Raw genomic sequence first — 70,209 nt, 5'->3', positions numbered from 1 at the left:
GTTCACGGAATTAAGGGCTTGGGAAAGGAAAGTTATTCCTTTCCTATGTTTGGTGTGCACAAGGAAATGAACAACTTTCTTTTAAGAAGGGAAAATATGGGGGAAAGTGAATCCTCTCATCCTCTAAATGATTCATTTTCCCTTCCACTTTCCCTGCATTAATTACATGGTATAAGTACATTTATATCCTTGTTGAAAATTATTATTGACAATTTTATTTAAAAAGTTTATGACATTTTGTAATTATATATGAGGATAAAAATGGAATATTAGTATGATTTTGTTTCCTTTCCTTGCACAAACCAAACACTAGAATGGAAACAAACATGCATTTTCTCCTTACTTTTCCAACAGTTTCCAAACAACGGAAAAGAAAGTTAGTGGGAAGTTCGTTTTCCTTTCCCATCAGATTTCCTAAGAAAATGATTCCTTTTTCGTGAACCAAACGAGGCCTAAAGGGTAAAATCGCTTCTATTGAAAAGAAGAAAAAAAAAACTAGGCTAGTGACAACAAATTAAACATATAATGGAAGGGTGCATCGCAGCTGCTACAAGTTGAGCTGCAGGTACATAACAACATAAGTTTAATTTGGGGTTTAGATTAATCAAAACGTGTAGGTTAATCTAATAAGATGCCAATTATTAATAGACACAAGAAAATTCCGTCAATGATGAATATATACATTCTAGCTGTAGAGCTGTTTTTGCTACAAAGTTGATAAAATGTCAGGATATACAAGAAGGCATGCAGGGATTGATCAGTAAATATATTACTGCTTGACAACCTGTGGTACGTTCTCACATTTTGGTGCTTTGAATTTTCATCTAAAACCCAAAACTCCAACCCACAAGTTCTGATGTACTTTCTTTAGCATGCACACTCGGACATAAGTATATGCTACATATAGGTCAAGCCAGTTAGCTAGCTGTAGTACATTACAACAAGGTCTATGACTCCTAGGTAAATTAATAACCATCTCGATCTCCTTATTACCTATTTAACGTAACACTAATTATATTGAACTTAATTTTCTGATAAGAGAAAACGGATCCGGCTCCTCTAAAGTGAGACGTCTGTGAATTTAAAATTTCATAAAATCTTGACACTTCACGTGATCTAAGGGTCTAAATAGTTAACACCTCACTCTACCACCAATTTTTAGAATTTTAGTTTAAACACCAATAACTTACTATTAACTCAAAAAAAAAGAAAAAAGGATTTGACGTGATTTTATCCTTCAGTTCTTTCTCTGTGTTGCAACATTGCATTTGCTCTTTCTGTGTGCTTCCATGGATACTGGTCCATGGTTGAAGAAAAATCTATACAAAATTATTGATGTGCGAGTCTTAATGATATACACAATTATGAACATAATTATAGAAACGATTGAGGTAGTCCATGCAAAGTGCAGCTCACTGCAAACCAAGGATTTCACTTTAGCGAAAGGCCGGTATTGGATCAATATGGGGTTTCATAAATCTTGTTATTGATAGATGTGGCTTTGTCACAACTTTGAAAAATTAATTTGAGGGTTTAAAGTTTTCTTATTGGGATTTGAAACAGATGCAATTGCATGATTAAAGCTTTTCTTTCACTACCCATGGACAAGTATCCATGGAAGCACAGAGAAGCAGCAAACGCAGGTCTAAAGAAAAGAATTTTTTTTCCCAAAAAATCTCGTAGAATCCCTAATTTTTTTCTTTTGTTTATTAATAATTTTTAGATTAAAATTCTAAAAATTGATGGTTTAGTGAGGTGGAAATTGTTAGGACCCTTAGATCATGTGGAGTGTCAAGATTTTATGAAATTGAAGTAAATTCATAAAGTCCTCACTTTAGAGGAGCCGGATCCAGAGAAAACTACTAAATGATTGACTTATATGTTTGCATGCTCAATAATGATTAATCAAAATAAATTAAGCTTACGGTCTATATAAGAAGATTCATTACGATTTATATGCTAAAATTCGCATTGACAACTAATCAAAGGCGAACGTGTAATTTTAGACTATGATCAAATGTACGAAAGCAAAACTAGGGTTTTGTCACAAGGTATGTTGTGTAGTCCTTGTTGGTATTCGCGTGCTAGGTTGGCGGGACAAACTACGTACCCTACGTACTAAGTGTGCAACCCATAAAGTCTCGATTGAAGGCATGCTGCTATTTGAACCCAAAATAACATTTTTTCCCGATAAGGGAGACTCGAAGAAAACCGGGCCAATTTCCGTGGCCCGACCTATTTATTTCCGATAGGTTCGGAATATATTATTTAGAGGCTAAATAAAGCCTACTTGGAGACCAAGTAATATTAAGACAAATTGTGATCTTATCGGTTTACTATTAATAATCAAGATATTTGATAATTAATAGTGGTTTACTTGGTTGCGAAGACGGGTCATATGGGAAGATCTTTACATTAAAGATGGCCTCATGGTTGTATTTGACTGGGATTCATGGTTGTCCTGTTTACATGCATATCATGGCCTTAATCAATTAAGGAAGGTGGATCATGATTCTCATTAATTGCATGAAAGAGGCAGAAGATATTAAGGCATAGCATGGTGGGCCATCAACTATTTGCTGCCAATATATATATATATATATATATATATATATATATATATGCAAGGAATTATGGTACTGAACAATCATGCCTGCTCGCGAATATCAAGGAAGGTATATATATATATTTTTTTTGACTTTGTCAAGAGGAACCCAAAGGCTTCCTAGGCCCAAGATAAACCCAGAAATGTATATATATATATATATATATATATATATATATATATATATCTTATTATATATATATAATTGTCTTATGGTGGAACAAGAAAGGAAAGGCATAACCATGCTTGATGACAATCAACAGAAGATATATATACAAGTTAATTACTATGCAAGCAAGCAATCAATGCTTTGCAATGCAATTAATGGGTAGTGGACACGAAGCATATGGAAGGATGATTACAAGTAACAAGGAATATATATATATATATATATATATATATATAATTGCATGGAGCGACGAGTGCTCGCAGAGACATATATTTTACGAGCATATCCAAAAGCTCGCGACCAAGAGGAAGATTACGTTCAGGACTCTAAGAGGCAATTAATCTTTGCCTATATTCTAGCGGCGACGGAGGATAATTATTAATTATCGCTTACGATAGATATTGAAACTATTAAGAGTTTTGATTTGATTCAAGGCCAATAACTGTGGCCTAAAATATAGTATTTCATTTATATTTGGAAAGTGAATCTACGAGCAGCCTATATATAGAGGCTAAAGACAATACAGAAAGGGACCTCTCTCAACTCAACTAATCCCAGCAATTACAAAGCCTCCCCGAAGCAAACCTTCAACCTCGTTGAAACCCGGTGACCGCCCGCCAGTCCTAGTCTCCGCGCGAGCCGACTGTCAGCATCACCAGATCAACCCGGCGACCGTGCTTCCAGTCCTAGTCTCCCCGCGAGCCGACTGCTAGTACTACTGCCACCGACACACCCAGCGAAGCAAGGGTAACGCCCTCGCAACCCAGCGAAGCTAAAGTCACGCTTTAGCAAGACCCGTGCTTTCTCCAACTTCCCAGTGATTGCTCTGCTCAGCCTACAACGTTGAGTATCGATTTTGGTGCCCGAAGAGATCACACCCAAAGTCCTTATCCGTAAGGCAAAACAAGAGAAGAACCCTGTGACGAGGTTGGTGCTCTCCTCGTCCACAGCGCTTGAAGAAGAAGTCAGGTCAAGGGACTACCCCAACGACTGCACCCCGCGGTGCTGGCACGCCTGCGCAATCACTCGCCCAAAAGAGACAGTTTGCAAGCCAACTGGTTTTGGAGCCAAACAGTTGCGTCCACATGTTTGCGCGGCCAGGGAAAATAAACTGTTATGAGTAGTAATCGAGGTATACGTCAAGTCGTCAATGTCGACCAGGGAAATTTTTTTTTTTGAAGAGAACAAGGTAATATTGTTTTGTTTATTTAACAACTTACTAAATCATGCACGAATTCATTTAATATTTACCTGAACAAGGTAATATTGTTTTTTTTTTTTTTTCCTGAATGGTCGTCCAAATTGACCACTTTGGTCCATAACTATACTATATTTTTTGTAAAGCGTATTGTGCCACCAAATTAATATCCAAATTTCCAATGCAAATTTCTCCTAATTTAATTCAACATGCGCGTTTTGAAGTTGTTGGATGCAGTTGAGGAATGGACATTGACATATGTATATTATTTTTTCTAAACCAGTTTACTGGTGTAGTCGTAAGATTTAAGAAACATTGGTTTTATAAATCGACTACATATATATATATATATATATTTATCAATAAGAAACTTCATTAATAATGAACTGGTTACAATGAATTTGGGCAACATCTCTTACACAGAAATGACCACTAGATTTCACATTGAAACTCTATAATGACTGACTGAAGGAGCCATAAGTGCTCCGACTAAAAAAAACTTGCACAATAACTATATGGCAAAGACAACATACGCAGGAGCAGTGGATCCTTAATACTCAACTTTGTCAACACTAACTCGCCACCCAAAGTCCACCTGACCTGCCTTTGATCGACCAAGCCAACACTCGTTGTGACTTCGAACCCGACCAAAGTGAATTGCTGGACCGTCGGACATGGGACTAAAGTAAACCTAACACCGTCACCACCCTAATGTCAACACCGCCAATCCACTGATGCTCCAAATCGCCATCGCCTCCGACCCGAAACCAGAAAAGAACGACCCACTAGAAGGTCAAGGATGATTGTCTATGCCATGGATAGACTTTTTCGCTATCGCTGCTGACCCAACTCCAGAACAGGAACGACCCTCTAGAAGGCCAAATAGAAGATTGTCTCTAGCACAACTTACAGTGCACCCGACCCAACAACTAATACCTAACACAACTAGAACACCTGCTAATACCACAAACCAAAACCCTAAACCATAAGCCCTAACCCAAATTGGTAGGGACTTATTGCTCGCATAATGCGCAATAAAGTTAAACAACATAAATAAGTAAAAAGACAAAAGAAATTAAAACCTAAGGCCAGGCCCAAACTTGAGACCCAACCCCATCTTCAGCCCACAACAGGCCCACTACAGCAGAGTCTGGGCCTAATGTCACACAGGCCTGAGGTCCATCCAAGCGAGCAGGAAACCATCGCTCTCGCACCACCTCTCCCACCGGACCACCGCCACCTCGATCGGAGCCACGAACAAACACATCACCGCTCTTCGCACACTTCACCACCACCTCAGCACCACCACTCCCCCAAAGCTAGATCGGGAACGAACCAACCATCACCCCCGATTTGGGGTTTCCCGTCCCAGACCAGCCACCAGACCAGACTAAATTGGAGGTCAGATCCCATCCAATCAGATTCTGCCCAGCGAAGCCTCCAAAGATCAAGGCAACCCCGTTCCGCCAACCACCAGCAGACCCTCCAAGCCAGATCGGTCCAGCCTCCCCCTCCACGACGTCCCCGTACGGCTCCTCCGTCCAACTTCGACTAGGTGCGCACCTTCCGATCCTCTTACCAAATCTCCACCGGCCAAAAGCCCTGCATCTCATTGTTCGAACCCGAAACCCTGTTGACCAAGGACTAGATGCCACTATTTGCTGATAAACGGCGACAAGGCTACCCGTCAGGCAACAACGTCCGTAGAACGCGTCGCCGGACGAGTGAGAAAAGTTTTGAGAGGGACTCACTTGCGGCTAGGGTTTTTAATAACTACGATACTTAGAAATATATTGGACATCTCATTTCACTTATTTAATTAATTAGACAAAGAAAATCAATTATTTTCATCGTTTATTAAAAATATTAGAAATGGTAATTAAATTGTGTTCATGCATGTATCGTGTTGATATTACGCTTTTTTTTTTAATTTTTTTTATGCAGAAATATAAGTAAGTATAAGATTTAAAATTCTCAACTCACTACAGGAAAACTGATTACTCACGACGCGAGATTTACAGCGTGCATTCAATGTACGTTGTGAATGAGTTTCATTTATGACCCGTGTATAGATGCACGCCATAAATGATAATTTTTTTAACACATTTTTTACGGTGTACACTATATGCACGCCATTAAACTTGAAATTTTGTGTTCTTAACAGCGTTCCCTGTTTTATGCCGTGGTTGTTCGAAGAGCGCTCGGCCAAAAATTAAACTTCCTCTCCTCTCTTTTTAAAACAGAATTCTAGGTCAAACTCGCACCATTCTCTCTCTCTCTCTCTCTCTCTCTCTCTTTCTCTCCCCCCCCCCCCCTCTCCCCCTATTCTCAGAGGCTCATTATCTCAAAATCTCCTTTTCAAATTCTATTTCGGAAGTTCGATACCGGAGGTGCAGGAAGATCTGCCGGAGGCCTAGTGATATCCAGAAATCCAACGCCATTACTGCGATGGTCCTCAGAGCCGAAGAACAAAGCCAGCTACAGCTCTTTGAACTTGAAGGCATCGATGATGAAGACGACCTCTTTGAAGCAATCGATCAGTGTAAGCTTCACGAACCTTCGGTTCCGTTCAATTTCTGTTACATACTTTGATTTTATATTTCGATCATTTCGCACTAGTAATTAATTTCAATCAATTTTCAAATTCCCATGGATTTTCTTAGTTTCTGTAGACCTCATCGGAATTGAGTGTGTTTGCTCACAATTTTATGATTAGAAGTAAATTTCAAGCGAAAATTGCTTCAGAAGTAACTAGATTTTAGTTATAATGGAGCGACGAGATTTGTCTGTAGTGATGGCTTAGGGAATCAATTTGGAGATGTTTAGAAGCTTCAGGACGCAGGATGTTTGAATTTTTGAATTTTTGATGCACACCAAGAATGTAAAGCCAACTTCACCTCTGAATTTTTGAAACTGTAAATGTCCAAGTTGGATGTCCTTGCTATGATTGTTTTTTTAGTAGAACTTGACTGGAATTAAAGGTTTATCTGAGGTCAAAGTTGATGAGATTTGTGAAGCTACTGAGAAGATTGTGGTTAGTGCTCAAATTATGTTGTGGTCTTTTACTAAGTCTAGTATTTGAGTAGTGAAATGTTAAGTTTACATTGACTTTGATTTTCAGTCATCTTGCATATCATTCAGTTTGATTGACAAACAAATTGTGCACAGTCCTTTAAGAAACATGGTTACTGAAAAAGTGATGATTATGGGTTTTGGACTGCTGCAATGCCATGCCAAGTAAAGTTGAAAGCCAATACTGCTTTTACAACTGTGCATCCCATATTTAGTCTTTCTCACATAATAAACTAGTAGCTAGGTAAAGATTTCCATAATTAAACATGCAATTTGATTTAAATACCATGTTCTATATATACATCAAGCCTTGCTGAATGAGCTTGTTTGCTACTTTTCAGCTTCCTACTAACATGCATGGAGGGAGTGGAAATGTTGCTTACATTGATACTGAGAGAACTTTGTATCCTTTTTCTTTGTCCATCCAAACTAATGTTTCATGTAGCTTTTTATCAACAAAAGGATGACCAAGAATTATTGTCATCAAATATCACCAATATAAGAATGTTGTCTTCTTGGTCTAGCTGCAAAAGTGGCTGAAGAGCCATTCAGACTTCTGATAAAGATTTCAGTACTTTTCTTCCTCAGTTGGGTTAGATCCCTTTTTTTTATTTTTCTTTGTTTCCTCCCTTAATTATACAAGAGTCTTATTTAAGATCTGCACAGCTTCTAATACATATGGATCAGAATTGACAATTCTGTTGGATAATATTATTGTTTTTGGTCTTCACATAATTATTACTTTGCTTCCCGTTCAACTTACATTCATGATTCAAGGTGAGCCTTTCTTATAACAGTTTGGATCTCCATAATCGACACCATTTGTATTTCACATCCTTTTTTTTTTCCTTTATCTTTGTTTCCTCCCTTAACTAGTCTATATTTCCTGGAGCAGTTCTTTCCATATTTTGTAGTATGAGATGATATCTCCCTGTATTGACAGTTGGGGAAAACAAAATTCTTGATGATTAAACTGGTTCAGCAAGCAAGAGGCTATGTAGGACTAAGACTTAAAAGTGCAGAAATCATCATTTAACAGGTGTGCTCATCTATATATCAGTACCTATTTCTTTGATTTTTTTTTTCTTTTCATCTGATCCCAATATTACAATGTCAGGGGGTTTTACCTTTTCTTGGTAGAGTCTCTGCTGCTGTGAATAATATTCTTCAGAACATGTATAGTTGAGATGAGGTAAGTTAAATTTCCACTGTAAAGTTGCAACAATTTTATATTACCTTTACCTCTGTGTTATAGTTCATTGAACTAACATGAATCAACAACCATATCTTTGTTTCTTTTCAGTTAAGGATACTTCAATATGCACTGGTTGAGTTTATGTTGGTTTGGCTAGGGGTCGAGTTTGTTTGGCCCCATCACTTCTGGCAACAGATTGAGTTCATGTATTAATTTGTTTTAGTGAATAGGTTGAAAACTGGAATGTAGTTTTGTGCAGATTAGGATCAATGTGTATTGTTATCATATTAATTATTTTCTAATTGAAGTGGATTATTAACTTTTAAGTGAAGTGATCTCTACTTAGTTTTGTTATACATGTTTTCCTGGCCAGAAAGTAATTGATATATATATATATATATATATATTTTTTTTTTTAAAATCATAATTCACGACGTGCATATTGTGTTTTACAGCATGCAACGCATGCCGTAAGTAATAATTTATGGCGTGCTTTTAAGTTATTTATGGTGTGCAAAATGCACGCAGTAAAATTGAAAAAAATTGAATTCAATTTTACATCGCGGTCTATAAGGGCGTATGTCTGCGCGCCGTAAAAAGTCATTTACGACGTTTTTTGCTCGCCGTAAATGACCTATTTTCCTGTAGTGACTATAATATTTAAATTTCAAAGATTTCAGATTAATTAGACACAAATACAAACATCAAATAGAAACCAAATAAAAACATAATCCGAAGAGATCAGTTTAGAGTCTTTGAGAGTGAGTTTAAAGTCACACGAAACGCTGAACGTTGCGGTACAGGAACGCGGTACGCTAAGATATATTAACTAATTTTAATTAAAATAAATTACTTATAATAAATAAAACTGTGGAAAAATCCTTGGAAATTAGGATTCCTAATCCTGATCCTAAAAGGTTTTTATTTTACCTAAATACCCCTTATTAATATACTATGACAAGCACATTACTTATGGAGGATAAACAAGTAAATTAACAAATAACAGAAAATAAATAATAAAGAATGCTGCTTTTATTTTTTATTTTTTCTTTAGATAATCTTGATCACCTTATAATTATATTGAGATGATTATGCCAATATGCCGTGAACAAGTTTTATTAGAGATTTCTCCAAAAAAAAAAAAAAAAAAGCAAGAGACGTTAGAAGCCCAGAATCCCAGAGATTCAATGGAGAAGGAAGAACCGCCACCGCCGCCAATCTAGAGGAAGGAACCGCCGCCGCGAGCACCAAGAAGAAGTGGTCCCCGGATCGCAGAGAACGCGGGCGGCCTTTGGAATCTAGGTGAGCTTCTTCTTCTTCCAGCCTTGGATCGATCCTGATTCCTAAGACCGGAAGACGACACGTGGAAGCTGTGGGGCTGCCTCGAGGGTAGCTGGAGCGCGGCGGCTCCGACACCGTAAGGCACAAGTTCGAGCTGCTTAGCACGAGTCTGGCGAACTCCACCGTCAGCGTGTCGAAGACTCGAACGGCGGGAAGGTCACGATTGACTTGAGAATTGAGATCAAGTGAAAAAGCTGACCAGATTCCTGAATCCTCACCTCACGGGATCGCTAAATGTGGCGATCCCAATCGCGAACGCCCCGCGATTGGGTTCGTGCGATCCGTAACGCAGGTCGCTGGCAGGTGCAGCGTTTCCGGTGACACATAGACACAAGCATAAAATAGAAATTACAATGTAGTTTAAAACATGCGACACATCAAATCTTAAGAGGAGAGTAATTAGTAAAATTATGGACAAAAACAAAGTAGGTCATTCTCGTTGTATAGGTGTCAACCAGCTGTGCTTTGTGCCGTGAAATCCCAAGCACCCAAAAATTCTGCCCACCACAAACCACAATAAAGATTCTCTGTAGTCCTCCACTGTTGCTCTCCTCTAACTCTATATATCAACCTCACCCTCATCTCGCATCCCTTATTCTCTTCCTCACAAAATTCCACTGCTACTCCAATTTCAACCCTTGCTTTCCTCTGTTGCACTTCACTCGCATTCCTCGGAGCCATGGCTCTCACACCTGTCATGCTTGCCCTCACACTCTCACTCTCCCTCCTAGCGACATTGTCCACAGCTCAACCACCCTCCTACTCCCCAACATATGCTCCAATGACCACTCCCTCCACACCTGCGCCAATGACCACTCCCTCCACACCTGCTCCAATGACCACTCCCTCCACACCTGCGCCAATGACCACTCCCTCCACACCTGCTCCAATGACCACTCCCTCCACACCTGCTCCAATGACCACCGCTCCGCCACCGACCGTTTCAGCTCCTTCTCCCACCGCCACTGCCACTCCGCCTACAACAGGTATGCCGCCCAGCACCTCCGCCAGCCCTGCTGAAACGCCTCCGATGCCTAGCACGCCAAGCCCAGTCCCGTCTTCTATGAGCTCGCCGCCTGCACCAGCCGGACCAGGAGAATCTCCCACAACCCCTCCAGGCTCAGGTGCATTTGTTCATGGAGTTAACACGGCCTTGCTACCATTCCTGGCCGGATCAGCTATTACACTACTACTCCTTGCTTAATTAAACTTAACTTGTTACCAGTATATTTGTGTATCCTCTTTACATTTTTGTTTTTTGGTTTTTTGTCAGTTTACTCTTCCCCTTTTCTTTGGTTAGTTCTGATTGATGATTTTTGGGAGCTCCATTGTGATTTCTAAGAGGAGAGTTATTGGAATTTCATGTTCGTACGCATGTACTTATGTTAATAAGGTACTCTTCAATATTTGGTAGCATTTTCAATAGATGAATAAGAGAGCTCGGCCGTCATTCTTGTTTTGTGTTTAGAAGTGTATGTTATTTAATTACAGTTCTCTACGTGCTTGGTTAAACGAACTCATATACACAAACACCTAAATACTAATCGATCCTACATGATCAGATTCAATTCACTGTTCGATCGCTTACTACTTATACGTACCCTACATAGTATAACATTCCTAAACTTCATTTCAGTAAGTGATAATAATAAATTGGCTTTGAAAATTCTAAATTTACTTCCCACCAATAATTCCAATGTATTTTTATATCTCAAAACCTTAAGATTTAACCAATAAAAAGGTCGTTGGGTTGCTGAAATGGGTGGATGGAGCAATGATATGGATGGCTCAGAATAAGTGCGAATATCAATGGAACATCTTTGTTAGTGGAACTTGTACATGGTGGGAAGGACTCGGATGTTAGAGGAAATGAAAAAAGTTAGGTGCAGCAGTAGCTGGGTAACTAGTAGAGGAATAAATGAATAATATGTGGAAGAAATCGGATATGGTGAAGTGCGCGCGTTTGGGGATAGCATACATTCTTGCATTGGTGTTCCAGCTTTGCTTAGAACTTGTTTGTTATCTGTTTATGGAGGCCGGGTTAAAGGATTGGAGGGAGATAGAAATGGAATGGCCGGCCACAAAGCTCTAATGGGGATGATCGAAATGAAAGCACAAGGCCTCCAAAGTCCAAACGAATGGTACCTGTTGATGGGGTACGTGGGGCTGATACGCATATATGTGACAAAACAATATGAATACGAAAGTGATGTGCACATGCCTCCTACTACTAGTTGCCCCCACGAGCATAATAGGTGACAGAGAGGTTGATCATGAATCCATTTCTTCCAGAGTGTAAATTCTAGCTTCCTAGTTTTTACACTTAGATCAACAAGTTGTAAAAAAAGGATATACCCGTTGTTGTATACAAGTAGCGGATCGAGGAAAAATTAGTTACCAATGTTAAATAGTGGTTTCTTTTTGTTGAATACAAGAAATTACAAGACGCGTACATATGTTTCGACTACCATGAGTTCTAAAACGGATGACAATTGATCGCCCAGCTGAGAGACTGAGTGAGCCCTCCCCAGCTATGAAGGGGGTGCTAATTTCCTAAAAAGGTTCCTCAAATTGCCCTAGATTCGCTTAAGCATAAGCGGAGTTGAAGCTGGGAACTTGATATTAATTCTTTATGTTACGCATGAGCTATCCATTCTTTCTGGCCAACTTCTAGAATTAGATAGGATCATAGGAGATCTTTCTTCAACAGATGTAATTATATGTGCTCGCAGTTATGAGAGAAAGAAGGGATGGTTTGGTGACGACGTACAGCAGGGAATGAGTGACGCATGGAATGAGCAAGTGTCAAATTGATGGAATAATCCCAATGGACGATGTGACAAATAACATGTAGTGCTAAAACGCCACATGCACCATGTTGGTGACTAGAAGTTGGAATATAACCATTTGTACCGGTTGATATTAATTCCAGGAGTTCAACTTGGACAGTGTATGTCTGAGTTCAAAATAATAATTAAACATGCACATCAGCAGGTTAATTAGAAATGTCAGTGTGGATTCAAAGTTACTTACCATTTTTATTTTGTGGTGATATCATTATTTAATTAAAAACTTATCACGTCATGTATAATTAATTTAATACTTAAAATTTATTTATTTAATAAAATATTATGATTAACTATAATTATGTTTTATAACACATGACAGTTTTATATTGAATAGTGACATACCACCAAAGTATTTGTGGTGAGCAAATTTGAATCCGTGTTATTTGTAATGACATTATTTACTAGTTAGTTAATAACTATTGTAGACCCATCATTATCCCAACCATTCATTATTTAGGCCTCATTCTTCAAAACTTGTTCATCCTTGCACACAACCAAGTGAACTTGAAACCGTTTTATCTTCTAACGTTGAACTTACTTTCGATCAGTTGAACTGAATCCTGAATCTGAATTGATCAGCATGTTGAGTTGAGGATTGGTTACTTGCATGTCCTTCCAACTCAATTTCAGATCGCCTAACAAACAGCTGAACAAGTCAACCTCCTACAATCTTACTACTAACTCTCACTACCTTACTACTACAGAATCTAAGATGGGTTAAACTATCCCAGTTATATAAATCACAAGGAATAGGAATATATGTGTGCCCTACTTTGCTGATTAGATTCGTATACGTAAAAGCAAATAATATGAATGGCGTCGTTTCACCATCACAAACAAAAAGCTAAAGTTTGTACAGATAAAAGCATTGGATGCCATTCAATTCAAAGATCCAATATTTCAGAATCATCATAAGCTTTTTATGTGTTTGCCTCTTTCCATATATAAAGACATACACCAAAATATGATGTTCTCGATCGAAGAAAGGAAATATTTAGCCACAAGTCTAGCTGAATTATTAATGAGAAGGGGTTGTCTATGATACTTGAATGTTTATCATACACTCATTTATATCTAATTGAACCAAAATTACAATTTAGTTGAACTAAATTTACAACATTGACAACAAAGTTATCACATTTGTTTTACACATTTACATATAATTAAACCAAGTCACCACATTGATAACAATCTGTTCATAAACTTATAAAAATATCATAGGTGGAGTAATTATCTCTAATAAAACTAAAATTATCCAAAAAATAACTCTATTTACGACAATTACAACAAAATTGTTGTCAAATATGTAAATGAGTGTATCATATACATGCATGTACTATATAATTTCCCTAATGGAGAAACCCTAAGCATGTAGAAAACCCAGTGAACTATTTTCCTATCAAATTGGATTCAAGCCTAATTGCACTTGGTTTGGGTTGTATACTTGTATATATCCTGGTTTGACATAGATCAAACTCTTTACTCTATGATTGCTTTGGAACTCTGAATTAATGAAATGAATCTATATTGCATCAAGAGGAAAATGACAGAGCCTGATAGAACTTTCATGGGTTCTCAGTAGGGCAAGAACTCACATCAAATGAAAGATACCCAACGCAATTTAATTTACCTATAAGAAAAGAGACAGTATAGTTACGGGTCTTTTTTGGTTGGAAAGTTTTGGCAACTTCTGCTTTAAACAGCCAAATTAAGATTGAAAGCTATTCAACTTCCAACTCTAAAACCTCAGTCATATTATTGCATATACACTTAGGGAAAACCGTAAACATAACAACGATGAGGTTTTCGTCTCTTAGTGATTAATTCACAGCCAAGTGCAAACATATTTGAGAGAGAACTCTTCAGGAACATTGACAAAGAGAGAGAGTGAAATCCAAGAAGGTAGTGACATTTGGGGCCATAGATGAGTGAGACTTCTTTGTCTCAGAAGTGTCTATTTCATGACAACATAATTTGATCGGTTGCAACCGGCCGTTGTGTGACCGAAATGGTTATGATGGAGTCGATGATGGCAGTGGAATCATCATCGGAATGAGTAACGGCGAGTGAGTCATTGATGGAAACGCTGCTGAAGAGGATGTGAGGTGTAGTGTTTGCTAAGAACTAGGAGGAGTTTCGGACTAAGATGTCTCGGTCACATGTTTTTGTAGCAAGTGCAAAGAGAGATGGCTGAGAGCGAGTCATTACTGTCTTCTCTGCCGATCTGAGATGCCTACGAATTATTGCTAATTGCTCGAGTGTGCAGGCACAATATGTTCTTATGAATTCTCTTTGCACAATATAATATAATGTTCAATAAATCCCTGGTTCCTTAGCTTGCTTATTTGTGATCTATGTTCACTTGTTGATATGTAGTTTTCTTAATTTGGGACAAAATTTCATAAGAAATTGAATAAAAAATGAGCGTTTACAAGCATATTACTGATCAGTTAAATCAAAAATATGATTTTTGGTGGTTAGAAATTTGGCTAACTTTTGTTTTTGGTAAAATTTATATTTCACTCATTTCAGTGAAAAAGAAAAATAAATGGAACATTGAACCAAAATTTCACATCGCACAAAATATTAAAAATCAATTAATGAAAAAGTAACTAAGATAGTTTGAAAATCACCACAAAAAACTTTAACTGCCAAAGTTGAGAAAGAACTTGGTGTCCATTAAACCATATAAATCTAGACAAATTCCAACCCTGAAAGCTTCCATCGCTATCTCTGTTTTGCTTTCCTCCAACATCTCATCAAGTGATCAAACAACAACATAACAAAATTTGGTTACGGAGAGATGTATCTTTGCCCTATGAAAATCAAATAAGCTCTCTTTATACCCACTTTTCTTGTAAATGTCCTCAATGTTCTCATTCTCTTCTGCATGAAAATCTGTTGCAACCTCTTCTGCGGGAAGCCACACACCTTCTTTTGTGTGAGGTGATAGCCGTGTTAACAAAAATCTCATTCACAACTCTCAACTTCATAGCCGAGTTATATTACATACCGACATGTAATTCTCTTAGTACTATAATTCGAACGTTAAAACAGTCTTTGATTATAAAAGTATTAAAAACCAACCTTTTGTGTGAGGTGATAGCCGTGTTAACAAAAATCTCATTCACAACTCTCAACTTCATAGCCGAGTTATATTACATACCGATATGTAATTCTCTTGGTACTATAATTCGAACGTTACCTCTTTCTTCCCGGACAGTCTTTGATTATAAAAGTAATAAAAACCAACACAAAAACTTGATAAACGTACTTTAATCGTATACAAGTTAGAGAATAGCCCATAACAAGTTTTTAGCTTTTGTTGCACCTGGTATTCTTGTGTATTTCAGTTGATAAAAAAGAGGGAGAGCTTGTTATCCATAATCAAAAATAGCATTTGAAAAATTGACACCTCCGGTTGAACAAATAATGAAGGTTTTTCAACTCCTAGTTCACAGTATAAGTAGCTAATTTTGATTCAGAAAAGAAACCCAATATAGCACTTGTCAATTACATTACAGTGTTACATATGATTGAGGACTGCACTAAAGGAGCATACTGCTAAATCAACAATTTGGTACAATTACATGATCCGCTAAATTTGGAACTAGAAATATAACAAAGTGTTACCGATAAGGGAAAATGAAAACTCAAGTCAAATTTGCCCAAGAAATGATTGCTTCACAAACGTGTAGAATGTAAAGTAAGATGTTCAGCACAGAGCTTGATAATGAGAAGACGGCTAGTTCCACCTTGGAATCTAACCACTGCACATCAACTGGTTTGTAGGTGATGGAGATTCTACTTGTATAATCTCTTTAATTGGTTTGTAACCCTTGAACCTAGATGATGCTCCTTGAACGCTGACCAAGGTCTGAACTCCAGTGAAGGGGTATCAAAGTTAATATCTTTTGAACAAGGCACAGAACCCTGATAATTCACCTATCTTCTCCTTTGTTTTCTTCGACATTCAAAGCAATCTGAACATGGATATTTGATTTTACTTGTATAATGTGCTTGCAGCTTGCTAGGTGGTACTTTCAGGTCTTCCACTAGTATATGGCGAAGCTTCTCATTCTCCTCCGTGAGCTCGTCAATGACTTGCTGGTGTTTCAATACCTGATACAACATAATTTCAATTAAACAATGAATTGTTGAAACAGGTGCTCTATGAGCTAAAGAAAATAGGATTCTACAACCCATGATAATTTGTTCAAATATTGCCAAATACTCTAAAAAAAAAATTGGAACAACAATAAATACTATAACTATCAATCTGCTACTAGTACATTGAAACCACAGCAAAGGGATCTGATTTTTGTCAGAAAAATGACTTCTTAACATGTCATGATAGCTATGAAGAAACTCACAAAAATGGACCTTTTCCATTGGATATATCAAATAGGTATGTACCAGGCAATAACATCACCTTCAAAGTTGTCTCTAAGTTCAATCACTTGGGAACAATTAATGAAAATACAAAATAATTAAATTAGAACGGAATCAATTGGAAACCACAAGTCAATAATAGTTACTACCATTTGAAGGATTTTATTCTCCGAGCTCAAGCGTCCAGCCTACATAGGTAAAGCCAAGAATAATGATTAGTATAAAAGAAATAAGAATGGCAGACCCACCCACTACAGACTTAAAGAATGACAAAAAAACTCACAAAAATTTCAGACTTAAAGTTGGAACTTTTACATACCACTTCACTTTCCTCTCCCTTCAAAACTGGACTCTGTAAAAAACTGCTGAGAACCTTCTCCGTTCGACTGCCAAAAGGTGTATCAACTGGAGAGCTTGTTGATGGAAAATTATCATAAGTTGAACCTGTACCCTTATTTCCATATCCAGGCAAGCCTTGAGTTGCATAGTCTGGTGGTTTTGTTGCCATCTGCATGATATTTCCGACTGAATTTTGGCTTGATGAATCATTCATAATGCCAATGCCACTTTGCAATGAACTTGGAACGGCACCTTGAAGGATTGGTGAATTGGGAGCAATTCCAAATTTTGTCATCATTTTTGTCATTGTTTGCTGGAGAATGTAGAGTCAGAAGCACAGTAGTAGCTCTAGCAGAAATAACAAATGACAAAACAAAGTAATACTTACTACAGCTAAAAATTGAATTTGTTGCAAAATCCCTGGCTTCAGAGCAAGGCCTGCAATTGGAATTCCATAGTTCAGCTAAAATGGATATTGTTACAATGTGGGAATTACAAAGTAAAATGTATTAACTTAGTATACAACGTCAAAAGATATAATTGCAATTGATTTAGTATAATTTGGAACAATGTACAATAACTTGGAATAAGTGAAAAACGAAAGAACAGAAATATGGTTCTTATTGAGATATTAAACTCAACTGCACATCCTAGTGAGATTCCTAAACGCAAACATTCGCGGGTCTGTGTCATTAGTGATGTACTGATAACTTTTATTTAAATAACTGAAGCTATATCTACATAAGCGATTGACTGATGCAACTCATTGAATAGAAGGTAAATGGTAGGACCATCCTATATGTGATAAACTTTAATAGTCTGACGACTACTCTATTTTTTTGGAGTCATAGTCATTGTAGTGCTAAAAATGTGCTTTCACTTTAACTTTGGTAATCCAAATTCACTAAACACCAATTTGAAAATCAAAACTTGAGGAAATAATAATAAATATTAAATGAAAGAACACTGAAAATACTATGGAGATCAAGGGTACATAATAACAGAGGTAAAGTCTGAATGGCTTTGTAAATGCCAGACACCATACAATTTATTCTGCTAAAGCTTTTTACATGCACCATAGTCGGTGCTTATGACCAAAAGAAAGCATCCAGTCCCTCTTTCACACCCAAAACAATGTCAACAACTTAAATAAAGAAAGGACATCTCTCCAAAAGCCACGAATATTAAGTGGTACTTTAGTTAAAATCCTAGGGTATTTTGATTGTAAGTTATGTTATGCACGTCAACATTTCCACATGAAAACAAAAAACAAAGCATTTCAAAATATTTAAACTATCGTAGTACAATGTAATAATGTATGAATCAAATGGCTTGGATAACAGTAGGTTTCAATGAGGTCATGTAAAAGTATGTTAATGAAATTATGTCAAAAAATGAAAGAGAATATATTTTAATACTGATTCTCCTTGAAGCAAATAAGATGACATACCAACTCCAAAACCATGTCCAAAACCAACACCACATCCAATGCCAGCTTCTATGTTCTTTGCTCCCACCTTCCTCAACTGGACAATGAGAAAGCAGGATAAGACATTTGGGGATCCTTTAAGTCTTGTATAATGATTTTCTCTTCCTCTCTCATATAAAGGCTGTACTCCCAAGAATCCAAGATTGAAAAGGAAAAAGTTATTTGACTTACGGCGTCAGTTACATGTCTGCTAACGCCAGAAAAAGCATCAGTGGCGCCTCTTGTAGCACCCATGACTTGATTGACTACTGGTACTGCACCTGGTATATAGTCAAAGCAATGTATGAGTTAACTAATACCCCCTAGTCTGCTACAACTATTAAGAAAAAACTTGTCAATGATATCTTTACATAAGGGAAACTAGAGTCACTTTAATTAAATAGAACATTTCATAAATTAATGATAATTTATAGATATAATTATTTATTTCTCCTGCTATTACTTTCTCTGTAATTGTAATTTGGTGAAAGAAGAATTGGAAAAGATCTCTGTCTAATACTCATAATATAAAATATAAAATTTGAAAAGATTATTTGGACTGGATGAGAGAGCAAGGATAAATAAAAGCCTCTATAAACAATAGAAAAGTCAGGTTTTCAATCATAAGTGACAAAGACCAAATGTACTTTTAGTTCTAAACATAACGTGAAAATGGATATGCCTCCTTGAATTTATGGGATTATTGAGATGCCAAAAGGACAAATGCAATTTAAGTGTACATAGTATATACCCTGCATCGCTGCAACTCTTTCAGTTTTTAACTTATAGGTCAATTAGTGCATGCATAGTTACTGTGATGCCTAGCAAGCCTATAATATGCAAGCCAAATTCTATGTGCTAAAAGAGACCTGTTTTATAGAACTAATATTGCACTACTGAACATGAAAAACATTCATTTTTCCAGCAGATATTAATCCTGAGTTCATGCATCCACACCAGAAGTCAATGGCCTCCCTCTCCCTCCCTATAAGTTTCTCTCCTCAACTCGAGGTTAATCAATGCACCTTTCGCATTTCATTCATACTTAGACAGGAGTTAATATCTTGGATCATGCATGCTATCAATGTGTCTATGTCAGGGTGAATGATCCTACATTAGTAGCTTTTGGTGACTAGTGGATAACCCACCAAATAACCACTGAAACACATGTGGAATATTTTAGTCTTGGAACTTGTCAAAACTATCGCCTATCAGATAGTGTAAAACTAATAACTCTGCTTACACAAAGAGAGATTATTAATTTCCAGCTTACAAAACCATAAAACCATGATTTAAATTGGTCCCATGACTACAAATTGAATTGATTGTCATGGATGACTGCACAACCCCAGTTCAATGTTCCAAGACATGAGACGTCAGCAATTAGCAAGAGTGGTATAATATATTTCTTGGAAATTAAAAAGACACAGGTCCACCACCAATATCGTGGTACAACAAATACTTCATTATCAGAACAAAATGTCAAAAGCACAAGAAACTCAAATTAGAACATAGTTTCAAACTGCACACACTCCACGATCACACATTGACTAGAACCACAATGCACAAACTTGAGAACCACCGAATTCTCTACATCAAAACCAATGCATAGTGCACCTAAACCAGCAAAGAACCAAAATTCGATATCCGTAAACAATCAATCATCTTCCTTCATTACTCAAGCCAACATACCGAAAATTCAAAACAGCTTAATCCCATTTTCCTACACATTCTCAGGAACCAAAAAACAAACAAAGAAAGCCAATGCCAGATAGAAAACGGAAAGCAATACATGGTCTCTTAGAAGCTTGTGTGCGATGGGTTTCACCATTTTTGGGCTTGAAGAGCCTCCCAAAGTCCATCTTCAATACAAAACTATAAAACTCACAGAGAAAAAAGCTACACAACAGAGAGAAAGAGAGAGAGAGAGAGTAGTTGAAGAAAGGAGAGTTGTTAGGTACCTAAATTAATGGGGCGGCCAACGCCGATACCAACACCGCAGCCGATGCCAAAGCCAGTAAATACTTGACCCACTTTCAAAGTAAACGGATTCCCAATCCGGATTCCGCCACTTGGCTTTCTCTCATTGGCCGCCACCACCACCACCGTGCCACTCTTACTGCTTCCCTCCATTCCTCCTCTACAAAAGCTTCTCTCTTTTCAAAAGCAAAAGCTCAATACCACTCTCTCTCTCTCTCTTTGGGTCTTTACAAAGCTAAAGCTTCAACCTTTTCTTTCTTTCTCCTTCAAATTTCCCACCTTTGCTCTCTCTCTCTCTTGAAGCCTGAACTGAAAGTCTGAAACTTATTTAGGTAGGAGGCAAAGGTAATCAGGCTCTACTCCTCTGCCAGTAAATGCATCATATCTTGCAATTACTACCCAACCAAAAATTGCCACTTGTACAAGAAGGTGTTCAATGACTAAATTATCCTCACACCTAAGAAGTAAGGTACTAACCAAGTGTCAAACAAAGAGGTTTATAGCTGAGTGGTGTGGGCCTATTGGGCAAGTTATATCTGACCCGGCCCATTATTTCGGACTTGGGACATTGATAACCCCGCCTTCTACTGAGAAAAAGTGCTGGATTTTTGCTGTTTGCTGTTTGATTTTGGGCATGGTTTCTCGGTGAGTTTCTTCACTTTGTCTTGTTCCTTTTTGTTTTTCTCTGTTTTCATTTTGCAGCATTTTTAATATGGAACAGAAAATGGGTTTTTTGTATGAGCGTTTTGAGGGTTCTTGGTGTTGAGTAGAGGGTTTTGAAAGTAATTTGTTGCTGCAAATGATGCAATGTGTGGCTCTTTAAGAGAAATGAAGTACCTAGCGTTATAACAAAGTTGGATTAGAGGGTAGTATGTATACATATATTTGTAGTTTACCCTTGTTGGGTTTGTTTCTGGCTTTCTGCATTTTGGGTACCTCTTCTTCTTCCCTTTCCTTTTTCTTTCTTGCATTTTTTTTTTTAGCACGTACAAAAAGTGGGTTTCTTGAGGTTGAGGTTTTTGGCTTGGGGTTCTGGCCTTCTGTGTATGGACCATGTGTTGAAATGACCTCCAAAATAGTTGCTGCTGCAATTATAGCCCTGTATAATTGTTTTAAGAGCAATGGGTACTAGTGCTATGAATCCCATTTGCTTATTTTGGATGTGTTCTGTTTTGAACTTATGTTTAATAGATTATTCAGGGTTTCTGTATTTCGTTGTTATACGAAAGGTGTATGTATGTTCTTCTAAGTAGTTGTGTGAACTTTCAATTGGCGGTTCAATATTTTTAGCCAAGTGTCCCACACAGTGCTCAATTTGAACACAAAGGGATTAGATATGAGACCCAATCTTCACTTGTGGAAGTTGAGGAACTTTGTAAAGTGGAGCCTAATCCACATAAATTCAATCTATTGCTGCACTATTTCATCAACATGCATCTTCATCACAGCTGTTGATTTTAACTAGCCCCCTGCTCTTGACTTTTGTGCAATCATTGGTACCCCAGCATTGTTTTATGTTGAACTTTTTCCCCGTTTCTGTTTGTTTCTTCAGTTTTGTTATTTTCCAGCTTGTGATCTTCAGGTTCCTGAAGAGAGAGGGAAATCTGCTATGCTTGTTGAGTTTTTGGTTACTAGATTGTTCATGGGTTTTGTTTCTTTCTTGCTTTAGTTTCTTATCATATAAAATGCTAGATGTGCTCAAGTATTTATGTGAACTTTCAATTAGTATTTGAAAGTTTTTAGCAAAAAGGGAGTTGAGATGAAAACAATAAATTTTGACTTGTGGAAGTCGGGGAACTTTGTGTTCTAGTCCACCTTTTATTCTTATAGTTACCATATTTGATTTTAGGCTCTTAACTCAACTGGGATGAAGAAGTAAGCTGCAGTTGATATGAAAGGAATACGGTAATTGTTGAATCTAACAATGGTCTCTTTGTGGAGCACGTATCAACATCCCTCACCATTTTTGACAACCTTCCATCAAGAAGAATCATTGCTTCTGTCAAACTCCCTGATTACAAATCTGGCAAGGTATCAACTTCTGTTAGCCTGTGAAGTGTACATGAATTTGCATTTCAGCTGCAACTTATATCCATATGTGTGATCGATTGCTGCAGTACCTTTATGAGCAAGTAAAAACAGCTGTTGGTCTGAACTATCCTCTGCTATTTACTTTTATGTAGCCATTGATGGTCCCAGCATTATTTTAGGACGAGAAGCTAGATACTTGACAACTTCTGTAACATTTGTAAATGATATTGCTGGTGTCAGCGGTCAGCCTGACAGAGCCAAGTTGCTTTGATTAGTAATTCTGTAAGTTCCAAATTTGTGGTCGTTAACAGAAAAATAACTGTACTTTTTGGAGGCTTAAACATACTGTTGCTATTTTAGGTTTGACGTAGTTTCTTTTGGTTGTTAGGCCATTGAGAATACATGTGTTTAATGATTACTGTGTTTTTAGACTCTCGAGCATTACATTGGGTTATGAGTCAGGCAATGCAGCATTTGGAATCATCAAAATCAATTGCACAGTAAGTGTTATCCATTCTCAAGAAGGATTTGGATGTTTCTCATGGAAAATAGTGAGTGTTTTTCCCATACCAAGTTGCCAGAGTATAAGAGATGTAGAGTCTCTGCTGTTCGTGATTATCCTTTAGGGTGTGGACCATTTGCTCACTTGAGTAATTTGAATGCCAATGCTACGGACAAGAAATATCTTCCTCAATCAGTAGAAGCTGTTCGAGAGTTTCCTCCTTTCTGTGGGATAAATGCTTCTCCTGAGGCCAGGAAATTCGGCCAAGAGAAGTCAGTTAGGGATTACAAGTCATCATCATCAAAGACAGTGAAGACTAATGTGAAACAAACAGGACTTGGGAACAAATTTCAACCTAACACTGAGAAGAAAATTGGAGGAAAGTCTCTAAAGAAGAATCATCATGTACCAGTAAGGGCTGCTTGTCAAGGTACAATTCAACTTGATATAAGGAAGGAGTATTATCAGCGTGATGAAGAAGAACACAATCATGTGATTCCAAAATCATGGAGTACAGATGGGTGCCCTCCTCCTTTTGGTTGTAATAGTTCAAGCCGCAGAAGTCATGATAATGACACAACTGAGAGAAACAAGGTAAAGGAGATATTGCATATGTTCCAAGATGAATGTGTAAAGCTCTTGCTGGAGGAAGAACATAAAAGATCAAAGGGAGGAGGAACTTCTCTCCGAAGGGTTGATTTGGAAGCCTTTAAGATCCTCAAGGATAGAGGAATCTTTGTAAAATCAGGCAAACATGTCATAGGAGATATCCCAGGAGTTGAAGTTGGTGATAAGTTTCAATACCGAGTGGAACTTATCCTTATTGGCCTACATCACCAGATTCAAGGTGGTATAGCTTATGGGAACTTCGGTGGTAAGGTCCTTGCAACCAGTATCGTTGCATCTGGTGGCTATGCAGATGATTTGCATAGTAAGGATTCGTTGATCTATACTGGCCAGGGAGGAAATGCAAAGAATACAAAGGGCCCTCAAGATCAGAAGCTTGAACGGGGAAATCTTGCTTTAAAGAATAGTGTGCAAAAGAACCCTGTCAGAGTGATCCGTGGCTCCGAACTATTGGATGGAAGCAGGACATATGTCTATGATGGACTATATTTGGTAGAGAAATATTGGCAGGAAAGGGGGCCTCTTGGTAAGCTTGTTTTCAAGTTTCAGATGAACAGATTTGGAGGCACTGGAAAGTGACGTGCGAGGTTAGTACTGCAACTTCATCTATAAAATATTTGGATATTATAAGTTACAAATATGTTAGTTCCATATATTGTGCATTGTACTGCATTTGGTTGAGTGGATGCTTGCCAATATGAAACAGTATTATAAATGATGAACTGAAAATACATTGGAATATGATTAGACTATGAATCCATTCATTATGATTTGTGATTTATGAACTATTAATTCCTTTGGAGTTAATGTAGTTGTTTTCGTCCCCACAGATGCATGCTCGAACTTGGATATACAAAGAAGAATGGCCAGTCAGTATTTGAACCATGTAAAAGAGCTACACAGATGTTTGTGAATCAGATTTGCCTGCAATGTAAGGTGTTTCTGTGTGACAGGTAGGGTAGATAAACTGACTTTTGAGAAGAACTTGACAGTGAGGCATAGGTGTATTGTCTAGATAGAGCAAAGCTTGTTAACGATGTAATTAGGTCTAAATTTGATATGTGCCATGGTACGAGACGGGGTTAGTATAAACTGGGTTATGTGAATGCTGTGTTGGGTTTGATATTAATCATGCTTTGCTTGCTAGTTGTTGAAGTTGGAAATTGCTGTAGAATGTATAATGCAATTTCAAATTTCTGGAACAGTGATATTCCTGCCCATTATAATTGCACCTAATCTGGGACGGACAGATTTAACAGTGGCTAAGGGAGACTCCCAAATGAAGTTGGTACAATTAGAGTCGGATATGATATTAGTGGCTAAAGTCCGATAGCCACCGACTTCCATCCCCATTAGTACCAATAGCCATGAAACAATGGTAGTGGCTATAGGCCAAATATCTAGTACTGAATAATCCAAGTTCATTCCATGACTTCAGTAACCGATGAAAAAGAAACTTGAGACCTTGAGAGGTAAGTTAGTCACCCTTCCAGTCATGCCCTCGTATTTAGTTTCCAATTTAAGACATACATACAACGATGTAACATAGTATCATAATCCAATTTAAGACATACATACAACGATGTAACATAGTTTAATATAATTACACCTTATTCACTAATTAAAAATGATGCCAGATATCCTTCCCTGTTTTAGCCACAGCGAGAAAGCCTGAAAGTTAGAGACAATGCAAATTGTTAAGCAAATTTGATTTAGTTTAATATTATATTCTGAGGTCAATTATGCTTATTATTAAAATTATATCGTTTAGACATTTAAGTTTTAGGTAAAAGTTCAACTTCAATCCTATTGAACAATATAAATATATTTGCTTTTGAGGACCGTAAGTGTAATATAGTTACAAAAGACATATACAAAGAGATCTCATACATAATACATTCATACCAATCTAAATTCCAAGTTTTGTGCAAACCACATAGATTAAATCATTAAATAGCTTTCAGTTCAGACAATTTATAAGCTTCAACGATCTTAAGTAACCCCTAGAAATTAAAGGTTTTAAACATAAGAAAGAAATAAACATGCATGAACGAAAAATTTCTGTAAAATGAAAGCACTCAAGCAATAGAGCTCACCCAAGTTTGAGAGATAAGGGGTAACCAGTACTGTAGCAGCCGGTGGAACCTGTGGCAGATTCCGATGCCATACTTTCTTCTTCATCAGTTGAGATCTCCGACTCCAAAGCAACACCACCAGTTCTATTTTCATTTCCATTGGATAGCATCCGTAACTGTGTAATCAATGAAAAAATGTTCCTCCAGTTATATATAAGGATCCATAACCCTAACTGATATATGATATTGTACAGAATGATCAAGTTGAACCTTATTTACCCTCTGCCTTAATTGGTTGTTTGCTTCTGTCAACTCTGCTACCTGAATTATGTAGAAAAGTTTGGCAATATAATTGGAAGAAATAAATGTGCAAATAACTATGGGACATGCACTTTTACAAAAAAAGACCCAATGATGTAGGGAAGCCAACTAATACTCTTGCCAAAGTGCCAAACCCATGCCAAAACTGTAGAAGTGTAGAACCTCATAATATCTCTTACACTTAAACAGTTGAGAAATATGTTTTGGTCTTGTGTTAACTACTAACCTATGTTTTAAAAGTTACTGAAATTAAAAAGGTCTTAAATGCCTATTGTTTAATATTCACTCATGCTAACCCTACCCTTCTTTACTTGCCTCTCTTTCTTTCTTTTCCCTTCTCACAAAATTCAAAGGTGAAAATTCATCGATCTCTTATTTTTTATTCTAAAACATTTATCAATAATATCACAGGTTCAAGCAACATACTAATCTGTAATAGGAAAATTGAAGTTCCTCACTTTAATGTAATCGCAATTATCCTTAAAACCTATGGACTCACAATTATCCTTAATGATCATTTCACAGAATTTGGTAAAGAGGTGTACATTCTTTGCAGGCCTCTTCATTTATGTTATAGTTGTGTCTCCTCTTTCAAGTTTCAACCTTCTCTTTTTATAATGGATACCCAGAAAGCATGTGAAATTGAAGCAGACCTAGATCAATTTGCGATCCAGAAAGAAATGAACTGATTGCAATCAACATGAATTTGGAATTAATTGGCCAAAACCTCTATAGGGAAAAAATTAAAGGGATTGAAATGGCGCAATGTAATTGTGTTGGTTAACATCTGTGGCGGCTATTTGGGTTAAGACTTAAAAGAGGGTGGGGATGTGACGTGGCTTCTTCTTCAGTGGCTATGCCTTTTTTAAGAGGTATTGAAACATCAAAGATTCAAAGTTCTAGACTTTGGAGACAAGTATTTCATTCAACCATTGTTAAGTTCTTGATCGATTCTGGTTTTATGGGTCGACTTTCTATCGGTCAAGACTCAAGAGTCGATTGTAATGGTGATTGGACGCCTCCTAATAATTCAAAATCACCATACTACATTTAGTACTGTTTGGCTCCAAAACCAGTCTGGCGTGCAAACAGTCTCTTTTGAGTGGGCGAGCGTGCCAGCACTGTGCGGTGCAGTCGTCGGTGCGTCCCTTGACCTGACTTCTTGATCAAACGTTGTGGACAAGGAGAGCACCAACCTCGTCACCAGGTTCTTTTCTATGCATTTCAGAAAATGATTTCTTGCCTTATGGGTAAAGACTTGTGGTGTGATCTCTTGCATCATCGAGTCGATACTTAGTGTTGTAGACTAAGCAGAGCAATCACTGGGAAGTAGGAAAAAGCACGTGTTTTGCTAAAGCGTGACTTTAGCTTCTCTGGGTTGCGAGGGCGTTACCCTTGCTTCGCTAGTTTCAACTAGGTTGAAGGTAAGTTTGCTCTGGAGAGACTTTGATAATCTGTGAGATTAGTTGATTGAAGAGTTGTTGTGTTTTCTGTCCTTGAAACCTGTATTTAATTATAACTAGGGTTTCGACGATTCCTTGCTATAGAAGGATTATTGATTGAAGATTCTTAATTGGTCTTTGCTACTCAAATCCTATAAGGGCTCATTTTCTTTATAGACTCCAGAATGGGCGAAGCTATAACCCAAACCCAAGTAGACTTATTTTTGGGCCGCAGGTATCGGCCCGCTATACTGAATCCTCTTAAAGGATATTGCCAAAAATACTTTTGGACTCAAACAAATACTACAAATTTTCGCTCACTTAAGGGTTTATGTTATAAGCTTTTATTTATAGGATCCGGAGATATTGTTTTTCCAGATTCATGACTAAGAACCCAAAAAATTCATGAATTCAATAAATTAGAAAAATGTCATTGAGGAAGCCTAAACCCAATCATAGACCAAATCTTCAGTCGAACTTCATCACTCGAACCTAACCATGCCATGATTACCAGGACCAAACTTTGGTTGTTAAGCTCTGTAACATTTATGGACTTGTACATTTGTACTCCAGTATTATCCATCAAGCAATTACGGCTCGTGGAAGAAAGATGCAATCGAAACCCAATAAATCAAGAGTCGAAGCACAATTTGAAACTCAATCAAAAGTTCAAAACCCATCAACAATCCATGAATATTGAGTAATGGCAGTGAGAAAAGGAGAGTTTTAGTTTCAAATAATTTCTACAACACCAGTACGAAAGCGTGAAAAAGTAGAATGGTTGTGAACTTGTAAGGAGATGAATAGGGTATAAATGGCTTTTGACATGCTCAAAAGGTTAAATATCAATAGTTTTGAAAAGCTAGGTTAAAAGTCAATTCAATGGATGAAAAAAGGTTATATCTCAAAATTTCTCGTTATATATGTTTTGAACTTAATTATAAATATATATGGTACATCTATCACTGGTATTATTGATTAATTGATTGAACTTGCTAACCTTTGTTTCAAGTGCCAGAATCTGACTCATAATCCTTTTATCCTGAAATGAATGGAAAATTTCAATTAGATATTAGTTTATGGTTTTTCACATACATTAACTCTATAATTTATAAACCTTCGTTTGAAGCACACTGCTGAGTCCTCCTTCAATCCTATTCTCCAATCTTTGCAATTCATCTATATTCAGCTCTTCTAGATCCTGCCCCTCCATCCGCCTGTTACAAAAGGCATACATCCATGGTATTATAGCAGACTTCGTCCGAACAACCATCATACAAATTGTTAAAATTAGTAAATCAATTACCTTAGCTCGAGGATCTTGTCCGCAAGTTCCTTATTCAACCTCATCCACTCATTAATCTCCAGCTAAAATGAGAAGTGGAATAGTGATTTGAATAATCAATCGTTCTCTAACATGAAATGCTTAGCAAGTGACATGAAAATATTTGATTACTTTAAACAAATATGATCCACCAAAAGATTAATACCTATATTATATTCTTCAATAGCCATATATAGTAAAACATTTTGAAGCTCAAAAAATACACCTAAAGATATTTAACTGAGTTGAATGGAACATTGAATGTACCTGGAGCTCAGGAGGTGGCTGCTGGTCGCCCTTTTCCACTTCTTCAGTGTGCAATTCGTACCTTGCAATGACATCCTTCGTACTTCACAATACACAAGAAATGAAATAAGTTATAATTAAAGTTTCCATACTACACAAGACAGGATATAGCTAGTTTGGTTGATTTTCTTTTCAAGCCTGACCAGTTTCTAGGGAAAAAAAAAATATTTCTGCATATTGATAGTCCGGAGCCATTACCCTTAACTAGTGAACTACAAACTTCTTGGAACCTTTAGAATTTCCAACATATTAAATTTCAAGAGGAAGTCCAGACTATATCAAGTAGACTGTACTGAAGTAGTGATATCATTTGCAAGGAAGGGAGGCTCAAAATCTTTTATATGTTTTATCCCTCCATTTAGCCGGACGAATAAAAAAATATTTTTGTATACTTCTATACAAGGTTATAAATTTTAGAATACGTCCTAAAGAAAAGACTTTCCTAGCTGAGAGAAACCCTACCTCGGCGACGACCAAGTGCAAACTTCTCGTCTGGCAGCGGCCCTGGCACCTCGGTTGGCCTTGGTCCTGCCGATGGTCATGTGGTTTTGTTGCCGGACGGGGACTGAATGAGCTATTCCGGTTGTCCATTGATTGGGTTGCTCAAGTTTCTGGCAGGTGATGGTTGGTTTTGAGTTTTCAGGCAGGCAATCTCTGGGAGGTGGCAGATCTCGTGTTGATTGAGGCTTGGATTGACGGCGTGATTCGAAGTCGTTGGCGGTGTCGATCGGGGACGGTGAAATCGAGACGAGTTCGGGGATGCAACTTGTGGTGGCGCCGGTTTTGTCGTGTTTCTTGTGGCAGTGTGTTTCGCCGGGTTTTCAAGTGTGGCGAACTGTGGCGGTCTCGGGACGGCGGGGATATGATGGAGCAGGAACTAGGGCAGGGCTACGTGATGCGGCTTGTTGCGGTGGGGGTTTCGTCGTATTTCTTGTGGCGGCGTGTTTCGTCGGGTTTTCTGGCATGGTGAACTGTGGCGGACTCAAGGCGGCGCGAACAGGACGGAGCAAGCAAGGGGCGGGGTTGCACTGGTGGTTTGGTGGTCTAGAGGTGGAGGCTGGATCTCTGGCCATGTCATGCCTACTGGGCCTTGAGTGGGCCTTCTTCTTGGGCTACTTAGATTGCAGAATTTTGGGCTAGGGTTTTTGCCCTAGGCCCATCTTTATGTTTTTAGTTAGTCTAATTACAATAATTCCTTGTATTAGGAAACTTGGCATTTATATGCTCTATGTCTCTAGCGTCTCTGGAGTAGTACTAAAGGAGAATATCCACTACTACTACGTATTTGAATGTATAATGAGTAGGACTATATGTATGTACCACCTGTGGGTATTACCACTAGCTTCTTGTCTGTCTGTGGTTTTAAATGACAGCGAAAGGGTATGTAATGACCTATTCTGACTTGTGATGGATATAAATGTTGAATTTCATTCAAAAAAAAGGTTATAAATTTTAGATAATGGACCTAATTAATAGCCAATTAATGATCCCAAGAGAAGACAAATGATTATGTCATCCAGTGGTTAATATGCATGAAAATCGAGACAAGCATTTTTTTTTGGAAGAAAAATTCATTAAATAGGGCAAAGCCCAACAACAGGCCCATGAAACAGTGAGGCCCGGAATACAGAAAAAGAAAGCCAAAACCTCATTCTCAATCCAGACAGATATGAGATTAGTGTAAGAGAGTTAGGGCTGGCAAATCCAACCGATCCAAACCAGCCAACCGAGTCCGTCCCGAACCAAGGGATTCGGTTACCATCCATATCGGTTACCGACATTGTGGTACGGTACAACCGTACCGAGATACTGTAATTGGTACGGTATCGGTATTGAATATTAACAAAATACGGTATACCGTACCATACCATATATTTAATATAATATTTAATTATTTTAAATATTTATTATATAATCAATCATAGCCGTTGATTAATTTTTTTCTGTTTTATTCCATATTAACTAACAACCGTTAGATTAAACTTTCCAAACCCTAATCCCAAATACCTCAATCCCTCTCTCAGTCTCTGCCTCTCTCCAGTCTGGACTCTGGACGACTCACCTCGTCTCTCACTCTCTCTCTCTCTCGAACCCAATCAAAAATTGAGCTGAGCCTCTGCCTCTCAAACTCTTGGTCCAAACTCCAAACCGGCAAACCCTCAGTCCTAATCCGATCCCTAATCCTCAGTGACTCAGTCCATCTCTTGACCACTCCCTCAGTCTCTCTCTCTCTCTCTCTGTCTCTCAAACTCGAGCGAGGTTCTGACTTCTGAGCCTCAGTTCGAAGAATCGAATCGCTCGACCCATTCAATTTCATTTCACGTCAAAGCGATTCGATTCACATTAGTCGATCAATTGTTGCAGTACTGCTGGTGAGTACGAGCTCGGAGCTTCAATTGTTTTGGATTGTTGAGTTGAGGTTCGAGACTTCGATCTACCCAATTTGTTATATATTATCTTGAGATTTACCAATTTGTTATGGGTTTTAAACTTTTAATGGTTTTTCTTTTGTATAGGACGAGGGAATTTGTTCATACGGCTGTGTCATGATTCTTGCTCATTGCATTAGGTGCTGGTGTTGGTTTGGGAGTAAATATATTGATATATCCCATCTGGGCTGGTGAGGATCTACACAACTTGGTTCAGACATTCTGAATTTCTGTTCTTTTCCATTAGTCCATTCCCCTGGAATTGTTAAATATTCAATCTTCTTTTGTCTGTTTTGATGATGTTGGTTTGGGAGTAAATATATTGATATATCCCATCTGGGCTGGTGAGGATCTACACAACTTGGTTCAGACATTCTGAATTTCTATTATTTTCCTTTAGTCCATTCCTCTGGTATTTTTATTATGGAAATATGATGATGCATAGTTCATTGCATTAGTAGAAGTGATATTATACATTTATACGTATCTTTCTCAAAAAAGTGATATAAACATATTATCTTTTTCCTTTTTACTTTGTTTGAAGATGGCAACCCAAGACTCATTTACAATTTTACTTTTTCAGGTATTCCAATCTCGAGTTCTCAACAATTCAAGAAATCTTACAATCAAGGCTTAGAAGTTAGAACTGGAGCAACGTAGGAGCACTGCAGTTGGTCGGTTTGGACCTACAGGTCAGTTTCTTCTTCATTGATTGAATTTGCAGAACTGCCAGCATTCTTATTCTTTTCAACTAAAATTGATTTGCAGAAACTTTAAGTCTTTGAGTGAGGTAGGGAGCACAACAAGCAAATATGAAGTGACGATGAGATGAAATTTGAGTCTTTGAATACTTTGTTTTAAACTATTGTCCGCTTTGTTATTGTATGATTCATTCATTTGTGTGAACTGTAAGTGATGATATGAAGTGATGATGAGATGAACTGTAAGTGATGATATGAATTATGAAGTGATGAACTGATGATGAGATGAACTGTAAGTGATGAACTGAAGTTGATGTGAGAGAATGAGAGACTGAGAGTTATAAGTTTTTTTATTGTTTTACATTTGTGTATGGTCGGGGCCTTTAAATTCATAAAAGTTATTTGATTGTTTTTCATTTGCTTTCAGTTTTTCAGTTGTTGACAGGTTAGGGATTTAAAATTTTCATTTGGGCCATAGTTGAAAGCTGGCCCAATCTTAAACTCGGTTGGAGGCCCAACCAACCGATACCAACCAGTACCGAGAAGTCGGTATACCGACTTTTGTGGCCGATAGTGGTACTAAATTTTGTGTACCAATAAGTTCTGGTACGGTAGGTGGTTTTGGACTTGAAGGTCCGGTACCGTACCGAACCCAGCCCTAAAGAGAGTAATCCCTTATACTTTTTAGGTTCATGTCAACAACCAAGTTCATTCCCAAAAGGAAGGCCTGTGCTTTTGCCACTTCCACTGAGCACGAGCGGAAAGAGGTGGCTCCTCCCCCCACCACCGCCCTATTATGATCCTGGATTACTACCCCCAAGCTTCCCAAATCAGGTTCATTCCCGGCTGCATCACAGTTCACCGATGATACTCCTGGAAGGAGGGGAGTCCAAATCGGGGGATCAGCTGCTTTCCGTTTTGATTTGTTGATGATAGAAGCTTTGATGAATTCCAAAGCCGAACTGGTGCAAAGTTTGATCACGAGGCTAGGGGACGGTTGACAGTGTTGATAGACAAAGTTGCACCTGGCTTTCCAGATCGACCAACAGGTGAAGCTTATCAAGGTAAGTACCCAATTTTTCTCCTCTAAATTTTTATGAGAGTTTGCAATATCTGATAGCCAAATATCCAAAGTAGTGATACTTTGTTTATCTATTTTTTGTCCCAAAGAAGACCCGAACCAAACAAGATCAACCTAAGGGCACAACAGTAGAGTATACTCGATCGATTCCTCACCCTCACCACAAATTGGGCAAGCTGGGGTCCCAACTAGTTTTCTTCTGAAGAGATTGAAAAAAGTGGGAACTGCTTTATTCAAAGCTCTCTAGAGGAACATCTTTAGTTTTGGTAAGGTAGCAATCTTCCATAACATTTTCCAGCACTTTGTAAAATCCGGCCCAAGATTGGTTGCCAATTTTCAAAAACTGGGAGTCTGGGACAAGCATGCATGCATGAGGTTAAATCCTAGAATATTATCATAAGAGAAAATTCTATGTTACATAAATGTAGGTCATACACTTATTTATAAATGTGATACCCAAATCTGAATAAGTAAATTGGCTCTTCAACAAATCTGTTGTTAGAGTGATAACCTGATGAGTCATATTTTGTGTAATCTTAGTTCTATTAATAGTAATTACACCACCTACGACCTTGTTACAAGTTTTTGAACAAATTTGTTGTCAATGTTGTAATTTTAGTTTAATTATATGTAAATAGTATAAATAAATATAGTAAGTAGTTGGTCTTAATATCGTAATTTTGATTGATATAAATTGTAATTTTTACTTAAATAAATATAAAATAAGTGTATAATAAACATTAAAGTGTCATAGCTTATCCCATCTATGAGACCATTCATCATGGGCTGCTAGCATGTTTAGAATTTTTGAGACATTTCGCTGAAGTGAATGAGACCCTCAAATCAACTGAGTGATAGGTAGGGCTCCTTAATCTGATTTTTCAGTTACATCAACATCTCATTACCTCATTCCACTGTGAGGTGAGGTCATGTACGTGATAGTTTAGTAGTATTTCCTGCTATTTTGAATTCTGTTGGAGGAAATTATTATTTTTTCTCTACATTTGTTTTTGGTGTCATATGTTTCTCTACATTTGTTTTTGGTGTCATATGTATAGTTTTGTGAGAGCATCTTCAACATTGCTTTCTAACTCTCAGCCAAATTAATTTGCAAGCTAGCTACATTTTATAAACATCAGCCTTTTTTTTTTTTGGAGCAAATACAAGTACTGATACTAACTGAAACCAAATATCTCTTTTTATACACCAAATAAAAAACCAATACTAACTGAAACCAATAAATGAACCACTAAAGTTTCTCCTTTCTTTAATTTAGCATAGATTTTAACCAAAGGAAATAGTATTTAAGTTGTCAGATTCACTAAAGTGGGCTTAAAAAATCCCTAGACCATTTGGATCGATGGTTAAGTTGTTCCATGAAACTGTGTTTGGCTACAAGCAGAGCTGATCACGTACAGTCTCTTCACCAGCAAAGAAAAGGTAGGTTTGACTTCTCTAATTATCTAAATAAAGAATATTGTTGTAACCTTGTAACCTGGATGATAAGAAAGAAACTAGGAGCTGAAAGCCGATCTATCATTTTGAGCTCGAAATGAAAATCATGGTGGAATGTAAATACCTTCTTGATATTACAGGATCCATGGTACGTGGTTTTCATATCCTTCTAAGAAATATGCCTTCTACATAAACTGATGTGCTTGCATGTATGTATGCAGAAGATAAATGGAACATAACAGAATCGCAAATTGGATGAGTACAATGATCAAAATGCCTTGCCAATAGGGAAAGATATCAAAGGTTAGTTGAGACACTGATGTATCTAACTATCTATGACAGAGTTTGCCAAGTCATTTTATACAGGCTCCAAGCTCAGCTCAGCTCACAACTGCAGTACTTAGGGCTATGGCGCATGCCTTTTTCACAAAAAAGGCTATTCGTCAAAGCTCTAAGCAAGTGTCAACCAAGGCTGGCGCATGCCTTTTTCACAAAGGATGGAAAACTCACATACAATGCCGTCTTAGGCAGGCACGGAACCAGGGATGGGCTGAGGTATGCTGCAGCACACCTCAACATTTTGGAGAGAAAAAAAATGATTATATATATATATATATATATATATATGCTGCAAGTCCCTGCAACAAGCCAACAACTCTCTTTTTTTTCTCCCCTTTTCTCCTCGTCTGTTGTCCCCTCCTCACCTTCTCTCCCCTTCTCTCCTATTTTCTGTCTTTTCTCCCCTCTTATGTGACTCCCCTCCTCACCTTTTCTCCCATTTTCTCCTCCTTTCTGTCTTTTCTCCCCTTTTTCTCCTCTTTTTTGTCGTCCTCTCCTCACCTCTCTCTGCACATCAGCGTCGGTCTCTCATCTCTCTCTACCAAAGTCACTCACTCATCTCCTCAGCACTCTGCTCTCATTCTCTCCACTTTATTGAGGTATGAATTTTTTTGATGAAATTAGAATGTGATTTAGGTTAGAATTTGGGTATTTCTAGTTTTGTTGATGTAAGGGATCATTAATATTGTTGACTCATCTTCTAAGCATGTTTCTGAGTTAAAATCTATTCAAGAAGTTGAAGTTGTGGAACAAATTGCTGTTGGGGAACTTGAAACTGGAAAGTGAGCTAACCAGACATGCAATTTACAAAGAGCTGGAGCTACTCGGTGGAGTTCAAGGTATTATTCTATCAAGAACTTGATGAAATTGTACAACTCAACTAGTTCAGTCTTGAAAAACATGATAGATAATGGACTCAATGGAAAAAATACGTGGAGAGGTTTGGGTGTTTCTAAAGCTCTTAGATCATTTGACAAGTGTTATGCAATTGAGATATACCATCAAAACAAAGTAGAATCTGCCAAATTTTTAAGAATAATTTTTCTTGCCAGCATAAGGTAAATTTAGCAAACCTCAAATTTAATTCCTGGTTCCGTGCCTGGTCTTAGGCCTCTGGCACCTCCTCGCGTGCTAGCATAAGATATAACTCCTACAGTTGCTAAAACACTCTCTTTAAGGCTGTTCACTCCTATTGTTAGTGACTCTTCGTTCCGACATCCTTCTAGCAAAGGTAGCTAGGAATTGAAATCATGGAGGAAGGTGCTGTACTATTGACCAAGTAGGAATTGTAGTCTCGGTTTTCCTGTAGCTTTGTAGATTTTAATGCAACCATCTCATATTTCTAGCCGGCCTCGTGGTTTCATCCAATACCAAGTGATAAGAGTCCTAGGAAGCAGAGACGAACAAAGAGAAATATCATTGCTAACAACGATAGCTGGCCATTGAAATGGCGAGGGAGAGTTTAGACTTACATGGAGCTAACACTGGCCGTTCTTGAAGTGGAAAGAGAACCTAGGAATGAGCTATTGCACTTACCGAAATAAATTGTTTTCACAGGAATCTTCTAGTCCCTTCTGAAATGACAAAACGTCTGCCAATGCCTATTAAAGATGTTTGTTGGGATAACGACCACTAATCTGAAGTGCTATCGTAGCAGGAACGTGATCTCCTAGACTCTAAGAAACAATATTGCTCTGTGGTGGGACTACTATATACTGAAGATGACTAGTCGTAGCATGAGAAATTTTATTTTTTAGAAGCCTCAGAAGAAGAAAGAAGAGAAATATCAGCAACAAGTTTCCCAGCTTTGTGATTATCGACCACAAGTTTTTTGTTGCTATAAATTAAGTGTCAAAAAATATTTCCTATTATTAATTCTGGTATAATTTTTTTTTTTTTTGCGAGTGCTGAATTAAGTATTTGCTTTTGTTCTATCTGCAAGTAATTGTTTCTGTTCCTATTTTGGTTTGTATCATAAAAAATATGTATTTGGATAATCGATTAAAAGAATAAAGAGATCAATCTTCACATATAATTTGATTATGCACATAAAAATGAGACTTATTCATTTACTGGAACACTTTTTTTTTTGGGTAAAGGTTACTGTAATGCTTTTCTTTCTAGTTTTACTATAAACCTAGCTAGGGTCGGTTAAACAGAAAACATACAGCTCATTAATTCTTATTCCATGATTTACATTACACATTACATTCTCACCGTCCATGTATCTCTCATGCATGCACATGTTATGAGAGTTAGTTCTATCAGTCTGAATTTTTGCCAACAAAACCAATGCAAGGCAAAAACAAGTTAAAAATGCATGCATGGTCATGATAGCTCCACCACTCGTTGCATGCCCTACTCGAAGCATGGATGCACATTCAGCTGAATGTCTTCAAGCTTCTATGTATTCGAATATATCATCAAATCATGCACTTTCCTAGTATGAAAACTCAAATTATATAGCTCAATAGATATCATGCTACATTGCTACCTACCAGTAAACCAAACACAGTAACACAGTGTTACAGATATTATCCTTCAGGTCAGGAGATTGATCAACGATAACGACCTTTTTACAAACCCAAAACCGTGAAAGAACATGCAGGTGTAAATAATATGTTGGACACAATTGCCTGACAGGGAAATACCTAATAGTATGTAATTATGATACACTCGGATTCTATGTATATCTCTTTATATATATTCTCGAACTACGAAAAGCAAGCTCTTTTTCTTTTTATCCTTACCTTTTCCACCTAAGACTATTTGATATGCATTATAAAAGATTTATTTTAGACAAGTGGTACAAAGTTTTGCATGTATGTTAATTTCCAAATAAATGAGAGGCAACAGAGAACCATGTGTTCAGTGGAAAAGCAAACGACTAGAATACTCGTCCTAATCAAAACACTTCATCAATACATGTGGCACCATAGTGACCATACTACAGGAAACCATGGAAGATACATAAAGGTCTCGACGCATACTCTCTCTCTCTCTCGTAATTCTATGCCGGTAATATTTTTTCAGGGAAGAAAAACCAAAATAATCTGAAGAGGACGACAGTGGAGAAGTACCTGGAGCTGGAGGACTCATAGAGCTTGCCAGTAGAAGAAACGACAACGACAGCAACCTCAGCGTCGCAGAGAACTGATAACTCTCCGGCTTTCTTGAAAAGCCCTTGTCTCCTCTTTGAAAACGTCACCTGCCTCGCCGGCAAGTTCTCTATCTTCTCAATCTTTATCTTATTCATAGCAGCTAGCTGCTCAATTATTGCTTCATCAAAGATCAAACTATATATCAAACCAACCGGTTGAAGAATTAATCATACATTTAATAATGGAAAAAAGGAAATATGGGTCATTCCCAATTTCAAAGAAAGATTACTGAGCTAGAAACCCTAGCTAGTACCCAGATCTTAGTGAAGAAAAGCCCAAAAAAGAAACCCACCAAATCATATAAACAAACATTTTAGCCAACTCATGAACATCATAGATAGAGCAGATAAAGATCAGGATAACTACTAGGTTATCAATTTCAAATTTGTTCTTTTGCTTACCTTCGTGGTGCAGAAACTGAAGCTTTGGGTCTCGCCAGAGTTGACAGCAAGCGGAAATGGAGGTGAAATAGTAAACGCCTAAAAAAGGAAAGAATTGTTTCCCCAAAAAAGAAACGGGCGTGGCCGCAATCGGACGGCCAATAATGCAGGCACGGTTATACATGTGATCTGCATCGTTTATTTCTGTCCCGGTTTAGCCTAGAAATATAAGTCATATAACTCATTTTGACCTGTTTATATGGACGATGATTCTCCTTACAGCAAGTTTACCAAATGGCTCTCTCCATCTTTTATCTCCAGTCCCACTTGGTGCTATTCGTCATTGTCACTCTAATATATGTTAACCGAGATTCAGGCATTTATAGCTGCGGTTCCATTTATATTCAGCTCTGTTCTTAGGTCGCCTGGTATTCCTTTCGTACATACTAGGCAATTTCTCCAGCGGCATGGTTTGATTGCTTGCTAAGTTTTATACATTCATCGTACATTTACACTAACAGGCAGATAATTTCAATCACAAACACTGCAGATTTGTTTGCTTGCCAAGTTTTATACATTCATCGTACATTTCCATTAACATGCAGATAATTTCAATCACAAACACTGGAGATTTGTTTGCTTTCTAAGTTTTATACATTTATTGTACATTTAAATTAACAGGCAGATGGTTTCAATCATAAACCCAAGCCCAAAGCCGTTCTCTTCTCCTTTGCTCAATCACCGTTCCGCTGCAAATTGAAGCAAAAACATGAGAAAAAACAAACTTGAACACAGAAAAGAGCAATTAGCACCACAGACATTCTCACTGACCATAACAAAACAAAACAAAAAATAAGAGTAATAGCTCGTTCAAAGCAAGTACAGTGACAAACCAAAGGCTACGGATGTCCAAATGAAAATATATTGTCCAAAAGTGAAATCTACCATCCAAAACCTATCCCTAGCTCACATGTTCGTTTCTAACCAACTATTACATAATACAACAGTGTTCCTGCACCGTCAACTTCTAATTACAACCAGGGGCGGATGTAAGTGGAGGACTATATGGGCTCTAGCTTAGACAGTTTTTTGGGCAAAAACTGTCTAAGTATTGTTTCAGCTGTCTCGAGAGGGGTTTGATCCAGCTAAACCACTAGATGTCTTGGCCTGCTACTATCGCTATCGGTCTCATTTATCTGCAAAACAGACGAAGGTCAAAGGGAAGACCAGGTGTGCCAGCCTTCAACGCTCCGATGCCTAAGTCAATATCGTTATAAGATAATGATAATGGAAAGCGATAGTAAACAGTTACCCCTTTGGGTTGTTGGAGATGCCCTTAATGTAGCAGATTTGTGGGAGTCTGGTTTCGTTTCTTTCGGTGTGGGACGTTTGGGGTTCCCGATATCGCCCGAGGGGTATCGGGCCCTCAGCTGGGAGCTTCATTTACTTCTATATTGGCGATATGAGTCTTGTGCTTCCGATACTTGTGCCTTGGAGGTTTATGCATACAAACAAGTCCCCCAAGTCCCCGGTCAAGAGTTCTCTTGGGTGGGAAGTTTGTTTTTGGTAGAAGTATCAGAAGTGCAAGGCGAGTTCGTGTCACGTGGCTTCCGTACGACCACTACCCCCTAGTCCCCCAAGTCCCCACTTAAGAGGAGTCTTAGCTGGGGTGAGGAGATCATTCTCGCGATTATCATTGTGTCGCTATTGCGAATTCGTGGTTTCATGCGTCTTTTGGCGCATATGATATACCCTGGTGACACGTGTGCTATTGCCATTCGTTTTTCGTGTGCGGGAAGTCCTGTTTACTGGAATCTGTAACATGTAATAATGGCGTAGTGGTAAGGAGTCGAGGCGATGACGCATGACCTCTGTAACGCTCAGAGATGTCGGACACGTGGTGAGATCTGGTGTCGTCGTCCTTGCACGTCCAACGGTCCCTGTACTCTCGAGGTCCCTATATATAGACAGAGGAGGGAGATGGGGACGGTTATTGTTCCTGTGTTTTGTTGGAGATAGAGGTGAGTAAAGGTAGAGCTTTTAGTGTTCTGAAAGCTTGAATCTTTCGTTTGGTGGTCGGAATTTCGGGTTGTCGTCTTTGCTATCTCTGTTTTCCGGTTGGAGGAGTGAACAAGTACGCTGTTTCTTGACTTTTCTAGGTTTCTTTCTGAGAACATGTGTAGAGTGTGGGTATGTTAAGGGGTCGTTTGCCAGAGGTGAGAGTTGTCTGTAGGCTTTAGGTCGTTATGGGTTCGGTTAATCTTTAGGGAAGGTGATTTTTGGGTTTGGTCGGATTTGCTGTTGCGGCGCCGGGCTAGGTTATTAGATTTTGAAATTTTGTAGGGTGGGTCGGGGAAGGCGATAGACGGGAGGCGATTGACTAATTGTGGGTATCGCTCGCAGTATGGCACGGGAGCATCGTGGTCGCAGTAGACGAGAGGGTTCCTCTCGTGGAGGTGGTGAAGGAGTTTCTCGTGGTGGTGTCAGCGCTTCTCGTAGAGGTGGTGAGGGCGCTTCTCGCGGACGTGGCGAGGGTGCTCCGGGCAGAGGTGTCGTTGGCACTTCCTAAGGAGGTGGCAAGGGTTCGTCTCGTGGGGTCCCGAGTAGCGTTGAGCATATCACGGGCCCCGAGGCTTCCGAGGCCAAGAATGTCGAGATGTTGGAGATTCCTCACTCGCCAGGTGGGCGGCTGCTCCTCGGCGAGATGCCTATTGATCAGCAGGGTCCGAGTATGACCAAGGAGCAGATCGGTGATATGAGGGCGACTTAGGGTATTCTGGGCGATGTATTGTTATGCCCCTTGAGAGAGGGTGAGTGCTTAGGGGTGGGCGTGTTTTTATGAGTATCAGCTCAAGTGTGGGTTGACGTTCCCGATACCGGAGGAGTTACAGTACTTGCTGTCGTGCCTCAACATCTCCGTGGGACAGCTATAGTCTAATGCGTTGAGGCAAATAATGGGAGTTTTGGTGTTGTGGAAACTCAGCAGGCAACAATGTCCCAGTATTAGCGAGTTTAACTCGATGTTCAAGATGTAATATTCGACGAAGGCTAGACATAGCGGGTGCATGAATTTTAGGGCACGGGGCCGCGAGATTATCGAGGACCTTCCGTCAAACATTTATGCTCGCTGGAGGGGCAGCCTTGCCTGGTTGGGGGTCGCTGGCAGAACACGGACATGGTGCATCGGGTTCCCACTCGTTTCCAGCCTATATGTGAGTATCGTGATTGCGTATTTGGTGAATTTTCTTTTGCCATTGTGTGCTAATTGCGTGTCTTTGTATCATAGTGAGGCAGGAGGCTATCCTGACCACGCTAGAGCAGAAAAGTGTGGTGAGGGTTTTGGGCGCGTTCTCCAAGGGGAAGAGGGGGTTCTATCGCATGTGTAGGCTTCCAATATACAAGAGGTTTGAACTAGGGACCCGTCCGGGTGAAGGGCTGTTTCATTGTTCATGTCTGTTCATTCATTCATTTGTGATCTCGCTAACATTATTTGTTTGTTTTGCAGCCGATATGCCTAGCGAGGCTGCTAGCAAGAGTGATGCTCCATACGCTGAGGTGGATACCGATGTCATTATCAAGGAGTTGTTGTGAGAATCAGAGACGGCAAAGTGGTGTGACGTCGAGCTTCCCGATAAGGAGTACATATAGACTGGTCATCGGGTGAAGATGTTGCTACCCGATGAGATGTACCTTAGGTTTCAAGATACTGTGCTGGGGTATCTCAACCACCGAGCCGAGGAGGAGGCTGGTACTGAATGCCATGTAGCTCAGGGCCATCAAGAGCGAGGTGCCGAGATGGGGACGCATTCTCGGGAGCGAGGGAGCTAGGCGGGTCAGCTTTCCCAGGCACTCGTTGAGGAGCGCCAGTCCCTCGATATTCAGGAATGTGTAAGGCAGTCCCCCCAAGTCTTGATGAGAAGGGTAGAGCGTGGCGCCGTGAATCAGCCATCGGAGCCGATGGCTGAAGTGGAGATCTCAGTCAAGGAGTTGTTTGAGGAAGCTGAATGGCGTCAGAGCGACACCAGTGCCAGGGCTCGCTTGGTACAAGATGCTGTTTTTGGTGGCGACATTATGGGTCCGATGTCGCGAGACATTATTACTGTCGACAGTGGTGAAGTTGAGACTAGCCAAGCCGTTGGTGATGCGATACCGGTTGCTGAGGCTCCTGAAGTGCAACGGGAGCTTGGAGAGGGCGATGTCAGGGGTACCCAGGTTGCCAAGACGAAAACCCCTGCCCAGGCTAGTGTACACACCAGGGAACACTTCACTAGGTTTGGCACTATCAACTGAGGCCCGTAGGGATACCTAGGTACCATGCCATGGGCCGGGTTCACAACCCACCGCGATGGTGCTCATCGGGGACGACACCACGGACACTCAGGGCCTCGGACCCGGCCAGCACATTCCATACAAGAAGACACCAGAAGGCAGAACTACAAAGAGAACCTACGTCCCATATCGAGGAGAATGGATACTCCTTTCCCATGCTCTTGTATAAGGAATCAGCCCAACCACCCTTTCTGGGGTAATAACTCATTCATTTACTATTACTCGATTTGTTTATATATTAGTATCTTACTCAGGCATCGGAGAGGCATAAACCATCTGGTACGGTTTATCCCTTTAACGCTGTGTTCCTGGTACAAGATTTAGGGTACCCCAGCTGGTACAACATTCTGTGTGAGGTACCCGGAGAAAGCCACCAGAAACAGCTAGCGAGGTGGATGGGACCCAAGTGTCTGATACACTTGCTCGCACTGATGGAGCTGGGTCGAGGAAGAGGGTTGCTTCGCAGCTTTGTCTCGGGAGTCGCCCAATGGGTGTTAGTGTTGATATCCGTGGAGGTAAGAGGGCTCGGGTTGACGGTGTAGCGCGCTCGAGATCTATAAGTGGGGGCTCTCGGGGTTCTCGCGACAAGGTTGCTGAGGGTCTCGCACGCACTCTTGGCGAGATTTGGATCACAGATGGTGCCATTTTGCAGATGGTTGCCGATTTGCGCAATTGCCATCGTAATCGCAGCTGTGTGAACGCTAGGGACTCTCACCTCGGGTATCGGGAGGCTCAAGAGAGGTTGATGAGGGTATGTATTGCGACTATTTTGCACGCTTTCATTTCCTTCCATTTTCATTTCATCATTTCACTTTTTTTTTTTTTTTGAATGTTCTGATTGTGTGGCGTGCGATGTAGGCTGTGATTATGAATTATCAAGCCTCCGCCGAGTTGCTTGCTCATTTTGATAGGGAGATCGCCCGACTACAAGGGGAGTTGAATGCCGAGAGGGAACAGGCACGCGAGCTTCAGGATGCATTGGACCGAGGCCAGGTGGAACGCGAGGATATGAGGCGAGCGATTGACAAAGGGATCACGAGAAGGATGGAGTTGGAGCGATCACTCGCAGTGGAGGAGTCCTGTCGTCAGGAGGCCGAGAATGTTGTTGCCCCGCTGAGGCAGTCCAACCTGGACCTCACCGGTAAGCTGCAGCGGGCGGAGGTTGGCTTGAAGGCTTTGTAGCAGGTTAGGGCCCGGGTTGGCGAGGCTGAAGAGCGTCTGCAAGAGTTGGAGAGGCAAGTCCTGGAGCACGATGCCGAGTTGGAGCTTCGGGGTGCCGCCTTGGAGAGTTTGGCTCCTTATCCTGATCGGGTTGTGGAGTTGGAGGGACATGTCGATACTTTGCAAGGGGAAATTGACCGCCTGAGGGTCGTTGAACGCCAAGCTAGCGAGAGGGAGGCAGAGCTGGAGCACCTGAGGAAGGAGTTAGATGAGCAGCGGACTCGGGCTAGTGACTTCGACTGCGTGCAACTGCCGAGACGCATTTTGATTAGCTCAAGAAGGCCAAGCGAGATGGCGTGGCCAAGGTAGTGGATAACTATCTCTTGTCGCCCAACTTTCAGGAGAAGATAAATAAGGCCTTCTCGGATGGGGCCCTGCACTCGATCCGAGATGGTATCGCCGCTGGTTGGATTGACCAAGAGAAGATGGTCCGCAACATGCAGGCGAAAAAGGCAGTGAGGTCACAAACCAGTGCCGCGAGTGGAGGCCGCGGAGGGGGGATTGTGATTCGCGAACCGACTACTGCTACTGAGCGTGCCCTGAGTCAGGCTGGCAAGAGCGAGGCCGAGGGTGTTAATATGGGCGAACAAGGGAGAGTGCACGTGGATGCCGATGCTAAGCTACAAGGCGAGAATGTTGGGGAGCGAGACGGAGTAGGAGAACGAGACCGAGTAGGGGAGTAGGCGCGTAGTGCCAAGGGCGAGACATGATTTTTCTTTATGTTTTTGCTTTGCTAGTGATAGGCTTGCTGACATGTAAATACTTTGGATTTTGTGGAGACATTGACCGATTGGTCGTCTTTTTGGGATGTCCATTTTACTTGGGAATATGAAAGGTTTATTGGAAACAAATTTTTTTTTTTTGGGCGATAGTCTCGCGTGCGTTGAATATATTTACTGCTTTGTCGGTTGGTTCCTTTTCCATTATTGCAGGTCATTAAAGCAGCATGACTATTGGTCATCTGGGGGCGGTTTATGGCAGTGGCCTTCCCCTATAAATAGGCAAAGTGAGGGAGGTGAGTTGATCATCTTTTCAACATGGCCTTTTCCCTGTTTTTCATTGTGCTTCTGCTTCTGAAATCTTCTCTCCCTTTTTGGCAGTTTGCGTTTCCAGAATTCTGAGCTTTATAGCTTAATCTCATGTTTGGGTTATAGGCTTTATAACCTAATCTTACATAGGCTTGGCTTCATCACCCTTTGGGGGATTGAGCAATCTGTGCTTCTGGGGAACTGAGACTCCGTCCAAGTGAGAAACCCAATGACACCGACTACTGGTGGTGCGGCGGGGCTACAATGGTGGAGATCAGGTGGCGATAGGGCAGAGAGTGGCGTAGTGGCACTATCCCCCAGTCTTTCCCAACAGAGCTCGACCAGCCCGTCAATCCTTAATTCAGTGATCTTCTTCCGGAGCTCCTCATATTCCAAAGAATCAGACTTGGTTGCAGCTTTGACCTGTATTGCGCTCGGGAGTACAGACGAGGATAGCTATATGTGTATCGCATTCGTGTGTTATGGCATGTATTGCATTTGTATAGAGTAAAGATTGGTGTATCGCTATTAGCTGCAAAGCCATTAATAAATTTGTACGCCCTTTTGGAGTAATGAATGTATCGCCTTTCATTATGCTATCATCGTTCATTTCTGTACTCGCCTTTCGCTGAGTTATTTTCCTTTCATTGTGTATCGCCCGTCATGGCGTTGGAGTATTTATAAGCATTGGGCATTGCCTTTGGCGATCGATGTGTATCGTTATGCATTCTTTGCAGATACTATACTGTTAACGATTGGTACTGTATCGGGGTTTGTGTGGCTTGCGTTGGGCATTATTTTTCGGGTATCGCATTTGTTGATGGTTTACCATCGTTGGTGCATTTTGTACTTGCTTGTCACAACGTATTGTGTATCGACATTCATTCATTCATTTCGATACCGCGACCTGCGGCGTATCATTTTCATGCATTATCGCGATGCATCGGGTATCATTGACATTCATTCGTTCATTATCTCGATGCATCACATATCATTGACATTCATTCGTATTGATAAAAACATTCATTTGATCGCAATTGGCAGCGCAAGGGTTTGCGAGGGACAGCGTCGTGCTGTATCAGCAGAACCGGCCATAATCGATATCGCATTTATATTGGTGAGAACGCGTAGGCAATAAGTTGGGATTGCTATATAGCATGCATGTGCCTGTTGCGTGTAATCATTTTGGTGGCCGGCGTTGGGCCTATGTCGATAGTGATATAGGAGTGCAACATTGACCATTTATGAGTCGGATGGCGATAATCGTTGGCGTTCGCCAAGTGATGTAAAGTATGGCGAGTAAAAGCATTTCATTCATTATGAGAGCATTGCATTCATTGTGAGGAGCATTTCATTCATTGCCAATAACATGTCATTCATTACTGCACGAAGGCAGTTGCAAAATACATTGAATTAAAAGAATAAAAGGAGATGGTGTTGGTGCTTAGAGTCATGGGGAGGTGGCGATAGCGAGGTGGGGATTGCAAAGTCTGGGTGTCTTGCTCTACTTGGGATAGTAGTGGAGGTGTTGGGCATTCCATGGATGTGGGAGAGTAATATTGTATGTGCCCCTCAGATAGAAGGTAGCGAGTCTGACGGTCTCGGTGATCTCGTACGACCCTTTCCATGTGGCTTTCAGCCCTATTGGAGTTGGCATCTTTTCCTTCATTACCCAATCCCTGACAAAGAGGGGGCGACGCATGACCCTTGCGTTGTAGTATCGGGCAATACGTTGCTTGTTGTTGATATTGCGGAGGTGGGCTCGCTCTCGGCGCTCTTCCAAGATGTCAAAGTCGAGGTTCAATTCTTCCGAGTTGGTGAGTGCGTTGAAGCATGCCACTCTATCGCTTTGGACCTCTTGTTCGACCGGGATCACTGCCTCGGTGCTGAAGGACATGCAAAAAGAGGACTCGCCATTGGCCTCTGTGGGGTCGTTCTAATCGCCCACAGGACCTCATGTAACTTCTCTGCCCATAAGCCCTTGGCGTCATCAAGCCTCTTCTTCAAGTTTTGCTTGATAATTTTGTTGACTGTGTCGACCTAGCCATTTGTCTGTGGGTGTGTGAGGGAGGCGTATCGGATCGTTGTGCCGTATTGGCCGATGAAGTCCCTGAGTGTATCGTTATCGAACTGTGCACCGTTATCGGTGATGATTATTTCAAGGATTCCGAATCGGCAATAAATATTCTTCCACAGGAAGTTGATGACCTTGGCGACTGTGATCGTGGCCAGAGCCTCAGCCTCGACCCACTTGGTGTTGTAGTCCATGGCGATGATGTCGAATTTTAACTGTCTTGGTGCTGTTCCGATGAAATCGAGTCGAGTCCCCATTGGCAGTATGCCCAAGGGGCGATGATGATTGAAAGTGGTACTGATGGTGCGAGAGGGGAGTTGGCGAATTTATGGCCTTTGAGGCAGGTGCTAGTGATACGCTTGGCGTTCTGCTCGATTGTGGGCCAATAGTATCATGTGCGCAGTGCCTTGAATGCAAGGTTTCTTGCCCCTGCGTGGTTACCATAGACCCCGCTGTGTAGCGATAGCAGAACTCGCTGCCCCTTCTTGAGGGAGATGCACTTCAACAGGTTGAATGATCTGCCTTTCCTGTATAGCTTCCCTTCTCGGATTGTGTACAGTGTTGCTCGTCTATGAAGTCTGGTGGCGATGGCCCTGTCCGTTGGCTCGATACGTTTGGAGAGGTAATCGATGAATGGGTCCATCCACGAGGATGGGCGCTGGCTCTCCGCAAGGAATATTTTCGAGAATGGCTTGTCGATACTCGACTTTTCGAGGATTTCCATCTTAAGGTTTCCGATCTCTGTGTTTAGCAGCGATGTCGCCAACCGGGCGACAACATCTGCCTTGGTGTTCTTTACTCGGGGGATCAGAGCGATGGTGTGGCTAATAAGGCACCGTTGGAGCAGGGCGTTGGTGAGTGCTTGGTAATGAGATAAATGTGGTTCCTTGGCCTGGAAATCGCCCCCGACCTGGTTTACGACGAGTTGGGAATCGTTGAAGATTTCCAAGCTCGTGACCCCCAATTCTTTTGCCAGCTATGAGTGCCTCGTACTCGGCTACATTGTTCGATGCTTTGAACTTGAATTGTAGCGCATACTCGTATGTATGTCCCTTTAGGTCAGTCAAGACCACCCCGGCCCCACTGAGCTTACTATTGGAGGATCCGGCGACATGAAGAGTCCATGTTAGAGTGGTGTTGGGTTCTGATACAGTCTCATTTGAGGGCTCGTTGTCCTCCCGAGGTATGAATTTTGCAACGAAATCTGCGGCAGCCTGTCCTTTGATAGCTGTGCGCGACGTGTAATGGATGTCAAACTCGCCGAGCTCGATAAACCATTTTACTAACCTGCCCAAGGATTCTGGTTTCTAGAGGACCTGCTTCAAAGGCTAGTTGGTCAAGACATGTATGGTGTGCGCCTGGAAGTATTGTCATAGTCGCCGGGCAGCTGTGAGGAGTGCGAGGGTGAACTTTTCGATATCGGAATACTTGGACTTGTCATCGTTGAACCCCTTGCTGATGTAATAGACTGGCAGTTCATCACTGTTCTCGCGTCTGACCAGGGCAACGCTGATCGCTGTGACTGATACTGCGAGGTAGATGTACAAGACTTCTCCTGGGATGGGTTTGGAAAGAGTGGGCACTGATGCCAGGTAGTCTCGGAGGCCTTGAAAAGCTTAATCATGCTCGAGTCCCCAATTGATTTTCTCGGTGTGATGGATTTTAAGGAGCTTGAAGAAGAGAGCACATTTGTCGGTTAAGCGCGATATGAACCGGGCGAGAGCAACAATCTTCCCAGTAAGGGATTAGACTTCATTCCTCGTCTTTGGCGGTGCCATATCGAGGATGGCTAGAACTTTTTCAGGATTTGCTTCGATGCCTCTCTTGCTGACTACAAAGCCCAGGAATTTTCCGCCAAGTACACCAAACACGCACTTGTCTGGGTTGAGTCGCATACAGTACTGGAGTAAGATGTCGAAGACGATGCCCAGGTTCTTGATGTGGTCTTCAATGGTGATGCTCTTGACGAGCATGTCATCCACATATACCTCTATTATCTTCCCGATATGATCTGCAAACATGCCGTTGACTAGTGTCTGGTATGTGGCCCCGACATTCTTTAGACCAAATGGCATTACCTTGTAACAATATAAACCCTTGTCGGTGGTGAAAGATGTGTGCTCTTGATCGGAAGGTTCCATGGCGATCTGGTTGTAACCCGAGAAGGCGTCTATGAAGCTAAGGAGCTTGTGGCCTATGGTGGAGTCAACTAGCTGATCAATTCTTGGCAGGGGAAAACTGTCTTTTGGGCAAGCTTTGTTCAGGTTGGTGTAATCGACACACATGCGCCATTTGCCATTAGGCTTCTCTACCATCACAACGTTGGATAGCCATGTCGGGTAGGATACTTCCCTGACAAACCCGATATCCCGGAGTTTCTTGACCTCAACCTGAATGGCTTTGTATTTTCTTCCGTGAAGGCCCTTCTTTTTTGTCTGATCGGGGGGACGTCTGGTGAGATGGTGAGCTTGTGGGTCAGGAGTTTCGGCGATATCCCTGACATATCGGCGTATGACCATGCAAACACCTCATGTCTAGTCTTGAAGAAGGCGATTAAGTCTGCTTGGAATTGTGGGTCTGTCTTAGATATGGAATTGTGGGTATTGGATATGGAAACCGATATCAGTTTCCAGAGCATCTGGTCTCGGGTGCTTGAGTTTGCGCTATCTTCTTTTTTTTTGCTGCGAGTATTGCAGGCGTCTGGGGTCTCAAGATCTTCCCTTGGGTCGTCAGGCTTGTCGGATGGAGAGGGCAAGTCTGTAGTCAAGAGTACCTTTCGCCTGCTATGCCCCCTCGCGACAGTCAAGGAGTTGCATTGTCTCGCCAGCTCCTGATCGCCTCTAATACTGAGGATGCCCCCCGGGGTAGCTATCTTCATCATCAGCCTGTGCCCCGCGACAAAGCATTGGAGTCCCCAAATGGCATCTCGCCCAAGGTTGACGTTGTAGGAAGAGGGGCAGTCGACAATGATAAAATGCGCTGTCATAGTGGCGATAGTACTGCCTCCGCCAAGGGTGATCCGCAAAGTGTCGGATCCCAAGGGCTGTGTGATTTCTCCTGCAAAGCTGATTAAGGGCTCATGATCTTGGGTGAGTTTCTTCTTATCTCGGTTCAGACTTTCGTAACAACTGCCAAACATGGCGCTGACCTCTGCAGATATGTTATTTATGAATATGATTCATTTTTTGCTTGTACTCTAAGAATATTGTACTTATAATCCTCTATATATAGAGACATCTATTATCAATGAAATACATTTTTACATTCTCCCAAATTCTTATTCTTTACGAAAAATTGATTATTTTAGAAAATGAGCCCCATATAGGCATTCATTAAGAACTGCAATTGACAAAAGAAAAAAAGGAAGTTGCGCGCTAAAAAGCTGAACACTTACTTTACAAGAGGAACCTTAAAATCACATAAGAGGCTAGATGATCCAAGAGAAACCTTCCAGTTAGCCCCAACTGCAAGCAATAAGTATCAATTACAAGGGTGAATTGTATATATAGTATGTCTGTAAGGAAGTGAAAATGAGAATGATCACGACAGCCAGGATTGACATAACTTTCCATGCACTAGAGAGATAATTGGCCCACAGTTTATTACCCGTCTATTGGGGGGCAATAGACGTCTATTGCCCCAATAGACGTCTATTAGGGGACAATAGACTATTGGGGGCAATAGGCGTCTATTGGGGGTCATTGGGGAACAATAGATTTCTATTTGGGCAATAAACCTTTTTGACGTCTTCTTTGGGTATCTCCGGCGAGGTTTTCAGAAAAATCCGGTAAGCGGCGGCCAGTGACGGGAATCCGGCGAAGTAGAAACTCTCTCTCTCTCTCTCTCTCTCTCAGTAACAAAGAGGTGAGGGTAAAATGGCATTAAAAAAAAAAAAACTTAATGGGGTATCAGAAAAACCTCCTCAGAGTGTTTTGGGTAAGAGAGAATTAAAAAACTTAATGGGGTAAATGAGAAAAAAACCCTAGAAATGGGGTAAATGTACAAAAACCCTAATGGAATAAGTGAGAAAAAAATCCCTAAAACTGGACAAAAACCCTAATTATTATCCAAGTTCATTCCATAACTTCAGTAACCGACAAAAAAGAAACTTGAGAGGCAAGTTAGTCACCGTTCTAGTCAATAGTCATGCCCTCGTATTTGGTTTCCAATTTAACATAGTATCATAACATAATTACATAGTGAATTATGGCATCATATTATATCCTTCCCTGTTTTAGCCACAGCGAGGAAGCCTGAAAGTTAGAGACAATGCAAATTGTTAAGCAAATTTGATTTAGTTTACTATTTATATTCTGATGTCAATTATGCTTATTATCAAAATTATATCGTTTAGACATTTAAGTTCAACTTCAATCCTATTTGAACAATATAAATATATATGCTTTTGAGGACCGTAAGTTATAGTTACAAAAGACATATACAAAGAGATATCATACATTCATACCAATCTAAATTCCAAGTTTTGTGCAAACCACATATAGATTAAATAGCTTTCAGTTCAGACAATTTATAAGCTTCAACGAACTTAATTAACCCCTAGAAATTAAAGGTTTTAAATATAAGAAAGAAATAAACATGCATGAATGACAATTTCTGTTAAATGAAAGCACTCAAAGCAATAAAGCTCACCCAAGTTTAAGAGATAATTAAGGGGTTGTCAGAGGAGTCATCATCAAGGGAAGAAGTCGAAGAACCAGTACTGTAGCAGCCGACCACAAATTCCGATGCCATACCTTCTTCTTCATCAGTTGAGATCTCCGACTCCAAAGCAACACCACCAGCTCTATTTCCATCTCCATTGGATAGCATCCCTAACTGTATGTAATCAATGAAAAAATGTTCCTCCGGTTATATATAAGGATCCATAACCCTAACTGATATATGATATTGTACAGAATGATCAAGTTGAACCTTATTTACCCTCTGCCTTAATTGGTTGTTTGCTTCTGTCAACTCTGCTCCCTGAATTATGTAGAAAAGTTTGGCAAAATAATTGGAAGAAATAAATGTGCAAATAACTATGGGACATGCATTTTTACAAAAAAGACCCAATGATGTAGGAAACGCCAAACCCATCCAAAACTGTAGAACCTCATAAATATCTCTTACATTTAAACAGTTTATGTTTTGAACTCATAAATAAATAAATATATATACACACACACACATCTATCACTGGTATTATCGATTAATTGATTGACCTTGCTAACCTTTTTTTCAAGTGCCAGAATCTGACTCATAATCCTTTTATCCTGAAATCAATGGAAAATTTCAATTAGATATTAGTTTATGGTTTTTCACATACATTAACTATATAAACCTTCGTTTGAAGCACACGGCTGAGTCCTCCTTCAATCCTATTCTCCAATCTCTGCAATTCATCTATATTCAGCTCTTCTAGATCCTGCCCCTCCATCCGCCTGTTACAAAAGGCATACATGCATCCATGGTATTATAGCAGACTTCGTCTGAACAACCATCATACAAATTGTTAAAATTGGTAAATTAATTACCCTAGCTCGAGGATCTTGTCCGCAAGTTCCTTATTCAACCTCATGCACTCATTAATCTCCAGCTAAAATGAGAAGTGGAATCGTGATTTGAATAATCAATCGTTCTCTAACATGAAATGCTTAGCAAGTGACATGCTGAAAATATTTGATTACTTTAAAAAAATATGATCCACCAAAAGATTAATACCTATATTATATTCTTCAATAGCCATATATAGTAACACATTTTGAAGCTCAAAAAATACACCTAAAGATATTTAACTGATCGAGTTGAATGGAATATTAAATGTACCTGGAGCTCAGGAGGTGGCTGCTGGTCGCCCTTTTCCACATCTTCAGTGTGCAATTCGTACCTTGCAATGACATCCTTCGTACTTCACAATACACAAGAAATGACATAAGTTACAATTAATTAAAGTTTCCATACTACGTACACAATACAGGATATAGCTAGTTTAGTTGATTTTCTTTTCAAGCCTGACCAGTGTCTAGGGAAAAAAAAATATTTCTGCATATTGATAGTCCGGAGCCATTACCCTTAACTAATGAACTACAAACTTCTTGGAACCTTTAGAATTTTCAACATATTAAATTTCCAAAGAGTCTTGTGTGCACCGTGGTCCACCTGCACCAAGGCAAAAAATCAGCATTTTTTGCACTCAAATGCCCCATTTTGCCCCTCATTTTGCCTATGGTCTACCTAGACCTTGGTCCATAGTAGAATTTTGTTTAAATTTCAGGAGGAAGTCCAGACTATATCAAGTAGACTGTACTGAAGTAGTGATATCATTTGCAAGGGAGGGAGGCTCAAAATATTTTATATCTTTTATCCCTCCATTTAGCTAGCCAGACGAATAAAAAAATATTTTTGTATACTTCTATGCAAGGTTATAAATTTTAGTTAATGGACCTAATTAATAGCCAACAGATGATTATGTCATCCAGTGGTTAATATGCATGAAAAGCAAGACAAGCATTTTTTTTTTTTTTGGAAGAAAAATTCATTAAACAGGGCAAAGCCCAACAACAGGCCCATGAAACGGTGAGGCCCGAAATACAGAAAAAGAAAGCCAAAACCTCTTTCTCAATCCAGACAGAGAGAGAAACAGGAGGCCAATAGCTCAAAAGATCGATGTAGGAACTCTAAGGTGATGTTTGTTTTGTGGGATTGGATAGGATTGGATTGTCTTATATAATAAAACAAGACTTGACCCATGTTTGGCAACAACATGGACTCTTTTAAATGAGACTACGGAGTCCCAAAATCTCCAAAACACCTTCTACCACAATCCCACCAAAAACCATGGGATTGTGGATGCCTCTCTCACTTGTTCAACTCTTCCCTTCAGTTTGTCATTCTCTCAACATTCTCACCTAAACCTGCAATTCAACTCCACCCCCTCTATGGAAGAACAGAGCTCAAGGAAGAATGGGAAGCAACGATGAGCTGAAGTCGGAAGTGCTGGGCATGGAGCAGATGAAACAGCTGCTCGCCACCGACGCCGGTAAAGTCATCGTCATGTGGATGTCTACTTTCAAGAGAGTTTTGAACAGAAGAATCAAGAAATTAAACCCAGAAAGTATGCAAGTTTTCCAAGAGTGGCAGTCAGAAGGATACTTCCTCGTAGCTCCGTGTCTTCCCAATCCAACGTGCTGGGTTTCAATTTTCGCGCGGAGAAGGCGGTCTGTCTCTAGCAATCGAAGGTCAGAAGTAACTGCGGCTGTGCTTTGCAGCAGGTCGGAGAAGAAGGACCAGCAGGTTTAGGAATCGGTGGGAAGTCCAGCGGCGTCTGGCAAAGGCACCACAAGAAGGAGGTGCTAGGATGATGGATTTCGATTGCAAGCTTTAGTCCAGGCAACACCAAACATGGGTCAGATTTTAGAGTAACATATCCCAGGTTATAAGAGCCCAGGACAGTTATAGAAATTAAAAAGGGGCATCACAGTCCTGGAAAACAAACATCCCCTAAGAGTTCCGCCTACATAGCAGCAGCTTGTGGACAAGGTAGTCCATCATTCCTAAGAACCAAAGTGAGAGATGGTGGTGGCATTTCCGTCCATCTGCAAAGACCCAACGTCCGATTTCCAAGTAAGGCAGCCTCATGGGCTGCATGATTTGCTTCTCGGGGAATCCATTCCCAAAACACCTTATCAAAAAGGCTCTTTCTCCATTTGATTTCCTCAATGATCTGATGAGTCTTCCAATTCTTGCATGTGTCATTTGAGTTCATATATGAGATTAGTGTAAGAGAGTCTGATTGCACCCTTATAATTTTCAGGTTCATGTCAACAGCCAGGTTCATTCCCAAAAGGAACGCCTGTGCTGCTGCCACTTCCATTGAGCACGAGCGGGAAGAGGTGGTTCCTCCCCCCACCACCGCCCCATTATGATCCCGGATTACTACTCCCAATTAAGCTTCCTAAATCAGGTTCATTCCCAGCTGCATCACAGTTCACCGATAAAGGAGGGGAGTCCAAATCGGGGGATCAGCTGCTTTCTGTTTTGCTTTGTTGATGATAGAAGCCTTGATGAATTCCAAAGCCGAACTGGTGCAGAGTTTGATCACTAGGCTAGGGGACAGTTAGCAGTGTTGATAGACAAAGCTGCACCTGGCTTTCTAGATCGACCAACAGGTGAAGCTTATCAAGGTAAGTACCCAAATCTTCTCCTCTAAATTTTTATGAGAGTTTGCAAATCTGATAGCCAAATATCCAAAGTAGTGATACTTTGTTTATCTATTTTTAGTCCCAAAGAAGACCCGAACCAAACAAGATCAACCTAAGGGCACAACAGTAGAGTGTGCTCGATCGATTCCTCACTCTCACCACAAATTGGGCAAGCTGGGGTCCCAGCTAGTTTTCTTCTGAAGAGATTGAAAAAAGTGGGAACTGCTTTATTCAAAGCTCTCCAGAGGAACATCTTTATTTTTGGTAAGGTAACAATCTTCCATAGCATTTTCCAGCACTTTGTAAAATCCGGCCCAAGATTGGTTGCCAATTTTCAAAAACTGGGAGTCTGGGACAAGCATGCGTGAGGTTAAATCCTAGAACATTATCATAAGAGAAAATTCTATGATACATAAATGTAAGTCATACACATATTTATAAATGTGACAACAAATCTGTTGTTAGAGTGGTAACCTGATGAGTCATATTTTGTGTAATCTTAGTTCTATTAATAGTAATTACACCACCTAGGACCTTGTTACAAGTTTTTGAACAAATTCGTTGTTAATATTGTAATTTTGGTTTAATTATATGTTAATAATGTAAATGAATATAGTAAGTTTGTTCTCAATACTGTAATTTTGATTTATATAAATTATAATTTTTACTCAAGTAAATATAAAATAAGTGTATAATAAACATTAAAGTGTCATAGCTTATCCCATCTATGAGACTATTCATCATGGGAACTGAAACCAATAAAGGAACCACTAAAGTCTCTCCTTTCTTTAATTTAGCATAGATTTTAATGATGCGGCTGAAATAGCCTCACAATTTAACCCTGCAAAATGTAGTTGTTAGTATAGGATAAGCAGGGATCGTTCAGTCCGGGGATTGTAGGGTACACCTAAACAAAAAGGTCAATTTAAATTAGTAATTAATAAAACAAATATTAACAAGTATTTATCTACAAATTTACACAAGAAACAACCATAAAAAGGGGGGATTCAAGTTTTGGTTTCTAAGTTCCTACGAAATAAAACAAAAAGATAAATATATACATGTGATCAACTTCTTCACACTCAAATCAGAATTTCCAAACCATATCAACATGCAATGAATTATTTCAATCTAAACAACCTAAAATCGTGCCAACACTAAATATCAGAAATGAATTCGAAGTACAAGTCTGAAGAGATCGAGTACCACTTTAATTCTTCTTTTGAATCTCCTAAGTTAGGAAAAGTCCGTAACTCAAAATATTTCATATAAAACATCACGTTAATACTGAAGAGCATCCGTCAACATTAAATATGAATCATTAAGTGCAATTAGAATTCTGAATTCAAACATGTATGCATCCATAAGAAGTTACAAACGCACAAACATGTAGCATATAATCTCGACCATTGTACATAGCCTTTACCACTTCAATTTATGCCCCAAAACGATTAGGTGAATCAGAACACAAATTTGGCTTTATCAACCTGCAGATTAACATCATTATTCAACCAAAATCATATGCTTAAAGATATAAAGGATGGCACAAAATCAGATTGTAAAGATATCATAAACAAATCAAGAACATAAAGAAACAAATCTGAAAATTACTAACATAAACTCGTTCTCAACAAAAATCCAATTCCAATAATAAAGCTCATAAACGAAATCTGAAATTCAATACTAAAGAGTACGAAAACAGAAATAAGGGCCATGAATTACACTTTTTGATCTTCAAGGAAGCTTGGAGAACGTCAAGAGAACACTAGGCTTGGCCTTCAAGAACACGAACAGCCTTGGAGAAGTCCTAAAGCTCTTCACGATCAGAGGCTTTTTCTGAATATTTGGAGAGGGAGAGAAGAGAGCTAAGCTAATGAACTGAATTTTGTATGAAGAAGTGATGATTTTAGAGTAGAGAATGGCTGCTATTTATAGTGGATTTGTCATCTCTTGTGATGCAATCATGGCCAATCATCTTGAGGTGATTTCTCCTCCAAATTTACTTGATTCTCTCATGACAAAGTCTTGATTTTTCTGATCTCTTTTCCCCTTAATGACTCATTGTATATTCCTTGAATAGTGACCAGATACATCCCTTATTCTTCTCCTTTAAATTGCACTAATATCTTCTTCCAATTGTGCACATAATGAACTCCTACAATCAAGAAAAATCAGAATTTAATTAGTGTTATAATCAATAGTAAATAAGATAATCAATAATAAATATTGAATATAAACACTCCCTTTTATCTCCCTGAATTCTTCATGATTTTTCCTTGAATTCATCAGTCAAGAGTTCTTAATGTGATGGACTCTCATTAAAATATAAAAATCAGAAATAAAAAAGTTCAAATGAAGAAAGTTTCCTAAAACAAAATAGGAAATATTTCCTAAAATGAAAGAGGAAAGTTTCTAAAATGACTTGTCCTTAATTTATGCTCATTTCTGCTCTTTTTTGCCTGTTTTCTCCATTTCTGTCCTTGAAGTACCTAAAAACATAAACTGTATTATAATTATTAATTTTAAGAGAATAACTTAACCAAATGAGGGAAAATACATAATTAAAATGTCACACTTAATGCTCTTATCAAATACCCCCACACTTAGCTTTTGCTAGTCTCTTAGCAAAATCAAAACAAAAGACTCAACCAAAATAAACAATTCACTACCAGACTCTACACAAATGACACACAAAGACTATATTGCCCTTAACATTTGTCTAAGAAATCCTTACTCTCATGGCATCAAAATTAGCACTTAATCAAGAATCAATATTTAGATATTCGAGAGTTAATTGAAGCATATAATCCACATATAAATAAGTAGGACCTGGTTGTAACAATGGTGATGGGTGGAGCTCAGCATGTTTCAGATAAGTATGATTCATATCCTCACAAGGTATATCCACTCTTTCTTCACTCAGATCAAGGCAATGCTTAAAAGCTTATAATCACTCAATTATATGTGAGAGAAAATATTTTGAGGCAATCAAATAGCTCACATATATAAGAAATGAAAAGCACTTTGTGAATATAATTTTTCAAGATCTCATGAAAGATATCAACTACTTGCACGGATGGACCCAAGCCATAGGTTCAACTCTTATAACTCATCTCCACAGATCAAAGGCTGTCCCATCTTAAGGATCAAGAAGGTCTTATTAAGGGTTGTAATGAGGCCAAGGCTTAAGGTTTTGCGAAACAAAGGTTAAGGAATGTCAAAGTATCCTAAAAACCTAGTAGAGCTCATGTTGATGTAGAGACTTCTAGAAATCCACCAAGGCAAACGTCACACCCATTGAGGCAAAATAAAAGGCCTAATATCTTCATGTTGGGCCCAAACTTCCTTTGAACTCTAGTGAATTGGACAAAGACCAAATTTTTATGTAATGGGCCTTCAATTCAAAACAATCTCCAAGTTCACCAAGTATGGGGGACTAAAATCCATATTTTTCTTTTCTAGCCGTACACATTTTTTCCTTTGTTCCATTTTCATTTTCTTTTTCTTTTTCATGGCTTTCACATTTTTTTTCTCTTGGACAAGTCTACCCCCACACTTGAACTTTCACCTCTTCTCAATCTTCATCTTTGCCACCAAATCCATGTAGTAAGTCTCCAAAGACAGCTCTACTAAATTCTTACAATAAAGGGTAGGATTGTAACTATACTAAGGTTAAGGGTTAAAGATTTTAAGGGTGATGAAAGAAAAGGTTTAATGTTGGCCCAAAGTGGTTAAACTAAGGGAGTCCCACGACGGGCACAAATGGGAACAAGTTAATTTGGCTATGGTGATAGTTCCTAGGGTGCCTCTATCCTTTCCAGAATCAGGGACATGTATTGATAAAAGTCTCAACAAGCACAAGAGTGAATTCTAGCATTCTCTAGTCCATCAAACTTAATCTATGGCAAGCAATCAATCAAATGAAGAATAATGAGATCATCAAAATATTGCCAAGAAATTAAGAATATATTTCATTTATCACTCCAAGAAAAAGGGACATGGCTCAAATATCTCACATGGTTTTTTTATGAATCAAAACTCAACTTAACATGCTCGTATTCTGTACCAAGGTTACGAAATCCATATCAACTACACATGCATATGCTTTTCATATATCTCAATTAACCAAGGAATACCATCTAAAATCATCTCAATATTGTGATCCTCTTTTAGCCATAATTTCAGAGATATTGAATCATCCTAGACAGTTAAGGGCATCCTAAAACTCAAAATTAAAAACAAAGGACTAAGACTGACCCCAAAAAGGTTTTGGACTAGGGTTATTTCCTTTCTCCTTTCGGTAACTCCTTTGGGACATGACCAGGTGAAGAGGGGACCGATTTTGGCGGAGCTCAGCTCACTTGATTGACAGGGGACGAGACCCTTTGTCAGCACTTCTCGGATCCAAACTAGACCTTAGACATCACATCCCATCAGATGCGCCTACGATGAAGAAGATATTTCACCCAAAAATCATTTTGACTCAATAAATAATAAAAGCAACGAAATTTTTAATTTTTGACATTTTTCAAATTTTTTTGTATTTTAAATATAGATGACTCAAGAAAAAAGTATAAATCCCTTCCCCCACACTTAAATATTGCATTGTCCTCAATGTAATCAATCATAATCATGAAATGGAACAATTAAGCATATAGGAATGGAATTTATGAAAATAAATACAAAAATGAAAATAAAAGACACAAGTACAATTCAACCTAAACAAGTGAAGGAATAGAAATGTCAAACTCTCGTTGATGACTCCTCCACAGCTTCGGTTGAAATGGGTTGCCTCCCATGCAGCGCTTAATATTTATAGTCTTTCAGCCTGGACTCTTCTCCTTGTGTCACAACAATTTTTTTTTTTTTGAGTTAATTTTCTTTATTATTATTTTTTACACACTTACAACAATTAAGTATTTAACGAAATTCACAACAACCTAAGTATATTAATCTAAGTGAAACACATACAATTTACAACATGCAAAATCTAAGTGAAACAAATACAATTTACAACATGCTAAAAAAAAAAAAAAATAAATAAAACCTCTACAAATTGCACAATAATTATAAAATACATGCTTAATTTGGTACCACTCATAAAACTTAAACTAAATCACAATTATAGCTTGGCCTAGCATAAATCGCAATTTGTCACCATTCCACAAGTGTAGTACAAAAATTTAGCATACATTCTATATAAACAACAAAATTAATGACACTTTAAGTGCTAGAGATTTTAACAATCCCCGGCAACGGCGCCAAAAATTGATGCGGCTGAAATAGCCTCACAATTTAACCCTGCAAAATGTAGTTGTTAGTATAGGATAAGCAGGGATCGTTCAGTCCGGGGATTGTAGGGTACACCTAAACAAAAAGGTCAATTTAAATTAGTAATTAATAAAACAAATATTAACAAGTATTTATCTACAAATTTACACAAGAAACAACCATAAAAAGGGGGGATTCAAGTTTTGGTTTCTAAGTTCCTACGAAATAAAACAAAAAGATAAATATATACATGTGATCAACTTCTTCACACTCAAATCAGAATTTCCAAACCATATCAACATGCAATGAATTATTTCAATCTAAACAACCTAAAATCGTGCCAACACTAAATATCAGAAATGAATTCGAAGTACAAGTCTGAAGAGATCGAGTACCACTTTAATTCTTCTTTTGAATCTCCTAAGTTAGGAAAAGTCCGTAACTCAAAATATTTCATATAAAACATCACGTTAATACTGAAGAGCATCCGTCAACATTAAATATGAATCATTAAGTGCAATTAGAATTCTGAATTCAAACATGTATGCATCCATAAGAAGTTACAAACGCACAAACATGTAGCATATAATCTCGACCATTGTACATAGCCTTTACCACTTCAATTTATGCCCCAAAACGATTAGGTGAATCAGAACACAAATTTGGCTTTATCAACCTGCAGATTAACATCATTATTCAACCAAAATCATATGCTTAAAGATATAAAGGATGGCACAAAATCAGATTGTAAAGATATCATAAACAAATCAAGAACATAAAGAAACAAATCTGAAAATTACTAACATAAACTCGTTCTCAACAAAAATCCAATTCCAATAATAAAGCTCATAAACGAAATCTGAAATTCAATACTAAAGAGTACGAAAACAGAAATAAGGGCCATGAATTACACTTTTTGATCTTCAAGGAAGCTTGGAGAACGTCAAGAGAACACTAGGCTTGGCCTTCAAGAACACGAACAGCCTTGGAGAAGTCCTAAAGCTCTTCACGATCAGAGGCTTTTTCTGAATATTTGGAGAGGGAGAGAAGAGAGCTAAGCTAATGAACTGAATTTTGTATGAAGAAGTGATGATTTTAGAGTAGAGAATGGCTGCTATTTATAGTGGATTTGTCATCTCTTGTGATGCAATCATGGCCAATCATCTTGAGGTGATTTCTCCTCCAAATTTACTTGATTCTCTCATGACAAAGTCTTGATTTTTCTGATCTCTTTTCCCCTTAATGACTCATTGTATATTCCTTGAATAGTGACCAGATACATCCCTTATTCTTCTCCTTTAAATTGCACTAATATCTTCTTCCAATTGTGCACATAATGAACTCCTACAATCAAGAAAAATCAGAATTTAATTAGTGTTATAATCAATAGTAAATAAGATAATCAATAATAAATATTGAATATAAACACTCCCTTTTATCTCCCTGAATTCTTCATGATTTTTCCTTGAATTCATCAGTCAAGAGTTCTTAATGTGATGGACTCTCATTAAAATATAAAAATCAGAAATAAAAAAGTTCAAATGAAGAAAGTTTCCTAAAACAAAATAGGAAATATTTCCTAAAATGAAAGAGGAAAGTTTCTAAAATGACTTGTCCTTAATTTATGCTCATTTCTGCTCTTTTTTGCCTGTTTTCTCCATTTCTGTCCTTGAAGTACCTAAAAACATAAACTGTATTATAATTATTAATTTTAAGAGAATAACTTAACCAAATGAGGGAAAATACATAATTAAAATGTCACACTTAATGCTCTTATCATTTAACCAAAGGAAATAGTATTTAAGTTGTCAGATTCACTAAAGTGGGCTTAAAAAATCCCTAGACCATGCTTTGGATGGTTAAGTTGATCCATGAAACTGTGTTTGGCTACAAGCAGAGCTGATCACAGTCTCTTCACCAGCAAAGAAAAGGGAAGTTTGACTGCTCTAATTATCTAGATAAAGAATATTGTTGTAACCTTGTAACCTGGATGATAAGAAAGAAACTAGGAGCTGAAAGCCGATCTATCATTTTGAGCTCGAAATGAAAATCATGGTGGAATGTAGATACCTTCTTGATATTACAGGATCCATGGTACGTGGCTTTCATATCCTACTAAGAAATATGCCTTCTACATAAACTGATGTGCTTGCATGTATGTATGCAGAAGATAAATGGAACATAACAGAACCACAATTAAATTGGATGAGTACAATGATCAAAATGCCTTGCCAACAAGGAAAGATATCAAAGGTTAGTTGAGACACTGACATATCTATGACAGAGTTTGCCAAGTCATTTTATACAGGCTCCAAGCTCAGCTCAGCTCACAACTGCAGTACTTAGGGCTATGGCGCATGCCTTTTTCACTAAAAAGGCTATTCGTCAAAGCTCTAACCACCAAGTGTCAACTAAGGCTGGCGCATGCCTTTTTCACAAAGGATGGAAAGCTCACATGCAATGCCGTCTTAGGCCTCTGGCACCTACTCGCGTGCTAGCATAACATATAACTCCTACAGTTGCTAAAACACTCTCTTTAAGGCTGTTCACTCCTATTGTTAGTGACTCTTCGTTCCGACATCCTTCTAGCAAAGGTAGCTAGGAATTGAAGTCATGGAGGAAGGTGTTGTACTATTGACCAAGTAGCAGTTGCAGTCTCTGTTTTCTTGTAGCTTTGTAGATTTTAATGCAACCATCTCATATTTCTAGCCGGCCACGTGGTTTCATCCAATACCAAGTGATAAGAGTCCTAGGAAGCAGAGACGAACAAAGAGAAAGATCATTGCTAACAACGATAGCTGACCATTGAAATGGCAAGGGAGAGTTTAGACTTACATGGAGCTAACACTGGCCGTTCTTGAAGTGGAAAGAGAACCTAGGAATGAGCTATTGTACTTACCGACATAAATTGTTTTCACAGGAATCTTCTAGTCCCTTCTGACATGACGAAACGTCTGCCAATGCCTACTAAAGATGTTTGTTGGGATAACGACCACTAATCTGAGGTGCTATCGTAGCAGTAACGTGATCTCCTAGACTCTTAGAAACACTATTGCTCTGTTGTGGGACTACTATATACTGAAGACGACTACTTGTAGCATGAGAAATTTTATTTTTTAGAAGCCTCAGAAGAAGAAAGAAGAGAAATATCAGCAACAAGTTTCCCAGCTTTGTGATTATCGACCACAAGTTTTTTATTGCTATAAATTAAGTGTCAAATAATATTTCCTATTATTAATTCTAGTATAACCATTTTTTTTTTTTTTTGCGGGTGCTGAATTAAGTATTTGCTTTTGTTCTATCTATAAGTAAATGTTTCTGTTCCTATTTTGTTTTGTATCATAAAAAATATGTATTTGGATAATCGATTAAAAGAATAAAGAGATCAATCTTCACATATAATTTGATTATGCACATAAAAATGAGACTTATTCTTTTACTGGAACAATTTTTTTTTTGGGTAAAGGTTACTGTAATGCTTTTCTTTCTAGTTTTACTATAAACCTAGCTAGGGTCTGTTAAACAGAAAACATACAGCTCATTAATTCTTATTCCATGATTTACATTACACATTACATTCTCACCGTCCATGTATCTCTCATGCATGCACATGTTATGAGAGTTAGTTCTATCAGTCTGAATTTTTGCCAACAAAACCAATGCAAGGCAAAAACAAGTTAAAAATGCATGCATGGCCATGATAGCTCCACCACTCGTTGCATGCCCTACTCGAAGCATGGATGCACTCATGCACATTCAGCTGAATGTCTTCAAGCTTCTATGTATTCGAATATATCATCAAATCATGCACTTTCCTAGTATGAAAACTCAAATTATATAGCTCAATAGATATCATGCTACATTGCTAGCTACCAGTAAACCAAACACAGTAACACACAGTTACAGATATTATCCTTCAGGTCAGGAGATTGATCAACGATAACGACCTTTTTACAAACCCAAAACCGTGAAAGAACATGCAGGTGTAAATAATATGTTGGACACAATTGCCTGACAGGGAAATACCTAATAGTATGTAAAATATTAATAAACATGAATTATGATACACTCGGATTCTATGTATATCTCTTTATATATATTCTCGAACTACGAAAAGCAAGCTCTTTTTCTTTTTATCCTTACCTTTTCCACCTAAGACTATTTGATATGCATTATAAAAGATTTATTTTAGACAAGTGGTACAAAGTTTTGCATGTATGTTAATTTCCAAATAAATGAGAGGCAACAGAGAACCATGTGTTCAGTGGAAAAGCAAACGACTAGAATACTCGTCCTAATCAAAACACTTCATCAATACATGTGGCACCATAGTGACCATACTACAGGAAACCATGGAAGATACATAAAGGTCTCGACGCATACTCTCTCTCTGTCTCGTAATTCTATGCCGGTAATATTTTTTCAGGGAAGAAAAACCAAAATAATCTGAAGAGGACGACAGTGGAGAAGTACCTGGAGCTGGAGGACTCATAGAGCTTGCCAGTAGAAGAAAAGACAACGACAGCAACCTCAGCGTCGCAGAGAACTGATAACGCTTCGGCTTTCTTGAAAAGCCCTTGTCTCCTCTTTGAAAACGTCACCTGCCTCGCCGGCAAGTTCTCTATCTTCTCAATCTTTATCTTATTCATAGCAGCTAGCTGCTCAATTATTGCTTCATCAAAGATCAAACTATATATCAAACCAACCGGTTGAAGAATTAATCATACATTTAATAATGGAAAAAAGGAAGTATGGGTCATTCCCAATTTCAAAGAAAGATTACTGAGCTAGAAACCCTAGCTAGTACCCAGATCTTAGTGAAGAAAAGCCCAAAAAAGAAACCCACCAAATCATATAAACAAACATTTTAGCCAACTCATGAACATCATAGATAGAGCAGATAAAGATCAGGATAACTACTAGGTTATCAATTTCAAATTTGTTCTTTTGCTTACCTTCGTGGTGCAGAAACTGAAGCTTTGGGTCTCGCCAGAGTTGACAGCAAGCGGAAATGGAGGTGAAATAGTATACGCCTAAAAAAGGAAAGAATTGTTTCCCCAAAAAAGAAACGGGCGTGGCCGCAATCGGACGGCCAATAATGCAGACACGGTTATACATGTGATCTGCATCGTTTATTTCTGTCCCGGTTTAGCCTAGAAAATACTGTTTAAAAGATGTCGGATATAACTCATTTTGACCTGTATATATGGACGATGATTCTCCTTACAGCAAGTTTAGCAAATGGCTCTCTCCATCTTTTATCTCCAGTCCCACTTGGTGCTATTCGTCATTGTCACTCTAAGATATGTTAACCGAGATTCAGGCATGTATAGCTGCGGTTCCATTTATATTCAGCTCTGTTCTTAGGTCGCCTGGTAGTCCTTTCGTACATACTAGGCAATTTCTCCAGCGGCATGGTTTGATTGCTTGCTAAGTTTTATACATTCATCGTACATTTACACTAACAGGCAGGTAATTTCAATCACAAACACTGCAGATTTGTTTGCTTCCTAAGTTTTATACATTCATTGTACATTTACATTAACAGACAGATAATTTCAATCACAAACCCAGGCCCAACGCCGTCCTCTTCTCCTTTGCTCAATCACCGTTCTGCAGCAAATTGAAGCAAAAACATGAGAAAAAAACAAACTTGAACGCATAAAAGAGCAATTAGCACCAGAGACATTCTCACTGACCATGAAAAACAAAACAAAAATGGGAATAATAGCTCGTTCAAACCAAAGGCTACAGATGTCCTCTATTGTCCAAAAGTGAAATCTACCACCCAAAACCTATCCCTGGCTCACATGTTCCTTTCTAACCAACTATTACATGATACAACAGTTTTCCTGCACCGCCAACTTCTAATTACAACATATACTTGTAAGTCTACTTGCCACAATATAATAAGAGATGCATTTAATAGTCAGAATATCAGTCTACTTGATGATCATATATCCTCAAATGAACATTAATTCCAACCTTAAGCAATACATGATCAGCACGCAAGCATTGGCCTTGCACATATCAGCCTCTTTTGGAATTTCCTTTCCTGACAAAGAATAGAAAATAATGGCATGTTATAATTTTCCTCAGAGGTAAGGCTTTTCAAACTAAAGCCTAGATTGACCTCTACCTCTGCCTCTGCTTAGTAGGAACGCTAAACGTACTAAGCAGAGTTATCCAAAACGCAGGTGTTCTTCCTCCTCACAGCAAAACCCAATAACCCAGGATCACCTTCTTCTTCCTCTTCCCGCCCCCTGTTCACCATCACAAATCTCTTCACATGCACCAAATACAAAAGTCATACATCAAAAGCCATTATTAATATACACCAAAAGCAATTTGAAACCCAACCAGCCCAGCAAACTGAACTGATTAATTGAAGGCACAAACCTTGTACACATGTTGCTAAATTTGAACGATGATAGTGATTCTACAAAACTTTGTGACACAAAATCGTATCCATTGACCTAGCTAACTCAAACACGCAATTCCTAAATTTCAAACATGCAAAAATCAGAGCTTTGCAATTCAGATACAACCCCCTAAACCTAATAAAATTCTCAACAATCTGAGGAACAAAACTCATGGTGATGAAATTGTACATAAAACCCCTAATCGAATAATCCCAAAGGGCCGAACCCATCAAAATAGACAGCAAAATTTACATAAGGAAGTTACCTTTTACCTTTGAAGATTGAAACTCTGAAGGTGAAACGGAAATTCCCAAACTGGGAACAGACTGAAATCGAGGGAGGGATTCAGCTCAAATCAGGAGAACGGGTTTCGGATGATGCCTAGGAATCAAGGTAGTTACAAAAAAAATGGATTTCTAATTCAACTATCCGGAAAACCCAATCGATCAACACATCCCTTCCTCCTCTGTAGACTTTCCTTCAGCAAACCTCCTCCTCCTCCTTCTTCTGATTGGTGGCGAAAGGTCCTGATTACATCCTTCTACCTCTCGCCTATCGATTCTCATTCCCTCCCCCCCCCCCTCTCTCTCTCTCTCTCTCTCTCTCTCACTCACTCACACTCTGGAACTGTCGGAGCAAGCAAACAAAACAAAGAGGCAGTCAGGGGCAAAACATTCAAAGCCCAGCGTCACTGCGTCAGGGGCAAAGTTGTTGTTTTTTTTCTTTTTGCCTTTAACAAAATTAGTCAAACTTAGCAAAAAAATCAATTAACCAATCAAATTGATTAAATAGTACTCTAATGTTTTTTTTTTTAAAAAGAAAGACGACAGACTATATTAAGTGAAAAATGAGGGTTACCTAGAGCGATGCAGAAGCATCAAAGGAACACAATAAAGCATAACGAGATGCACAAACGCATCTCTTAAGGAAGAAAAAACAATAAAGGATAATAAGATGCACAGACACATCTAGAATGAAAGGTAACCAAGATGTGACTTGATGTCGAACGACATCGCTGCACTGCATATGTCACGAGAGCAGTGTCACAAGTCTGCCACCATTTGAGGGATGTAGTCCTCATCGACACCTCTCCTCTTCAGACTCTTAGCTAACTTATGAGCAGCAGTGTCTTGCTTCACCTGGGCACTTGTACCAGTACCAGAGCCTTGAGACGATAACTTTGATGATCGAGAGAACTTGGACCATCCAGGCTTGGACCCTTTTTGACTAGGCTGTTGTAAGGAGGCGGCTCCACCGGTCCTCGTTCTCTTAGTTAGCCTAGGGACTATTGAGAGCCCCTTCATCATCTCACCCACCCTTACTAACCTCTTCTTTTGAGCACCTGAAGGTCTCGACACGGGGGGAATGGACCATTCACCTATTGTGCGGCCACCCTTAGCAATAGTATGTGGACCCGAGACCACCTCCACGTGAGGAATCTCGGTGTTACCACCCTCCTCCCTTTGCACCTCTTGAGCTGGCACTTCGTGAATTGTGGCTACCTCGTGGCATCTCGTTTCCTACCTAGCACCTATTCTCACTTTCTCTAGACCAGCATCCTCTTGCCTCACTGATAGGAGCACAAAGTGTGACATTTTTAATATGTATTTTTCCTCATTTGGCTAAGTTATTCTCTTAAAATTAATAATTATAATATAGTTTATGTTTTTAGCTACTTCATGGTCGAAAATGGTGAAAAGAGGTAAAAAGAGCATAAATGAGTGTAAATGAAGGATGAGTTATTTTAGAAACTTTCCTCTTTCATTTTAGGAAATATTTCCTATTTTGTTTTTGGGAACTTTCTTCTTTTAAACTTTCCAATTTCTGATTTTCTTGCTTTAAAGAGAGTCCATCCCATTAAAAATTCTTAAGTGATGAAATCAAGAAAAATTGAAGGATTAATCAGGAAGAATTCGAGGAGATAAAATGGATTGTTTTTAATCAATAGTTATTCCTAATTATCTTATTTCTTATTGATTATAAACTCTAATTAAATTCTGATTTTTCTTGATTGTAGGAGTTTATTGTGTGCACAATTCTTGGAAGAAATTAGCGCAATTCAAAGGAGATGAATAAGGGATGTATCTGGTCACTATTCAAGGCATATACAATGAGCCATTAAGGGGAAAAGAGATCAGAAAATTCATGACTTTGTCAAGAGAAAATCAAGGAAATTTGGAGGAGAAATCACCTCTAGATGAATGGCCATGATTACATCACAAGATAAGAGAATTCCACTATAAATAGCAGCCATTCTCAACACCAAGAGCATCACTTCCTGACCAAGATCATTTCCTGGCCTATCAGTTCCTAGCTAAAAATTATTCCATAGCTCTGCCCAATTCACTTCTCAAACCTCCATCACATACAAGACCGTGACCATCATCCTTCCATCAATCTACGAAGTTCTTAGGCGCTGAGTCAAGGACGCTCCACCACCATAGCAGAGACGAGTTCATCACCTTGTTACTAAGCCGCTGAGGAAAGCTTCAAAAGTGTAACTATGACTCTACTTATAATTATTGTTTCGGTTTTGTGTGTTTGGATTTGTGAGTTGTGTAATTGGAGACATGAGATTTTCAGAATATTTTTATTAATATTTTTGAGATTTTCAGTTTATTATTGAGTTAATTTCGAGAATTCTTTGATGATGCATGTTATAATCTTGTGCCCTTTTACGTGTTTAGGTAATTTTCAGAGTTAGGTTAATAAGTTTGCATGCTAAAATCACGCTGAGTATTCATGTGTGTTTGCTTAATTTGCCAAGAGTAATTATTATTTGTTAAGACGCTGAGTTAAACAAGTAGTAATTAGTTCTAAACAGTGGTAAAAATCATGCTTTAATGATTAAACAATTCTGAAAATTACGTGTTAATTGCTA

At 39.1% G+C, this 70,209-nt stretch overlaps 6 protein-coding genes and 2 long non-coding RNA genes across 24 annotated transcripts; 5 read left to right on the top strand and 3 right to left on the bottom strand.

Moving 5' to 3' along the window:
• Positions 1–6,305: 6,305 nt before the first annotated feature.
• Positions 6,306–8,492, top strand: LOC121050429. The gene is made up of 5 exons (XR_005802937.1): positions 6,306–6,514; positions 7,386–7,447; positions 7,940–8,083; positions 8,162–8,236; positions 8,348–8,492. It is a non-coding gene; the product is annotated as an uncharacterized LOC121050429 (long non-coding RNA).
• A 1,767-nt stretch (positions 8,493–10,259) lies between these two features.
• On the top strand, positions 10,260–10,784 carry LOC112177607 (proline-rich receptor-like protein kinase PERK2). The gene has a single exon (XM_024315890.1). The coding sequence runs from the start codon at positions 10,260–10,262 to the stop codon at positions 10,782–10,784; it is 525 nt and encodes a 174-aa protein (XP_024171658.1).
• Positions 10,785–15,883: 5,099 nt separating this feature from the next.
• LOC112180938 lies at positions 15,884–20,909 on the bottom strand. 2 transcript variants are annotated; one of them, XM_024319517.2, is made up of 7 exons: positions 20,590–20,909; positions 18,821–18,909; positions 18,611–18,686; positions 17,549–17,598; positions 17,141–17,473; positions 16,971–17,009; positions 15,884–16,551 (listed from the first exon to the last, which is right to left on the bottom strand). In XM_024319517.2, exons 1-7 carry the CDS (start codon positions 20,759–20,761, stop codon positions 16,375–16,377), a joined length of 936 nt encoding a protein of 311 aa, XP_024175285.1. In that variant the 5' UTR covers positions 20,762–20,909; the 3' UTR covers positions 15,884–16,374. The 2 variants fall into 2 exon arrangements, with proteins under 2 accessions (XP_024175285.1, XP_024175286.1); XM_024319518.2 differs by lacking the exon at positions 20,590–20,909 and adding an exon at positions 20,421–20,568.
• A 37-nt stretch (positions 20,910–20,946) lies between these two features.
• LOC112179690 (histone-lysine N-methyltransferase, H3 lysine-9 specific SUVH5) lies at positions 20,947–24,860 on the top strand. 3 transcript variants are annotated; one of them, XM_040511068.1, is made up of 5 exons: positions 20,947–21,253; positions 22,458–22,639; positions 22,792–22,921; positions 23,028–24,355; positions 24,599–24,860. In XM_040511068.1, the coding sequence occupies exon 4, from the start codon at positions 23,172–23,174 to the stop codon at positions 24,345–24,347; it is 1,176 nt and encodes a 391-aa protein (XP_040367002.1). In that variant the 5' UTR covers positions 20,947–21,253; positions 22,458–22,639; positions 22,792–22,921; positions 23,028–23,171; the 3' UTR covers positions 24,348–24,355; positions 24,599–24,860. The 3 variants fall into 3 exon arrangements, with proteins under 3 accessions (XP_040367002.1, XP_040367000.1, XP_040367001.1); XM_040511066.1 differs by having other exon boundaries at positions 22,726–22,921; positions 23,070–24,355; XM_040511067.1 differs by having other exon boundaries at positions 22,726–22,921.
• A 284-nt stretch (positions 24,861–25,144) lies between these two features.
• On the bottom strand, positions 25,145–67,915 carry LOC112178896 (MADS-box protein AGL24). 10 transcript variants are annotated; one of them, XM_040511072.1, is made up of 14 exons: positions 67,594–67,915; positions 67,306–67,406; positions 67,046–67,189; positions 66,892–66,961; positions 65,862–66,519; positions 65,380–65,578; positions 53,261–53,342; positions 52,969–53,030; positions 52,776–52,875; positions 52,666–52,707; positions 52,367–52,417; positions 52,085–52,270; positions 51,610–51,687; positions 25,145–25,313 (listed from the first exon to the last, which is right to left on the bottom strand). In XM_040511072.1, the coding sequence occupies exons 5-12, from the start codon at positions 66,022–66,024 to the stop codon at positions 52,091–52,093; spliced, it is 879 nt and encodes a 292-aa protein (XP_040367006.1). In that variant the 5' UTR covers positions 66,025–66,519; positions 66,892–66,961; positions 67,046–67,189; positions 67,306–67,406; positions 67,594–67,915; the 3' UTR covers positions 25,145–25,313; positions 51,610–51,687; positions 52,085–52,090. The 10 variants fall into 10 exon arrangements, with proteins under 10 accessions (XP_040367006.1, XP_040367004.1, XP_024172931.1 ...); XM_040511070.1 differs by lacking the exon at positions 67,306–67,406; XM_024317163.2 differs by lacking the exon at positions 67,306–67,406 and having other exon boundaries at positions 52,376–52,417.
• LOC112178895 (MADS-box protein AGL24) lies at positions 25,214–39,215 on the bottom strand. 5 transcript variants are annotated; one of them, XM_024317157.2, is made up of 9 exons: positions 38,804–39,199; positions 38,322–38,520; positions 29,198–29,279; positions 28,913–28,974; positions 28,724–28,823; positions 28,607–28,648; positions 26,114–26,164; positions 25,865–26,019; positions 25,214–25,439 (listed from the first exon to the last, which is right to left on the bottom strand). In XM_024317157.2, exons 1-9 carry the CDS (start codon positions 38,964–38,966, stop codon positions 25,421–25,423), a joined length of 873 nt encoding a protein of 290 aa, XP_024172925.1. In that variant the 5' UTR covers positions 38,967–39,199; the 3' UTR covers positions 25,214–25,420. The 5 variants fall into 5 exon arrangements, with proteins under 5 accessions (XP_024172925.1, XP_024172926.1, XP_024172929.1 ...); XM_024317158.2 differs by having other exon boundaries at positions 26,123–26,164; positions 38,804–39,192; XM_024317161.2 differs by having other exon boundaries at positions 38,322–38,506; positions 38,804–38,943.
• Positions 33,805–37,085, top strand: LOC121050558. Its single transcript, XR_005803419.1, has 2 exons — positions 33,805–36,080; positions 36,799–37,085. It is a non-coding gene; the product is annotated as an uncharacterized LOC121050558 (long non-coding RNA).
• Positions 39,756–44,883, top strand: LOC121050557. Its single transcript, XM_040511080.1, has 2 exons — positions 39,756–43,862; positions 43,970–44,883. Exons 1-2 carry the CDS (start codon positions 43,599–43,601, stop codon positions 44,291–44,293), a joined length of 588 nt encoding a protein of 195 aa, XP_040367014.1. The 5' UTR covers positions 39,756–43,598; the 3' UTR covers positions 44,294–44,883.
• Positions 67,916–70,209: the final 2,294 nt, after the last annotated feature.

This window comes from Rosa chinensis, chromosome 7 (genome assembly GCF_002994745.2).
Source record: "Rosa chinensis cultivar Old Blush chromosome 7, RchiOBHm-V2, whole genome shotgun sequence".
NCBI classification, from domain to species: Eukaryota; Viridiplantae; Streptophyta; class Magnoliopsida; order Rosales; family Rosaceae; genus Rosa; species Rosa chinensis.
This window is presented reverse-complemented; position numbering and strand designations above follow the sequence as displayed.

Bases quoted from the DNA above. Each gene is read 5' to 3' on its own strand.
- LOC112177607 (XM_024315890.1), top strand. From the start codon at position 10,260: ATGGCTCTCACACCTGTCATGCTTGCCCTCACACTCTCACTCTCCCTC.
- LOC112180938 (XM_024319517.2), bottom strand. From the start codon at position 20,761: ATGGAGGGAAGCAGTAAGAGTGGCACGGTGGTGGTGGTGGCGGCCAAT. The intron at 17,599-18,610 runs GTATGTCATCTT...TTCCAATTGCAG, and splicing joins TGGACATGGTTTTGGAGTTG to GCCTTGCTCTGAAGCCAGGG. The intron at 16,552-16,970 runs GTAGTAACTATT...ATGTTGTATCAG, and splicing joins AGAATAAAATCCTTCAAATG to GTATTGAAACACCAGCAAGT.
- LOC112179690 (XM_040511068.1), top strand. From the start codon at position 23,172: ATGTTTCTCATGGAAAATAGTGAGTGTTTTTCCCATACCAAGTTGCCA.
- LOC112178895 (XM_024317157.2), bottom strand. From the start codon at position 38,966: ATGTATAACCGTGCCTGCATTATTGGCCGTCCGATTGCGGCCACGCCC. The intron at 28,824-28,912 runs GTAATTGATTTA...CTTTTGTAACAG, and splicing joins GACAAGATCCTCGAGCTAAG to GCGGATGGAGGGGCAGGATC. The intron at 26,165-28,606 runs GTTAGCAAGTTC...TACATAATTCAG, and splicing joins TTCTGGCACTTGAAACAAAG to GTAGCAGAGTTGACAGAAGC.
- LOC121050557 (XM_040511080.1), top strand. From the start codon at position 43,599: ATGGGTGTTAGTGTTGATATCCGTGGAGGTAAGAGGGCTCGGGTTGAC. The intron at 43,863-43,969 runs GTATGTATTGCG...CGTGCGATGTAG, and splicing joins CTCAAGAGAGGTTGATGAGG to GCTGTGATTATGAATTATCA.
- LOC112178896 (XM_040511072.1), bottom strand. From the start codon at position 66,024: ATGTATAACCGTGTCTGCATTATTGGCCGTCCGATTGCGGCCACGCCC. The intron at 53,343-65,379 runs GTACTTCTCCAC...TGTATTGTGAAG, and splicing joins TATGAGTCCTCCAGCTCCAG to TACGAAGGATGTCATTGCAA. The intron at 53,031-53,260 runs GTACATTTAATA...TTCTCATTTTAG, and splicing joins AGCCACCTCCTGAGCTCCAG to CTGGAGATTAATGAGTGCAT.